The 72,089-nt window shown below is 36.1% G+C and overlaps 2 protein-coding genes across 2 annotated transcripts; both read right to left on the reverse strand.

Moving 5' to 3' along the window:
- Positions 1 to 17,066: 17,066 nt before the first annotated feature.
- On the reverse strand, positions 17,067 to 18,516 carry LOC127129063 (uncharacterized). The gene is made up of 2 exons (XM_051058381.1): positions 17,391 to 18,516; positions 17,067 to 17,294 (listed from the first exon to the last, which is right to left on the reverse strand). The coding sequence occupies exons 1-2, from the start codon at positions 18,468 to 18,470 to the stop codon at positions 17,244 to 17,246; spliced, it is 1,131 nt and encodes a 376-aa protein (XP_050914338.1). The 5' UTR covers positions 18,471 to 18,516; the 3' UTR covers positions 17,067 to 17,243.
- A 1,280-nt stretch (positions 18,517 to 19,796) lies between these two features.
- LOC127126223 (metal tolerance protein C2) lies at positions 19,797 to 32,696 on the reverse strand. The gene is made up of 10 exons (XM_051055108.1): positions 32,222 to 32,696; positions 31,214 to 31,322; positions 30,776 to 30,815; positions 29,870 to 29,946; positions 22,094 to 22,182; positions 21,878 to 21,947; positions 21,715 to 21,753; positions 21,418 to 21,568; positions 21,210 to 21,299; positions 19,797 to 20,052 (listed from the first exon to the last, which is right to left on the reverse strand). Exons 1-10 carry the CDS (start codon positions 32,625 to 32,627, stop codon positions 19,951 to 19,953), a joined length of 1,173 nt encoding a protein of 390 aa, XP_050911065.1. The 5' UTR covers positions 32,628 to 32,696; the 3' UTR covers positions 19,797 to 19,950.
- Positions 32,697 to 72,089: the final 39,393 nt, after the last annotated feature.

Raw genomic sequence — 72,089 nt, forward strand, 5'->3', positions numbered from 1 at the left:
AGGCTCAAAGTGGTTGACTAAGGACTAACTCCTTATTTCTCCGGTGTTTGGGGATTTGAAACAATGCCTTACATCATCGGTAAGGTTTTCTTCAAAAGCATACCACAAAAATTTCAAGTGTTTCGTTTTCATCATCCTCCTTCCGATCTTTGTTAACACAATGGTTTGATAAACAAAAGTGAATGAGAGAAGTATTTTTGTTTTTTTCATAAATGAAGGAAAAAAATCAAGAGTGAATACGAAAGGATTAATTCAAAATGCATGATCACTTCATTAATATTACCATTAAAAGAAACAAAGCTTAAAAGCAAACAGAGTTTAACATGTAAAGAAAGTACAAATGAAATGCTAGAAAAAACCAAATGATTGTCGAAGTTGAGGATGAGCTCCTTTGTCTTGATTTGCTGACTCTAGGAAGTGTTTTCTGAAGTCTCCAAACTCATGAGGGTAATTGACCATTCACCACATTAGAGCCATCGGAGGTCAGTTGCCCTTTGTGGATCATACTTTGCACTTCTTCTTGGAAGACCTTACACTCTTCGATTGAGTGCCCCACCACTCCATCACGAAACTTATATTGAACATTCGGGTTGTACCAAGGAGGGAATGGGAACTTCATGGACCTGGTCTCTTTAGGAGCTATCGACGAGCTTTGGACCAACTAAGACCATAATTGACTATACGTCATCAGGGTCGAGTCAATCTGGAGAGTCTCCCTTTCTTGCCGGTTTGGCGGTCTATGTTGATTCTGACGTCGATGTTTATTATTTAGATCTCGAGCCCTATGATTCTGCCGTTGATGCTAATGTGGAACCTGAGTTGGCTGATTCGGGGGACTTTTCCACGGTTGCTGGTACTGAGGACCGAGAGGTAATGGTTGCTGGCATGGCACTTTGGAAATTGCTAACTACTCATTTTCAAATTATTTTCCTTCAATCTCATCGTTGGACGCAACCCTCTTGGATTCACTACACACTTCTCCTTTGCTTCCATTGGCATGCGTCGTGACATTGGAAATCCAAGGCGATATCTCAATGCTCTTATCGGGAAACGATGATATCTCGTTAGCCACACACCTAACCTCTTCCTTGTGGTACAAAACCTTAAGGGGTTTCAAGGGTCCTTTGCCTTTCTCATTACGTGGCCTGTAAATCAAGATATATGTACATGAGCCTTCCTCCTTGAGTGTTGGTCACCTTGTGTCAATCAATCTTTTCAGCTTGAGATTAAAACTCTTGCATTCCTCGATGGAGTGCCCCACTGTTCCAGTATGGTATCCGAATTTGACCTTCAGGTGGTCTTCTTCAAAGACTAAGCTTTTTTTGTTAATCAGTTCTCATACCAAGGCTTTCAGCGTTAAGCAAGAATCTAGGTCATGTCCCACTACATCTTTATGGAATTCACATGTTGTATTTGGATTGTACCATGGCAGGTATGGTAACATGGGTGTGAGAGCTCGAGGAGTCACCAAAGCATTCTGGATCAGCTATGAGTAGGGCTTGCTATATGGAACCAGAATTGGGTCGTTATGATCTTTGTTCCCCTTATTTTGATTTTGATTTTTGTTCTGAACTTGACTTAGATGATTTTAAGGAGGAATAGCCAAAGGATGTTGATAATGATATCTGGAGGGAAATCCATACGTCGGTAGATGAGGAGTTGCCACATAGAATTTCCCTTGACTTGAGTAACACCAGATGGATGTGGAGCAGTAGCTCTCTCTGTTACAACAATGGGTATGGGATGACCCTCTTTTCTCAACAAGGCTTGCAGGTTTTCCAAGGCCTGTCCCAATTGGCTCTTCAACATATTGAGTTCCTCCTTCAATGCTTCCTGGCTTTTCCTTAGCTCGCCCATCATCTTCTGAGACGTGGTTCTTTATTCTAAACGCGTCTTAAGAATCACTTTGTTGATCACGGAAAAAGGATGGATGAGTTTTTTTTTTGGGTATTTTCGAAAAATGATATGCAATGCATGATGACGAATGCAGATGCAATGATATATATGAATGGATGCAATGCATTTTTTTGTGTTTTTGTATGTAAATAAAATGCAACGCAGGTAGTTAGGATCTGGGATAGCATGAGTAACATAGAACACCCGACAAGGTAGGCTCCTTAACAGATAGTTATAGGATTTCTACCCATAAACCCATTCACGGGATAGTTTCTACATTTTGATAAGGTTCCCAGAGTCATGGACCATAATCGTATCAACGTCATGCAACAGGATAGCCGCTTTATGACAAGAGTGACGAAAGGTCTCTTCTGAGCGGGGTTTTCATGTTGGGTGCAACAAGGAGAGGCCCTTGGAGTCCAACATTACGCAACCACCAAAGCAGAAACTGGTTCTAAGAGGGGCTCCTAGAGTCATGGACCCTTCATGAATCAACGTCATGCGACAGGCTAGCTGTCTTGTAACAAAAACTACAAACAGGTCTACTCTAGGGTAGTCTTCATGCTAGACACGCAAGGAGTGGCCCTTGGGGACTAACATTACACAACTTCCAATTCTAAACTTATGTGTTCTCTCTTCTTTTTCCAAAGCTCGGGTGTAAAGCTTTATTCATGATATCAAAAATCCCAAAGCCCACATATGAATATATATACAGATATACAAATGCGATAAAGTAGGGATAAAGAAATCACACAAAAAAGGAAGAAAAATAAACAAACAAAGCTAACACACATATGAAAACTTAACTGAACTAGGGTTGACTCACTTAGGGATGTTCTTGTCCCCAACAGAGTCGCCATTTACCGTACCTCGAAAAATGAGAACACGACTTTGCGGAGCGCAATCACACGCTCGCGGGATGGGTTGAACAGAGTCGCCACCGAACTTTATTTATTCCCAAAATGGGAAATGGAAAATATCGATAAAACCCCTAAAAAGAAAGGATAAGATATGGTCATCGCAACCAATATCAGGGTTCGGGAGTCGGTTACGCAAGGGGAATGTATTAGCACCCCTCACATCCATTATACTCAACAGGAACCATTTAGTTAGTTTCAATGAATGTTAGCGTGTTGTTAGTTTCTAATCTTCTGCTTATTTGGGATAGGAAAAGAGAGAGAAGAGAAATGTTTTTGAATTTTTATTAATGAGAGAAGACCTAAAAAGTTTTTTATTATTAGGGGCCTGAGAAAGGAACTAAACCTAATTTTTTTATTAATGGTCCTGACAAGATTTCACAATCCGTCTCGTACGTATCTCTAGGTGCAATAGAGAATTCAAGGCTTACGTAGTTCTGGGTAGAAAATGTTTGTTTGTTGGTCAATTTTAGCGAATGTTATATTGTATTAATCAACGAGAAACATTATTTTACCCAAAGCAGGTGAGGAGCAGACGTATACATCGCATCGAATGAATTTACAAATTAACATTCAGAAAAAGGTCATTTACCTCAACTCAACATTTATGGAAGAAGCATTGTTTTGCATCATCTTAAGACAAGATGTCTTTCGTTTTTGAAAAGGTTTTGAAGATTAATCGTGTGGCGGAGAGAAAAGAGTTTGATGTGTTGGATGTATTTTATAGGTGAATGACGAACATTTGATGAGAATGAGACATAAGCCTTGGGATCAATCACTCGGGGTTCCACCGGAATGCTAGATTCCAATGGTCCTTTTTCATTTGAATTAATTGACAAAATTGTTTGATGGACAACGAACGCTTGATAAGAACCAATTGTTCAAAGAGTTGTGCCAGAATGCTTGATCCCAACGACCCTTATTTTTTCCAAGTTAATCAAAGTGTTTTAGGGACAAAAGAAAAGAATGAACGGTTAACCCAAAACGTGAGGCTCAAGACCGATCATTCGAGGGTTCCCACCGGAATGCTAGATTCCAACGGTCCTCTTCTTTCATGTTTGTTTTGAATTTTTTTTAATCATTGCGTTTGATTTTAAGAGTCAGTCGATGTTGATCGAGGGCGATTCACATAAATGATTTTGAAAATAGTTTGAAGCAATTAAGGGTTGCGTCAGAATGCTAGATTCAAACGGTCCTTTTCTTTTACAATTGATTAGAAAAATGAGCTTAAAGCATTAGTTGAAAATGATTTGTAAAATATTTGAGATTAGTTCAAAATAATTCTTTGTATTTGAAACAAAACTACTCAAAATAAATATGGTTGATTGTGCTAAAAAATAACCGCAACAAGCTAATTTTAGAGAACATAGTGTTGAATGAAAGTTGCATCTAATAATAATAATAATAATAATAATAATAATAATAATAATAATAATAATAATAATAATAATAATAATAATATCTTCTCAAATCTATCATGTTTTCCCCAAAACAAAATTTAGCAGTGAAAGAGTTTACTTTATGATACTTGTTTTTTATCAAATTATCTTTAAGAAACATTATTTTCAAGCTTATAATAATAAAACGTTTAATATAGATACTTATTTAACATTAAAAAGTTAGAGAATGTTCAAACTTATTTTAATTGAAAATTTGCCATAAATTATAAATTAAACCAATCCAGGAATATGATAACAAAATATGATAATACGTCATCAATGGCCACTCTTTGTATTCTCGAGATACAACATTTCTTAATCAAAATTAATTAATCATCCCAAAAATCTGCATGTTGAATTAAAATAGAAATCAAGTATGACTTCTTAACCAAAATTATTGTCTTTCTTATTCCAATATTATACAATAACTTAAACAATTATATTAAATTTTTAAAGAAAAAAAAGTAATTCATTTTGAGGATTAACATTTTTAAGCTTCAGCAAGAACTTTTCAAACAAATCAACATTTCTTATTCCATCCTTATTATAAACTTTTTTTTGAAAAAAAGCAAAGGGAAAAAAATGCCATTAAAGGTGAGGCATCAGAAATGTCCACAAACTTAATACAAAATATTCTACAAATAGAAGCGATACAGCATACTGGTAACACCCAATCTAGGACACAAAACCAAAAGCTAACATGAAAGCCAAAAACCAAGAATACATGATATAAACTAAACAACCAAAGTATCAAATGCACTACAAAGAATATTGTAGACAGTAAAGAGAAAAACACTCTGATAAAGAGAAATAACTCGTGCCTAAACAAATCTACTCTAGAGCAACAACAGAACCCAAACGAGCTGCTACCACAATGGCGCCTAGAACACCAAACGAATTTACTAAGAAAATAGCAGGTACATCAATAACTAAACTAATTATCAGAATATTTCAAATCTTCAAAGAATTATGATTGAGATTCATATTTCCACTATAATCAGTATGGTAAGACAAATTTGGTTGAGCTTATTACATATGCCACAGTTTTCAATTTGTTACACTAAAAACACTATAAGTTCAATTAATATTTTGAAAACCTTATAACAATATATTAAAAATAAGAAATGAATATTAACCTTGAGACTTAGAGAAGTATACAGAAGCATCAATGTCCAATCTCATAAAATTCAAAGAAACATCATAAGTCAATTTTGCAGACAACAAAACTTCAAACAGAATTTCAGAGTCAAAATGTTACCCTAACGAAAATGTGGACATTGGTTCTTCATGTTGTTTTTGCGTCATTGAAAACGGAATCTGACGATATCGCGACAATAACATAATCAGAACCAAATCTTAAATTTGACTCTCAACCTGTACAGAAATCAACAACAAACAGCAATCCAAATAAAATAGAAAACAAACTTCGTGAATTTGAAATTAACAAAAAAAGTAGAGTTGAATTGAAGATGCAAGTTCAATTGTTTCTTGTATGTCGCGGTCGGTTTACGTTTGTGGGAGAGAAATGAAAAATTGAAAGAAGGAGTTTTCGTTGAGTTTCACGGTGGAGGGTGGTTCGACACCGGAAATGGAAGACATATGGGTTTGAGGAGAATGGCGGCCAGAAGGTATGTGTTTGGATGTTGGTGGTGAATGATGAACAGAGGCAAAGGAAAACGAGTCTATTGGTGGTTGAGGAGCACAACCAAGGGTGGTGATGACGAATCGTTGTAGGTGACCGGGATCAAGAGAAAGTGCTTGAGTTTTCTTCTGAGTCTCTATTTGTATCCTCCTTTTTCAGATTTTGTGAGAGTTTTTCTTTCTTATGGTTAGAAAGAAAAATTATCGTAAAAGGAAAAGAATATCATCACTAGTATTGCTTGATAGGCTGTAAAATAGGGTCCACCCCTAAATCGATGTGTTGTCCTGCTATTCTCTTTTTCACTGCATCATAGTCTTTGTTTTTTTCCATATATATAGAAACAAACTCTTTTTATGAAAAAGGATTCACTTGTTGGTTATTTATTGTAAAAGGAATTTGAAATAATTAAATTAAAAAATCAAATTGTTTTAAATAATCAAAATAAAAATATAGACAAATCTATTTAATTATTTCAATTATTTTGACTTAAAAAATAAAAATAAAAAAAGATTCAAAACGAGTAAAAGTCGGGCGTAAAAATGCTCGAAAAATTAAACTGAATGCACCAAAATGATCAGTGCAAAATAAACTTATTGGAAAAAAGCAGCGATTCTTTTAATTTTGAAATAAATTTTGACCCGTTAAACAGGCTCGAGTTGATCAAAAATGGCCAAAAAATTAGCTGAAAAATAAGTCGAGCATACCAGATTAAACTACACAAAATGTAGATTAAGAAAGTTGATGTCTGGAAGCTTGATTTTAAAATTTTCCGTCCACTGATTTGACGCGCATCCGTCGATAAATTCAACCGGTTTTCCTGTAGATCCAAAAAAATTATTTCGGCTGATATTCTAGGCACTATGCAGTATGGAATGCATGGTATGATATGTAGAGATGCAATAGCTATGATGAATGTATTGAATCAGCGATTCAGGGTCAAAATTGGGGTGTGACACTTGGGCTTTGATGATAACAAAGTACTTAAAGAACAATTGGATATACTAATATATGTTCAAGTGTGTAGGATCATAAGCTTATAATTCAACTTAGAATTTACCCTGATGAAAGCATACGTAGAAAAGTTGAATGTCTCAGATTCTGAAGGATCGGAATCTGATGAATTTGAAGGTGTAATTCAGCTTCTGGTGACAGCTTAAGGTTCTCAACTTCTGGTCCGTACTATGTATCCATAGAAGACTTATCTTGTAAACACCAGACTTATGGAAAAAGTCAACTAGACTCTCTTAGTGCAAGGCTCAAGGATAGTTGATGTGACTTTTCTAGTCCGCCCCAACAACTGGCTTATACCTAGTATGATAAAGAAGCAGTGAAATATGTTATTACACATTAGTTAAAGATCTTAACAGGATTCATCTTCCAACGTCTCTCTCTTGGAACGGTTGCTTTTTAAAGATCACTTGCGCAAGGTACTTTCCAACGACTCTTTTTCTGCCTCTATAAAAGGGAGTTGAAGATTTGAAGGAAGGTTAACAACTTACAAACAATCTATTAATCAGAACTTTAAGCTAAAGTACTTATCTGTTTATTGCATAACCTCTTAATATTTCTTATCTTTGTATATCTTAGAAATCTTAAGCATTCAAAAAATTTGTGGTTGTTGTATTACTTTTATACCTCTTATTTACATCAAGTATAGTTGTTATCTATTCTACTAAATTGTTTGTATTTAAAGTAGAAGATGTATTTTTCTAGTTTCAGTCTCTTTCTAGTTTGCTTGAGCAGTGGAAGCCTCTTGCCTATGTGCTTGAGTAGAAGTCTCTTGTTGGATTGCTTGAGTGGAAGTCTTTCTAGTGTGATTGAGTAGTTGAAGTCTCTTGCTAGTTTGCTTGAGCAAAGTGTAATCAGTTTGATTATAGTGAAAATATCTTGTTGGACAAGGGGCCTGGATTACTCTTAATTTAGGAGAGGAAACAGGATAAACTTTGTGTGTTGATTTTCTAATTGCTTTTGAATATTATTCTTTCGTTGCTATTAACTTTCTGATATCAGACTTTGAACTTGTTCAGATTCTGAAGTTCGTTTTCAGAAGTACTAAAAGAATTTACATACACATTTCAACCCTCCCCCCTTCTTGTGTATTTTTCTCTCCTTCAATACCATGTTAAACCATTCCAGGAAAAAAAATTAGATAAAAAAATTATTAATCATCAATCTGAAAAATACAAGATATATATGGGTCCTTATATAGGCCCAAAGAATTTGACTGAATAATAAAAGACTCTAACTAACTATCTAAAAAATCTCTAACAAAAAAAACTGAAAAAATAATTAAAAACCTAAAAAGAACAAAATAATAAATTAATTCATAACATTAGATATGGATTAATTTTCCAAATAGATAAGGTCAAGCCTCTTTCCATCGTTACTATGGAAATATGTATAAGATCATATATAAAATTTGTATTGAAAAAAGAAAAATGTTATTCATACACCAAAACATACACTACACCGTATTTTACTGTTCACCAATACGGTGAATAGTAAAATATTATAACAATAAAATATTATAACAATAAAATATTATTTTATAAAAATATATAAAAATAATAATTTTTTTATTTTTTATTTAAGACTACTGTGTGATTAACCAACTTTATAACTTTATTAACCAATATTTAATATTTTATTAACCAACTTATTTACATTTCATTAATCATGGTACTGTTCACACCACTGTTCATGTACGGATTTACTGTTCACGGCATTGTTCACCGTATTTGTGAACAGTGCATATTGTGTAGGTGTAAATTAGAGTGTAAACATAGCAGTGCTGTTGAAAAAAATGATCTATCATACTTGATCGTCACATATTACGAGATCCAATTTACAATTCAAAGTTTCCATGATTTTAGTAAAGACCTCATCATTAAGCTAAAGTTTTACTCAATAGAACCTCCACAAACAAACTGATAGGTCAAATCAAGTAACACGATTATCCTCAATGGGAAAAGGAGCTCATTGGAGTATTTTTGGATCAACTCGCCATACCACACTCACCGATACATGAAACATTTTCCATATTAGTCCATTAATTTGATGTACTGGTATATGTAAAATTAAGGGTGCTCAAATACAAACCGATCTAAATATAAACTATAAATCGATCTAAAAAAATGAATATTATTGGATGTGTTTGGATGTCATTTCGTAAAAACTGCTCGGTTCGGATCGAATTTCAGATTGACTTTTCAAAACCAATCCAAACTAAATTGAATCACGTGTATATATTTGTATTCTTATTTTTAATATCACGCATAAAAAAGTATGCTACAAAACTCGGGATTGCTAGCTTTGCACAAATTTAAGTCAAGAAATTTCATTTAAAGTGGTCTAGCCTTATGAACAAATGATGAGGTAAAGAAGTAAAAACAATATGAAAACCTAGTAGAAAGTTGGGAAATACTATATGAGGTTATGTAACAAGGTGGAGATATTTTTTGCCTACTCGAATATGTTTTCTCAAAATGTTTTTTTGGTCTTTGGAGGTTTTAATGAAGCACATATTTTTATTTAAATAATAAATTATTTATCAAGTGCACTCTCAGTTTTAACTTTTTCCTTAACTCATTATTGTCTCGAAGGAATTACTTGCGGACTAAGGAATGTCAACTAGAAATCAATGAATACTTATCCATATCTTTTTATAGGTATTTTAGGATATTTATCACATTAAACACCACATGTTGACCATTGAATCTCATAGTTAATTCTCCTATTTCCACATCAACGAAGGTTTTTCTCGTAGCAAGAAAATATCTCTCCTAACAGAATGAGAGTGTCTTGATCATCATTAAAATGTATAATGATAAAATTAGTAGGGAACACAAACTTATCAACCCTCACTAACACATCTTCAAATTTTTCCTTGAGGATAACAAATGTTCCATCCAACTAGCTGGAGAGTTATGGTAATTGGCCTTGCGGATACAATCATAATATTACTGAATTTACACAAGGGCTTTAAATTAATGTTTGCTCGTAAATCACACAAATCTCTCACATAAAATTTATCTCCAATATTACAAGGTATTGTAAAGCTTTTTGGACCTTTGAGATTTGGTGGGAACTTTCCTTGCACTAGCTAACTACATTATTTCCAAAATTACAATAGTATAAAGTATTGTGAAGCTTCTTTGATCTTTAAGATTTGGTGGTATTTTCCTTGAACTAGGTTTCCCACACACTTTCTATTGGTTAGAACATCATTCATAAACTCTGAATAGTTTAGATCTTGTTGAACAACATCAATAAAAGGCGTGTTGATAAGCAGATGCTTTAAAATCTCCATAAAATTCCCAAATTGTTGTTCTTCTTTAGCTTTTCTTATTATTTAGGGGAATGGTGGTTGTGGTGTTTCTTGCACAAACTTTCTTAGTGAGCTAGTTTCTAGCACGTCAATTGTCAATTTTACAGTTGCAGGGGACGTGATAGGTGACTTCCCTTTTGTTGGACATGAGACTCCAAACACGGGAGGGGGTGAATTTTTTTGGATTAAAGATCCATTTTTAAAACAAAATATTTTACAAAAATTAAGTTTAAAAGGCTTTCGTAAAACAAACAAAGTAAAAGGAAGAGAAACTAATACAATGGAAACGTAAAGAGTTAAGGTGCTAGGTTTGGTAAGTAGTGATTGGCTGCATTTTGGAAAAACAAGTATTCTAGTCAGTTGTTGAACAAGATGTCCCGACATGTTGGTTCAACATTGGAGTGTGATCTGTTTTAGTATCTTGTAAGATTTGTTTCCTATTATGAGATATTTGAACATACGCTGAAGATTTAGTTCATGAAATATGTGAGTCAAGTAGAGTGTTTTCTAAAAGAAAAAGATTGTTTTGCCTTGACTTGTTTACGAAGTAAAGATGTCAAAACATTTTAGGAAACATTTGATCTGATTGGAATCAAATCTACAGAAGATTGTGCAGAGTCCTTGGATCTGTTATGAATCAAGCCTGAAGCCCATGTCGTTCAAATGCTATATATAGATCATTTCTAAACCTAAGAAGGCATCGAAACAACGCTGAATATTGTCGGTGTTAAGGTTTAGTGTTTTTGTTATTTATGAGTCATTCTAGTATCTCCTTGATACTTGAATTGACTGAGTTTATTGAGTTTTAATTATGAATCACTCATTAGCTTATAATCAAGAGTGTATTTTGTTTCATTGGAAATGTGTCTTCTGTTCTTTGATTGTTTTCAGTTGTTATCATTGTTGTGTGGTTGAAGGTAAGTGAGAGGGGTATCATATCTAGGAGAGTATTAGATAGAAATGTACATGGGTAGAGATTATGTGAGAAGTTTGTAAAACCTGAGGTTGTTTAGAACTTCGAACTAATTTTGTGATAGTGGATTTCCTTCCTGGCTTGGTAGCCCCCAGATGTAGGTGACGTTGCATCGAACTGGGTTAGCAACTGCTTGTGTTATTTTATTTTGTGCTTTTATTTAAATCCTAATATTGTTTCTGGTGTGACAATATGCTGACCCTGGTGTTGTGACATCGTGTACAACATCCAGGATTTGCTTACCAGAATTTCAATTGGTATCAGAGCAAGTATCTTGCTCTGTTTCTGGGTGAGATCCGAGGAAGATACTTTCTGGTACCATGGGAAAGGAAGGAGGATTTATTAACAGACCCCCCATATTATATGGATCCAACTATGACTATTGGAAGGAAATGATGGTGACGTTCCTAAAATCTATGGATAGCAAGACCTGGAAAGATGTCATCAAGGGCTGGGAACATCCTGTCGTGAATGACAAAGATGGGAAGGCTACTCTGATCTGAAACATGAAGAGGATTGGTCTAAGGAAGAAGATGAACTGGCTCTTGGAAACTCTAAAGCTTTGAATGCTCTATTCAATGGTGTTGAAAAAAACATATTCAGGTTGATAAACACCTATATTGTAGCTAAAGATGCATGGGAGATCCTCAGAACTACTCATGAAGGCACATCAAAAGTTAATATGCCTAGACTTTATCTCCTCACTACCAGATTTGAGAATCTAAAAAAGAAAGATGATGAGAATATTCATGAGTTTCACATGAGTATTATTGAAATAGCTAATTCATCTTGTGCCTTGGGAGAAAAGATGTCAGAAGAAAAAATGGTTAGAAAAAATTCCAGGTCCCTACCTAAGAAATTTGATATGAAGGTCACAGCCATTGAATAAGCTTAAGACATCAGCAGCATGAGAGTAGACGAACTTATTAGGTCTCTCCAAACTTTTTAATTGGGTATTAGTGACAGAACGGAAAAGAAAAACAAGAGCATAGCTTTTGTATCCAACACTGAAGATGAAGAAGACCAATGTGACTTGGATACTGATGAAGGAATGACTAATGCTATTGTACTACTTGGAAGATAATTCAACAAGGTGCTAAAGAAAATCGACAGGAAGTCAAGACCAAATGTCAAGAACATTCCATCTGACATCAAGAATAACAATGACTTTCAGAAAAGAACAAGAACTGAAGAGAGATCCAATCAAGGTAAAGGCATTAAATGTCATGGATGTGAAGGATTTGGGCACCCTAGAGAAGAATGTCCTACATAACTCAAGAAACAAAAAAAGGGTTGTCTGTCTCTTGGTCTGATGATGATAACTCTGAAAGTGAACCTGAGGATAAAGCTGATAAACATGTAACTTCTTTAACAGGAAGATATGAACCTAATGAAGATTCATGTGATGAAGAAGTATCCTATGAGGAAATGGCTGCCTCCTATAGAGAATTGTGCATCAGAAGTGAAGAAGTGTGTCAGCTGGGAGAAAATAGAAGAAAATTATATCTTAGTTGCAGGCTGAAAAAGAAAGATATAAATCTATCATCTCTGATCTTCAAGATGAGGTGATATTGTTGACTTCCAAACTTGATAACATGACAAGGGATATAAGAATGTTGAACAAGATATCTAATGTGTTATATGAAGTTTTTCAAGTTAGAAAAGTGGTCGGAGATCTGAGGGGGATTGGGTTTAATTATCAATCTCTGGACAAACAAGGAGAAAACTCTATGACCAACTTTGTTCTTCCTAAAAGAGAGCCTGAGCCTGCAATGTCTAAACATCTGACTTAACATCGTTCCAGACATCAGAATACTCAAACTGGAGGCAAGTTATTATGTTGGAGATGTCATTACTATGGAAAATATGGTCATATAAATCCTTTCTTCTTCAAACTATATGGCTATCCCAAGTATCCATCACAGCCCAAGGCTAATCAAATGGTAACTAACACGAGAAAGGGGTGGATACCTAAGCATGTCAACACTAGTCTCATAGCTCACACCTCTCTTAGAGATTCAGCTCGAGAAGATTGGTATTTTGGCTGTGGATGTTCTAGACACATGACAGGTGTCAAGAAGTTCTTGGAGAACATCAAGTCCTACTCAACCGGTTATTCACTTTTGGAGATGGGGCTAAAGGTGAAATTAAAGGAGTTGGAAGACTAGCCTATACAGGACTTTCGAGTCTTGATAATGTCTTGTTGGTAAAAGGTCTGACTACTAATTTGATTAGTATCAATCAGCTATGTGATGAGGGTCTTAAAGTTAATTTCACAAAATCCGAGTGTTTGGTCACTGATGAGAAAAATGAGGTTCTGATGAGGGGAGTCAGGTCTAACGATAATTATTACTTGTGGACATCTCAAGAAATTAACTGCTCTTCCACATGCTTGATATCCAAAGAATATGAATTCAACCTATGGCACCAAAAACTTGGACATCTACATCTGAAAGGCATGAAAAAGATTGTATCAGAATAAGCCATCAGATGTATTCCTAAGCTCAAGATTAAAGAGGGTAAAGTATGTGGTGAGTGTCGAATTGGGAAGCAAACCAAGATGTCACATCCTAAGTTACAACATCAGACCATTTCAAAAGTTCTGGAACTTCTTCATATGGACTTAATGGGGCATATGCAGGTCGAGAGCCTTGGTGGGAAAAGGTATGCATATGTAGTTGTTGATGATTTTTCAATATTCACTTGGGTGAACTTCATCAAGGAAAAATCAGATGTCTTTGAGGTTTTCAAAGATTTATGTCAAAGGGTTCAAAGAGATAAGGAATGTGGAATTGTTAGGATTAGAAGTGACCATGGGAAGGAATTTGAAAATAGAAAATTTGTTGAATTTTGCTTCTATGAAGGTATTGGTCATGAGTTATCTTCTCCCATCACCCAGCAAAATGGAGTTGTTGAACGCAAGAAGAAGACTCTACAAGAATCAGCTAGAGTCATGCTTCATGCCAAGCAACTTTCCTACCATTTTTGGGTTGAAGCAGTGAATATTACTTGCTATATTCATAATAGAGTCTCTCTAAGAACTAGTACATCAGTTACTCTTTATGAACTATGGAAAGGAAGGAAGCCTAATGTCAAATACTTTCATGTATTTGGAAGCAAATGCTACATTTTGGCTAATCATGGGCAAAGAAGAAAGATGGATCCCAAGAGTGATGAAGGAATAATTCTGGGGTAATCTACAAACAGCAGAGATTATAGAGTTTTTAATTCCAAAACTAAAGTCATGATGGAATCCATCAATGTTGTAATGGATGATAATATCACAGAAAAAGGGACTGATATTGATGAAGATGTTGGGACATCATTTCAGCAGATTGACACTTCTGAAAATTAGGGAGTTATCGAGTCAGACAGTGAACCAGGAGGAACTGAACCAGACAACCATCAAGTCAACAAAGGTCCCTCTATCAGAATTCAAAAAGATCATCCAACAAAACTCATTATTGGAAATCTTAATGAAGGGGTCACCACTAGATCTAGAGATGTGATATCAAATGCTTACTTTGTCTCAAAGTTTGAACCTAAAAATGTGAAGGAAACCTTGATTGATGAATTTTGGATCAATGTTATGCAAGAAGAACTAGGGCAATTTATAAGAAATGAAGTATGGGACCTAGTTCCTGGGCCTAAAGGAATTAATGTTATTGGGACAACATGGATCTACAAGAACAAATCTGATGAAAAAGGAATTGTGACCAGAAACGAGGCTAGACTTGTTGCTCAAGGATACACTTAAATTGAAGTGGCTTGTTTGCTTAAATTTAAGCTATTTCAAATGGATGTGAAAAGTGTCTTCTTAAATGGTACTTGAATGAAGAAGTCTATGTTGAACAACTCAAGGGGTTCATAGATCCTAACTTTCCAGATCATGTTTACAAACTAAGGAAAATTCTCTATGGATTAAAGCAAGCACCTAGGACCTAGTATGAAAGGCTTACTGAGTTCCTTGTCAATAATGGATACAGGAAAGGAGGAACAGACAAGACATTGTTTGTTAAAGAAGAGCATGGTAAACTCATGATAGCTCAAATATATGTTGATGACATTGTGTTTGGAGGGATGTCGAATCAGATGGTCCAACATTTTTTCAGGAAGATGCAATCTGAATTTGAAATGAGTCTTGTTGGTGAATTGACTTACTTTCTTGGGCTCCAAATCAAACAAATGGATGGCATTATCTTTATCTCTGAAAGTAAGTATGCTAAGAGTATAGTAAAGAAGTTTGGCATGGAAAATGCTAGTCATAAAAGGACACCTACACCAACCCACTTGAAATTGACTAAAGATGAAAAAGGTGTAAATGTGGATCAAAGTCTGTACATGAGTATGATTGGGAGTTTGTTGTATCTTACAGCTAGCATACCTGACATTACATTTGTTGTAGGAGTTTGTGCAAGGTATCAGTCTGAACCCAAAATGAGTCATATTACTCAAGTGAAAAGGATCCTGAAATACATCAATGGAACTAGTGAATATGGAATATTGTATTCTCATAATGCAAATTCCTTGCTTATAGAATATTGTGGTGCAGATTGGGCAGGCAGTGCTGATGATAGAAAGAACACTTCTGGAGGATGTTTCCTCTTGGGAAATAATCTTATATCTTGGTTCAGCAAGAAGCAAAATAGTGTGTCATTATATACGGTTGAGGATGAATATATTGCAGCATGAAGCAACTGCTCTCAATTAATTTGGATGAAACAAATGTTAGAGGAATACAATGTCCAGCAAGATGTCATGACATTATATTGTGACAACCTAAGTGCTATCAACATATCCAAGAATCATATTCAGCACAGCAGAACTAAGCATATTTATAACCGTCATCATTTTATCAGAGATCTGTTGAAGACTACTCTGGATTTTCCTGCGACTTTCATTTTCATCAATGGCGCTAATGCAGAACACCAAAACCCCAAAAGTAATGCATTGGTCATTACTTTTAACTATGAAACACATTTCTCATAATGTATCAACTATCAAATATGCATAAACTATGTATTTCAATACCTAATCATCAATTTCTATAAATTTATATAAAAATTCAAAAAAGTTTACAATAATCAAAAACTTACAAGAAGTGAGGAATCTTTGAAGTTGATGTAGTTGAATGAGCTCTTTGATATCGTCCGGTGAGGATTGAAGAAGCTTTGATTTTATTTGATTGATTTTGAGACAATGTGATTTTGAGAGGGTTTTAGAGAACAATTTATTTTTTTAACAAATGAGGAAGAAGAAGGATTTTTACGCGTTATATACAAGCAGTGGCCGGAGATGCATCTCCGGAATGTTTACGAAGATGTACCTCCGTAATTTTTTCATATTAAGTCAGATTTCTAATGATTTATGGTGTGCCCGAAGATACATCTCTAAATTCTAAAAATATTTTTTTATTTTCACGTGATGCCCTAATAATATATTTTTCTTTTTGTGTGTGTCTTTACTTTTATCCATTATCTATGGTCCAGGGAATAAAACATATTTTATTTTCTAGTATGTGTAATAGGATAGTACAACATCCATGAAAGACAACATGGCCCTTAGACAGCATTGCAAGAGCTTTCGCAGACCTTGACAGCTTTTGCTCATCCTTACCATTTAACGTGACAGCTCAACCGTAATTCCTTGCTCTATAAACGTCTCCAACTCAATGCCAGCGCTCAACCCACAACCTCATCTAGCATCTTCTGACTTAGAGCTTGTTCGGAGTTGGTCTTGCTTAAATGTCGTGACAGTGCTTGTCATATTTGCTAATCAGACACACTAAAAATAAAGTAAAATTAAAATATGGAGCACCTACTATACTCACTAATGTGGAAATTTACATAGAAATGACTATAAATGCCTCAGATACAAGTAATTCATCCAACTATATAGTGTATAGGACTAGAATTTACATGTACAAAAGTACTTTGCAGGAACAAACTTGACATTAAACTACATGTATCTTTCAATTCTGGTGAAATTTATTAACCAATTTGTTAACAACTCTCATATATTGTGTGCCTTGCGCATACTTGTGCTATTGCTAAAGGCAACAAGTTAGAAACTTCCTCCAACCTGAATGGTTCTTCTTTTCCTGCAAGCATTAAGAATATGACATAAGTATATTCTTCTGTGTACCAAAAACTATGTAATGTCTTGAAATTAAGAAATTTAATGTAGTTGAACTTACTGTCTCATCTCTACTAGTTGTTTGATCTTTAACAGACCATTTAGCCAATTGTTCTTTACGATTTTTCACTAACACTTTTTGACTTGAATCTTCAAATGCTGCATTCACCTTATCTTTGTGCGAATGATTTTTTAGCCAATAATTAACTACACCGTTTGTTTCTTCTTCACCTCGCCCTGAATTGCTAGATACAACACTTTGGCTAATATAATCGTTATTAACTTCTTTTCGAACCTGACTTCTACGATCGTGATTTGTCGAATAAGACTTATTCAAATCTATTGAAAAATAGGAGTCACTAAATTGGTTACTTGATAATGGTGGACTTGTATCATCAGAAAGAGGAGTCATTTTATCGCGAAGCGGAGTTTTTCCTTGGAAAATCTCTAAAGAAACAGAACCAGTGCTTGTTATTTTTTCTGTTTCTTGTAATCCAAGTTCGACAATCATAGCTTTTTTTCCATTGCCTGTGCTATGTTTTCTCAATGGACTAAACAATTTCTTATTCCATCCCGAAACTGCACTATGAATTCTAACTCCACCACCAATATTCTTGACTGCACAAGCTATATGTATATCAAATTCACACATGTTGCACCTATAGAGCCACCCTTTGTAACTAGGTTTATCGCATAGATCACAGAAGAAATCATAAGGCGGAGAAAACTCGAGCTTTATTTTGTGTGGATGTTGCGCGATCGAAAGTGAGAGAGGAAGTGTGATACATATAGAATGAAAGAAGATGTTGCATTCAGCGCAGTGATAGCAGAAACCAGTGGCATGTTGTTTACACGCCATGCAGTCGACGGTGGATTTTGTAGCGGGCGATGAAGGTATAACGAGGAGGAAGAGATCGTGATTTGGATGGGAAGGGTGGTTTGTGATTAAGGGTGTTTTGTAACAGAGATTGTGGAGATAGAATGGACATGTTTTGCAGATGTAGTAATGTTGTTCATGTGTGATTGTTTGGTTGCAACCGGAACAGGTTATGTTTTTTGTAGAGGGTGTGGTTGTGTGTTGCAAAAGATGTGGATGGCTAAAGTGAGAAACTAGTGAGTTTTTTTGTGTTGATGATTCCATTTCTGTTTTTGTGGAAGTGCTTCTAACAATAGAGTTAGTTCTCTTTTTCTACTGTTGAACACTCCAAAGTTTTTTTATAACCCAATTTTTGTTGAAAAATAATAGGTTTCAATTATTGAAAGCAAGCTGGAATGAGATTATTAATAAATTTTTAAATTTCACCTCTTTAAAGATAAATAAATAAAATTTTGTAATTTCGAATCTAGTTAAATATTTATCTACGGCTATCAACTAATTTGGTTAGACTTTGTTTGTTGTTTGTGATTGATGCTTTTCGGAGCAATGTAATGTTAGGGACATGTGGATGATTGTTGGGAAGTCCGGAATTATGATGTTAAAATTTGTCATTTGTCAAATAGAGGTTAAAAGAAATAAGATTCCTCACATTTTAGCCGGTGGAGTTGGATGCTATTTTCATTAATATTATTTTAATAAAATTCATACAATAATTTTTTTTTAATCTACTTTAATTTGTGTAATATAGTTCAGACTTTAAATTTATGTTGGCCTTGTTTGTTGAGAGTCACGAAAGGTAAGTCAACTAGTAATAACTAGCATAAGGATAAAACACTTTGCCAAAGAGAAAGCTTGAAGCTAAAAAGAATTTGTACACACAATAAAAATGAATATCAATTGTATTAAGTTGAAAATTTTACATTCATTTATATTTTAAATTATTGAAAATATAGAACTATTTTTTTACACCTATATCTAAATGTATAAATACTTTCTTGAGGTATTTTTTATTTTTAGTCCCTATTGGGGCATTTGCTAAATGCTTGTCCATTAGCTTCAAAGCTTCAAATACGAGAAAACAAATAGTTTTAGATTTCCTGATCAACTAATTTTTACATACATAAAACCTGATTCAATTTTAAATAATTCATTCATTCAAAATTAGTTTATGTCACTACATAAACAAACACAGGCATGGCTGAATATATCAACATGTGAAGTACTAATTTGATGATATGAAGGCCTCATTGAGTTATATGAATCATTTTGAAAGAAAGATTGTTCCCAGTAACCCAGTTGTTGATAACTTAGCCATATATGTTTTATCTTTAGTTAATCCTTATAGTGTTTAATTTGAAACATAACTTTATCCCTGAATGAAGATTTTGTTTGCAACCCTGGCATTCACGTGGTAGTAATTAGTTTATTGTTAAATAATAAATAAAAGGTACTTATCATATCTCAGTTCAATGTGTTGGTCCAATACTATAGTATCCTTTGTTGCTAGCTTCTACTTACAATCAAATTTTACACTTTTTTTAGTTTTCAAAATTTATTAAAATTGATTGAATTATTATTAAACTCTGTCTATTTATCCGTTAAAAAAATATGTTGAATGCAACTATTTCTTAAATAAGAAGTTATGCTACTATCATTTCGGCAGTAACAAACAAAGACATTAATGTGCATACAACTCTTGATAATAATTATAAAAAGATGAAACTGTGTTGAGATAACCTAATCATCAAGCATAATCAATCTGCACCGTGAGGTCTTGCACACCAAAATCATGGTATAGACGATGCACAAATTCTAGAATTGGTCGATCATCCACTCCTTTCTTTACCTGTCGGTATACACTACAAAAATCAGTATCTACAGTGCAGCTACTTAATACAAAAAGAAAAGGAAACATGCCATACTACTAACGTTTTCACATTTGAGCGCACTCTTACAGTGTGAAGGGTGTAACATATTTGCTTCAGCGGCTTCTACGGTACGTCGTCTTATAGGTGGTGTATTGTACATATGGTTTAATCGGAAATAGTTTAAAGGTGTTTTAATGTGTCTAGAATTACAAAGTTTTTCATTTTGGTGAATTTTTGTATCTCTCCATGACTCCATTCTCAAACTCATTAGTTTCAACTTGTTTCATTTCAAGTTGGCGATCGCACTCAAGCCATATGCAGCAATTCAGTTAACGAGGATTCTTTCTCGGCAATGAGAAGCTGTGACTCAGTGTCCATGGCAATTAATAACAGAACCCTTGTGGAGGGATTCTGTGAATTGATCATTTCTCGTGGTAGCACGAGAAACAGGGACTATAAACATGATTGCTTCTTTTCCTTGAACATAGGGTTTTCTTCAACCGCTCACAATCTTTGATTTTTTTCTGGAACCAAGCCCTACACCAAGAAAACTTGTGCAAGAAATTCAACGCTCCCGTCAACATTGAAAAAGAAAACAGCCAGCAGATGAATGTTATCGTCTATTCCATGAGGAAGGCCTTTTTTGCATGGCTTTCGAAGGTCAGAGTCAGCAATTTGCACGGCTTCGAAAGCACTAGGTTTTTAAGTATTATTACTCTTAAATCACTTCTTTTATTTTCCAAAAGAGAAAAAATTGTAGAGGCTTATTAGAGAGAGGAAAACAACAGGGGTGGGGCTTGACAGTGGAGTGGAATGGGGACAAGTAGATAGCAGCAGACCCTTGCTGGGTTGGTTTCTGTCATGCCTTTTTGTCTTCTCTCTTTTATATGTTGTTTTCAAGATTATAGTTCATATGAGATATACAAAAAATCATAGCTCAGAATGAATTCATGAAGTAAATTTGGGGGCCACGATTAGGGTTGGAGTAAAGGGTGGCATTATGGGGATGCTTCGTAGACAGTCATATTTTCAAGGGTTGTCTACAGACATACTGTATGCTAATAATTAATCAAGTTTGAGATTTTGCTCCTCTTAGTTGAAGCGACAAAGGGAAGGAAAACAAATAACAAACTACCTGCATCGACAGTGAACCAATCACACGACCGGGCACCAATTCCCAAAAACGGGCCTGGGATACTTCCAGTACATCTTCTCGAGCAGAAATCTGAACAACATACAACATACAATACTTAAAAAGTAAAAGCATCAATGCGGAGCAGAGACCACAATCACCGAGCTGCATGGGGGTATAAGCACATATTTCCCAAGAAAAAAGTTATAACCTGTCTCAAGCATTTGCTAAAAGCAGTAGTTGGGATGCTGGGAGGTGCCATTTGGAGCAAGATACCACCAGTGGCCCTAAAGAGAGGCAAAACTAGAGTAAAAACTGCAACAGAAACGAGCCCCAAACACAACACTTCTGCATTCTCAACCCTATAAAAAAAGGAAAAAGAAACAAGTCAAATTACAATAACTGAAGAAATTGGGTTAGGAGGCTGAGAAATTCATTTTTCTTCAAATGCATTTTTAATCCTCATCTTTCTCAAGACCAAATGGACATAATATGAAAAGGTATTTACCCGATGGACAATAACCAGGATGCCAATATCAAACCTGCACTGAGAAACCATTGAAGTATATCAGCTTGATATGAACTTGTAGAGGAAAAGAAATGCATCAAAATTGAAGGGGTTTGAATGTTATTGTCACTGCACAATGACAAATAAATCCAAGTATATCTACCTGCGAATGGAATCTGTAAGAACGTGCAGAAAAACAGAGTGGCAATTCATATCTTCTGCATTTCTGTAAGCTACAAGATGAATTCCAGAATAGACAGATAAAAGTTGTCATGCTCAAGGCTCAAAAGGAAATATCAAAACACGAGCATCCCTTTTGAAAAAGGCAAAACATTAAATCCTTAATCAGGTGAATCTTAAACACGCGACAAATACAAACCAAGATTTATCCGAGCATAGTTTCTAAAGAACCACACGCCAATGAGATTCACAAATAAATTGGTCGCTGCAGAAACATTCAAGTAATGCCTGCACACAGAAAACAGTCATAAGAAATACTAACTTAAAATTAAAACTCAAGAACCATATTTTTAGAATGAAAAACAAATAATTTAGATAAAAAATCCATTTCCTTGATGAACCTTAAAATTTGGATTGGACCTAACTCAACCTTAAAAAACCATCTTGTAAGGTGAGAATTCCTCCACTTATAATCATAGGTTTAGGCCATCTCTCATCCAATGTGAGACTCTTAACACACCCTCTCGCACCCAAGACTGAACATTTGGAACCTGACCCAGGTCAACAGATATCAGAAACATGATAGTAAGTTGCTCAACGGATCTTTGATGGTTCTGATACCATCTTAAAATTTGGGTTGGACCTAACTCAACCTTACAAACTTGCTTGTAAGATGGGGATTGCCTCCACTTATAAACATATTCAGGAAATCTCTCATCTAACGTGGCATTCTTAACAGAAAGAAACAAAATTTTAGATGCATGTGATGAAGACGGCAGGAAAATCTAGTTATTGTATTTGTAATTTCAAAGATTCATAGGTCTAGAAGCCACTCTTTCAAAATCCTAGACATTTATAACAGGCATCCTAAAGCATGTATTTAGTAGCATTGTCTTTTGTGGGCTATATTTTGTGTCCTTTTCCAAAAATTAATGTTGTTACTTAATTGTTTTATAAGTGTTAGGGTCCTTTGAAGATTCAGATAGCAGAAGGGGAATTGTGTCTGTCAGTTTATTGATTGGAAACAAAAGAAGGTACCCCAGAGATTCTAATCTCCTTTTACTGGCATAACCCAAACCCAGTTAAGCAAGTTCAAAAAGCCAAGATCAATTAAAATGCCTTAGGGAAGATTATTTATAGCCTCCCCGAAACACATATACAAACTAACAGCCTGACTAACAAGTAACAACTGTCGACCTAACTGGCTTTATTCTAACTAACAACTCGAGCCTCACTATAAAACATGAGGCTCAATGAATACTTCTAATCTTCTTCATATAGTAAACCCTTACCACATTTTCAGTAGAGGTTGTGACCTTAGTCCTTACAATTAGACAATAGTTATTTAACTTTGACATTAGTTAGGTAACTGGCTTTATTCTAACTAACAACTCGAGCCTCAGTATAAAACATGAGGCTCAATGAATATTTCTAATCTTCTTCATATAGTAAACCCTTACCACATTTTCAGTGGAGGTAGTGACCTTAGTCCTTACAATTAGACAATAGTTATTTAACTTTGACATTAGTTAGGGAACTATTTGGTCTCTTTCTCTTGGGTGTGATGCCTAGGCTAGTAATTTTAGGTGTTTATAGGTTTATATGTTTTGCCACTTACTTCTCATATTTTATTATTTGCTTATTATTTTCATCAACAATCATTTGAGCCCTTTGGCAGAAAGCTTTAAACCTTCGCTTAGTCAAGTCTTCAACTATCCGTTGCTTGAGTTTCCCCAAATCCAAGCCCTCGTCATAATGCATGAAAACCAGCCATGTCCACTATCCCATGAGTCATCGATTCCCCTAAATCATAATCTTGCTTCTCTTGAGAAAACCCTAGATTTGATATTTTCAACCCTATCTTTGCCTTTACTGCAACACATGTGCATAAATAGACAACTACTGGAAAATATAAAATACCACAGAATTGGTTTAGTATAGATGGAACTTATGCCCTTCATCCATCAATAATATCACTTATTTTGAATCATAGACACACTGAAATTGAAGAGGTCAGAAAACATGCATATGGATAAACAGACAATTCAATCCTAGCACTTCGAATGTTAACTACTATAATCATAGCAAACCATAGTCTTCTTAAATGGGAGTGAAGAATAAGAATGGAACGAAATATCACATCAACAATGATAGACAAACAGGCAATGAAAAAAAACAAGAGGAAAATGTGGCTGATCAACATGTGTTGCACATAATTTACTAATTCATGGGAATTAAGAAAAGGAGAAGACTTAGACACAATTATTTAGGTGTGGTTTTTACTATTTTCCAATGAAAATATGACAAGTGTATAATTTCCTCCTACACATATGCAATTTTCTCCTACACAACACATGCAATTTCCAATGAAAATCTACACTTGTCATATTTTCATTAGAAAATAGTAAAAACCACGCCTAAGGAATTGTATCTAAGTTTTCTCCTTAAGAAAATTTGTTAATTTCTTTTTTTTCAATAAATTTGTTGATGATTTGTATTTTTTATCCAAAATTTCCTTTGAAGGTATTTGTTGGAAAATATATTATTTCCGGTTTTATTAGTGTCTTTATTACTACCTTTATTTTTCTTTATTCTCCATTAAGGAGAAAATCAATTGTAATAATTGTATCTTCACTATAAAACCAGCCTAAGGCTGACAAATAAAATATAACAGCTTTTACCTATTTTTTTCAATATGATCAAGAGGGTTCCCCATACTCCCTCAAGGTCACTATCCCTAAAATGAATGGGAATAACTATAATGAATGGGCTCAAACCGTTCGATTGGTATTGGATAGCAAAGGAAAAATTGATTTCTTAACAGGAGGAGTAGCTGAACTAGCAACAGGAGACCCTCGTTACAAACAATGGAAGTCGGAAAACTCCTTGATTATTGCGTGGCTGGTAAGCTCTATGGAAACTGGAATAGATAAGCCTTACATGTTTTTACCTTCCGCAAAGGATGTGCGGGAAGCTGTTAAGGAAACATACTCTGATATTCAAAACTCCTCTCAAATTTTTGATTTAAAATCAAAGTTATGGCATGCGAAACAAGGTGACAGGAGTGCAACTGCTTATTACAATGAACGGTTAACATTGTGGCAAGAGTTAGATCTCTGTTATGATGACAATTGGAGGTGTACAAAAGACAGTATTTTGTTTCTCAAAAGGCAAGAAAATGATCGTGTATTCATGTTTCTCGCTGGGCTCAATAAAGACCTTGATGAGGTAAGAGGTAGAGTTTTAGGAAAAGTACCATTGTCAACTCTTCGTGAAATTTTTGCAGAAATAAGAAGGGAAGAGGCACGGCAAGGAATTATGATGGGCAAGACACCACGAAATTTTGAATCTAAAGGCTCGGCTCTGGCTACTAGGCACCTTGACGAGGGAAGAAGGTCAGACAAAGTTCCTTGGTGTGATCACTGGAAGCGTGAATGATATACACGTGAAACTTGTTGGAAGCTCAAAGGCAAACCTCCTAACCGGAAGAAGAAAAATGGTCGTACATTTCAGAATTGTAATTCTGATCAAGGGCAGCAACCTCATCCGTCTCAATTTCCACTCACTACGGAGCAACTAGACAGACTGTGCAAACTCCTCGAGTCTCCAACCCCTTCTTGTTCTATAGCAACAAAAGGTAATTCTGCATTTCTTAGTGTCAGTCCCAGTCATACTTGGATAGTAGATTCAGGAGCCTCGGATCACATGAATACTTTGTTCTCTTCATATAGTCCATATGCAGGTAATCAAAAAATAAAAATCGCAGATGGCTCTTTTTCAACCATTGCAGGTAAAGGGTCAGTTGTGTTGTCTCCAATGTTAACTCTTAAAAATGTCCTTCATGTTCCAAATTTATCTTGTAATTTAATATCCATCAGTAAATTAGCCCAAGATATAAATTGTCAAACTAATTTTTTCCGATGTCACTGTGTCTTTCAAGATTTGAACTCGGGGAAGATGATTGGCAGTGCTAAGGAGAGTGGAGGACTCTACTACCTTGACATTGGATCTGCATCACAACTACCTTCAAAAATAATAAGTTCCTGCTTTGAGTCTTTTTCTATTTTGAATAATAAAGATGACAACATTATAGTATGGCATTAGTATGGCATTTAAGATTAGGTCATCCTAGTTTTCGTTACTTAAAACACTTGTTTCCTAAGATATTTCACAATAAGAACTTTTCTTCGTTTAAATGTGAAGCATGTGAATTTGCAAAGCATCATCGTTCCTAGTTTTCAATACAGCCTTATAAACCATCAAAACCGTTTTCTATTATACACAGTGATGTTTGGGGCCCTAACCGTACAAGTACACTCTCTCTCAAAAAATGGTTTATCACATTTATAGATGACCATACAAGTACACTCTCTCTCAAAAAATGGTTTATCACATTTATAGATGACCATACAAGAGTATGTTGGGTGTACTTGTTAAAGAAGAAATCAGATGTTTGTCAGGCTGTAAAAAAAATTGTTTTAATGGTGCAGAACCAATTTCAAACAAATATCCAAGTCTTTAGAAGTGATAATGGCAAAGAATATTTTAACATTATCCTGGGTGATTTTTTTCTAAAAAATGGGATTGTACATCAAAGTTCATGTCCTAATACTCCTCAACAAAATGGAGTGGCCGAAAGGAAAAATAGACATTTACTAGAGGTTACTAGAGCTCTACTTTTTTTCAAATAAAGTACCAAATTATTTGTGGGGCGAAGCTGTTTTAACAGTTGCGTATTTAATTAACAGAATGCCCTCCAAAATTCTCAATTTTCAAACTCCTATTAATGTCTTCAAAGAATGTTTTTCTAGTACTCGTGTTTTAACTGATCTGACTTTATAAATCTTTGGTTGCACATCCTTTATTCATGAACATAAAAATGTTGGGAAACTTGAGTACGTGCTATAAAATGTGTCTTTGTTGGATACTCCCCAACCCAAAAAGGATATAAATGTTTTGATCCAAAAAATAAGAAACTATTTGTCATTATGTATGTTACATTCTTTGAAAATAAACATTTTTTTTATGACATTCATCTTCAAGGGGGGGAGATAAACGAAGACTCGTTTCAAATTGAGGACATGAGTTTTTTAAATAACTTATCTTTGCCAATATCACAAAAGTCTAAGATTTTTACACCTGCACCAACAGAAAATGGTCATGATTCTTTATCCGATCCTACTCTTGTCATGAGTAAGGAACCTTGTGAATCCGAGCCTACATTTTCTCTTGTAGAAAACAATGAGAATCCTGAAAACAATGATAATGATGATCTAATTGAAATTCCACAAAATAATGAGTCACTTCAACAAAACAAATTTGAATTAGGAAACAGGACTTGGAAAGGAAAGGTTTTTGTGAAAAAGCACCATAAAAGAAAGGACAAGTCCACATCTCAACACTGCCAGGAATCTAAACCGGGGAATGATCAATTTCCTAACAAAAGAAAAGGTAAGTCTATCTTTGTTTCTAAGAGTCGTATTTTGTATCCTGATATAGATGATCATGTTGCCATTAGAAAATCTGTCAGATCTTGCACTAAACATCTCATGTCCAATTTTATATCATATTCAAATTTGTCTTCATCTATGTCTGCCTTCACTTCAAAATTGTCTAGTGTAGAAATTCCAAAAAGTGTACAGGTTGCTCTAGAAATTCCAAAGTGGAGGGAAGTTGTACTTGAGGAGATGAAAGCTCTTGAAAAGAACAAAACTTGGAGTGTTATGTCACTACCAGATGGGAAGAAGACAGTTGGATGCAAATGGGTGTTTACTGTGAAGTATAATTCAGATGGGTCAATTGAAAGGTACAAGGCTCGCTTGATGGCAAAGGCTTTACTCAGACCTATGGTATAGATTACTCAGAGACATTTGCTCCTGTTGCAAAATTGAACACTATTAGAATTCTTTTGTCTCTTGTTGCTAACATGGATTGGCCTTTGCATCAGTTAGATGTTAAGAATGTCTTTCTTAATGGCGATCTAGAAGAAGTATATATGGACATTCCTCCTGACTTTGAAAACAAATTTGGATCAAATGTGTGCAAACTAAATAAGTCTTTGTATGGATTAAAGCAGTCCCCTAGAGCTTGGTTTGAAAAATTCACTCAGTCCATGAAGAAACAAGAGTACATCCAAGGACAGGCTGACCACACCTTATTCACAAAATTCTCCCACGATGGGAAAGTTGTTGTCCTGATTGTTTATGTTGATGATATTGTCCTTACTGGAGACGATACAGTGGAAATGGCAAGAGTAAAAGAGAAATTGGCAGTAGACTTTGAAATCAAGAATCTGGGATTCATGAGATATTTTTTAGGTATGGAGGTTGCTCGGTCAAAAAATGGTATTGTGGTTTCACAGCAGAAATACATTATAGACTTGTTGAAAGAAACAGGAATGAGTGGACGTCCTCCTGCAGATACCCCTATGGATCCTAATGCTAAACTTTGGGGAGAAGGTAATGTTTCTGTTGATACTGGGAGATATCAGAGATTGGTTGGGAAACTGATTTATTTGTCACACACCTGACCTGATATTGCTTTCTCAGTTAGTGTAGTGAGTCAGTTTATGCATTCTCCTTTCGAGGAACATCTTGAGGCAGTCTATAGAATACTGAGATATTTGAAGGGAAATCCTGGAAAAGGATTGTTTTTTAAGAAGACTAGTAAAAAAAAATGTGTCTATCTTCACCGATGCCGATTGGGCAGGTTCAATCACAGATAGAAGATCAACCTTTTGATATTATACCTATGTTTGGGGTAATCTTGTGACATGGAAGAGTAAGAAACAAGGAGTTGTAGCAAGGAGTAGTGCAGAGGCCGAGTTTAGAGCTATGTCTCAAGGTATTTGTGAAGGATTATGGATCCTTAGAGTCCTAGAAGAACTTAAGATGAAAATTGAGCTTCCATTGAAATTGTACTCTGATAGTAAAGTTGCTATTAGCATAGCTCATAATCCAGTTCAACATGATAGAACCAAACATATCGAGATTGAGCGACTCTTCATAAAGGAGAAGTTAGATGCGGGAATCATATGTCTATCTTTCGTGACTTCAAGTCCACAAACTGCGGATATCCTGACCAAAAGTTTGGCAAGGCTTACTTTTGAGTATTTGATAGACAAGTTGGGCATGATAGATATTTATGCACTAACTTGAGGGGGGTGTTGGAAAATGTATTATTTTAGTGTCTTTAATACTACCTTTATTTTTCTTTATTCTCCATTAAGGAGAAAGTCAATTGTAATAATTGTATCTTCACTATATAAATCAGCCTAAAGCTGACGAATAAAATATAACAGCTTTTACCTATTTTTTCCAATAGTATTGAACCCACCAACTAACTTTTTGTACCTAATTAGCTTGTATTAGGAGTTATCAACCCCCCTTCTTCCCCAATCTTACAAAAGAGGAATGATGAAGTAATTAGGGGTATTTTGGTAAGAAAATACTTAATGTGATCCAATTTAGAAGGAATCTTATAAAAAGGAACAAACAAATTATCAAATGAGTCTTATAGGAGGGATCGGAGGGAGTATAACTTAAAACAAAACTTTATAATGGTCAAATATCAGATAGAAGAAGAAAATTATGAAAAAGATGGAGTGAAATCCAACCAAAAAAATTACATAATAAGATGTACTATTGGACCCACGGGTTACATTACATGGCCTGGGATATTAAAAGTTTATACTAGAAAAGAAATAGAGAACAAGTAGCAGCAAGGTGATAGGAGGTATGCGCATGAGGAGGTATCATTGTATTTAATTCTGTTCTGCATTGCTGTTTAATACAATTCCTTGTGTCCTTTCAGTCTATTTTCTAAGAAATATCACTTCGCTTTTTGTTTTAGCTGTCAATTTCCCTAATACAATTGTTAATATCTAAAACAATAGGTCATATCTTTTGCTGCTTGATATGTAAAATACTTGATAATAGTAATATAGCATAAACAATCATTGCAAACACAAACTTACTTGTGTTCTGATTCATCTTGTACAAATGCATGAAGTGCTTCAACTGCTAGGGAGAATGACATAAACAAAAGAAACAGCTGTCTACACATGCAACCGAAGAAGAAAACTCAATATGTTAGTGCACATAATGTAATGTAGAGAGTAATGATGCCATGCACCAAACACGAGATAAAAATAGAAGTTCACTACAGTTTACTTGAATCACAGTCACATCAAATTCTGTTAATACCATGCAAGTGGTCCCTTAAGGACACAATGAACATTGTAACATCCAATCATTGATACACAGTATAAATAAAAATATTGTATGAGAGCTTGAGCATAAGTTCTCTCTATAATCAAAATGGGAATGATGGTAAACTCTGCATAAGCTGCTTCTATAACTATCTTGGAGAGCTTATGAACATAAGCTAAAAGTAACTTATTGGCATGTCAAATTATTGAGTTCAAATGACTTTCAGAATAAACCGGTTTTGCATTAGTGTCTAATGAGAGAAAGCTCACTATTTTTCCATTTCATATCATTAATTCCTAGATGCAGTTACAAAAGTAGACTGACGTGACAGACCAGTTGATTTTCATTGGACGTTGGTTGAAAATTAGCTTGCATCGCATGCCCATTACACTATATTACTTGCGTCAGAAAATAAGTTCAAATAAGCTCTTTCATATGCCCCCTAAACCTCCCGAAAGATTCAGAAGACCTGACCTGAGATCTAGCCCAATTATATGTCCAGTTTGAGATGCACATGCATCATAGGAGGTAAGAGGATATGGATATTCTTTAAACGATTACTTGTTTTATTGTTCAAACATCTAAATGCAAATTGATGACAGCATCAGGCAACCAGTTTACAATGATACAAGGTAACAAGTGCAGCAGAAAAGGGAATGCGGAATACTTACAGCATTTGTAAATGCAGACAAGACTTCCAGTCTTTTATATCTGAAATTAAAGTACATCAATAAAACCATTAACAGGATTGAAATGATTACCCAATCAGTAAATAATAGTTTCAATAATATCTTTAGTAACAAACATACAACAATACACACTCATATTCTTGCGTGCAAAACATAATCCTTACAATTTGACTCAGACAATGGGGAAAAAAATCATCTTATACTAAATTACAGGCACACACAGACTCGTAAATATGTGTGCTGGGGAAGTTTGAAAAAAGTAATTACAATATTGATGATAACTATTTCCAGAAGAAGTACTCTATCCCGCTTCCTAATACTTTACACAGCATAATTCAGTTACAAAGTAAATATGTGATGTTACTGTACCTACAAACGGTCCTGCATTGCGCAAGACAATACATGAAACAAAAATCTCACCCATAAGTATAAACTCCATCAGGTTTTTTTCTAGACGCCCCCATAACAAACAATGAAAACGTGAGAAGACCGCATCCAAATGTCAAGTGAACTGCATCAGACACCAAACCTAAAACGGCAATAGTAATAAATTTAAAAAGTCAGCAACATATTCAATTTCTGATGAAATAAATAAAACCATAAGTAATAAGCAAATGTTTGAAAAAACTTATACAAATAGTTCATGATCATAAGTTTATAAGTTGTTCTTAGCTTATTTTCATTGCTTATTTTGATAAAGCCACTCATAGAGCTTTAAAAACAGCTTATTCAAAGTTTATATGTAATTTACTCTTGTTTTTCTCCATGATATAAACTAGGGGTGGCAAACGGGCATGCCCGCCCCGTTTAGGCCCGCCCCGCAAAAAACAGGGCAGAGCGGTCATATTTAAGGATGTGGACCTAAAACTTAGGCCCGTCCCGCAAAAAAAGTGAGGGCGGGTCAGGGAAAGCCCGCGGGCACTCTAAAAATGCAAAAGTTTATGTAAATACTCATGCCCGCAAAAGCCCGCGAAGAAAAAGGGGCGGAGCGGGGAGGACACATTAGAGGGTGAGGGCCTAAATTCTCGGCTCTCCCCGCACTAAAGTGCGGGCAAAACGAACATGCCCAACAGGTTGGGCCCTATATTATAAACGGCCTATGCAAGATAAGCTTAGGCTTTGTTTGGATAAACAGTTTAATTACACGATCATAATACATTTAATCATATAAGTGCATATGTATACATAAGTCCATGTGTATGCATAAGTTCATGTGTATAAGTTATCTCTATCATAAAAGCCAAAATGATCAAATTATTTTTATATAAGCTATAACTTGTTCAATTCAGTTTTATGGAAATAAGCTGAAAACAACTTATGGCTTAAGTTACTAAGTAAACTCAAATAAGTAAATCCAAATATACCCTAAGCAAACAATTGTTAAGACTAAAAATGAAAATCGAAATAGAGTTGAATATAGAATCTTACCAACACGGCCAGTGAAGAGGCCAATGAGCAACTCAACAGTAGAGTAAGCAACATTAAGCGAGATCATAAAAAACAATCTCTTCATATACCTATGACCAGCCCTAACATTTCGAAACAATGAGAAAACAAATGACAAAAACGACTGTTTTCGCGGTGAGCCGGAAGGTGTGTCGTCATGGCCGGACCAGTAGTGGTGGTGCGGTCCAGAAGAGGGGATGTCAATGCTGGAATCAGTTCGTGAAAGAAAGGGTTTTCTGAAACTCGAATCGGTTGAATCAGAGGAAATCGGAGTGCGAGGTTGTTGAAAGGAAGCTTGGCGTGAAAAGGCGAATCTACGATCGTTGGTACCGGTGAAGCCGAAATCGCCGTTGAAAGAACCGAGAGTTTCTAACGCTTCCGTCGACATGGAAATTGGAAATGATGATTGTTGTGTCGCTGAAACCTTCACAGTACCAAGTCAAAGTAAACTTTTATTAAAGCTATAAGCGTCCATTTTTATGATATTTTTATATTCTCTTCTGAAATACACCGACAGTGTAAAAAAATTTACACATTAAATTATAGACGTTGGATATTGAAATAAATTTTATTTTTATTTTAAAAACCTATAAAATAATACAAATGGGTGATGTAATGAATCGATAATGTAAAACTTTTTACACTGAAAGTGCATAGTAATTAATCTCATTTTAATTTATTTATCAATCTTTTAGTTAAAATATTTTTATGTATTTCAATTCAAGAATTATTATTAATAAATATATTTTAAATTATAAATATAAAATTGATTTTTTTTTAAAATAACTAACATTTTTAAATTAAATACCAAAATAACAAATATTTCAAATAATCTAATATTTTTAAATTATATACCAAAATAACATTTTTAATATAGGCGCCACTAGAATTAGGCATGTTTGTATGTGAGATCATCACAAATGGTGCAGGCATATATTCAATAGAAGCATTTGTCACATGCTATGACTTCTGCTTTGTTTATATATTCTTTATTTTAAATTATTTTTTAACAATAAAGAAAGGTGAAATAAAATAGAAATTAAAATTAATTTGTAATATTATTTCATACAATTGAATTACGTAACGATTGAATAGAAAATTAATGATCCGGTCGATTGTAACGTCCTCCGATTTCACATCCTAACGCATTTGTTTGTCTTCAAGGTCTCTCACAATTTCTCTGAGGTGTTTGGGGTCTCCTAGTATTGGTCTGAGGCAAAGGTGGTTGGTGAGAGGGTTCTGACATATTTAAAATATTTCCAATCATTTTTCCCCATGAGTTGGGGGTTGCGCAGTCGAGTTTGGTGTCCATGTTCTCATAGTTGGGTCGGGCTGGATGGGTTACGTGTGGACGGACATGTTGGTTAAATTAGGACATTGAATCGTTTTGGAAACGAAGTAATGGTTCTTGTGCTGTAAGAAAGTCATATGGTAGTTGGGTGCTTTGATGATGTGATGTTTAGGTGTATATTGGTGGAGGACTGTGGTGGAATGGGATGGAATCGTATGAATTATCGGGGCTATATGGTTGTTGATGGTATGGGTCATGCTCTTGGTTTTGTGTTTGGGTGTGTGCCATAAATTGGTTGTGGGGTTGGATGGTTGGTGGTTGGGTGTATATGGTATGGTGACTTTGTGAGGTTGTTTATTGGCTTTATGTGGATTGACATTGTTATTAGGTTTGGTAATGGCGTGGGGTTGGTTGTTGGGTGGGGGTTTGTTATTAGGCATGTGATGATGAAGCTCGTTGGCGTGGCTCGATCAAATACATCGGCTCAGACACAAACTGTGTTGTCGTAACTGACTTATACTAATTGATATAATTTTGAGTTGGTCTAGCACCATATATGATAGGATCGATTAAGATGTGTCAATGTTGATTCCTCAATTAACGACACATCTCTTTAACGAAGTCTTTCCAATTGGAATAACCACATTAGTCATCGACTCTTAGTTGATGTCAGTCTCCCAAACACGTCGGAGGGTCTGGAATTTGTTGTTGTATACCGAACTGCAGTTTGACATGGTCACTATGGTGCATCTCCACAGTAGTAAACCTGATGATTGGTGTTTTTGTTGTCCAAACTACAGCATCATCGGGGTTAACTTGATGGTCGAGACCCAGATACGGCCTTCAGACAAATTGTATAAGAAAAATACATGATTAGAAGGTTTATAATTTGGTAATATTAAAACCAAATTTATAGTCGTTTAGTTGTAATACAGTGTTTGGTCTAAGGTGGTCTAAAAGATTATGATAGACTACTATAACGTGTTTGGGACATCTGTTGTAGTTCATCCGCAAAACAAACCACCTAAACCAAAAAGATAGAAAATAAATTATTTACACTCAATTGTTGGTCAATGGCTCATGAGTGCGGAGGTTATATCATTGATGTGCATAAAAGTTGTTTCCATGTTCAAATCCAATGAAAAACATGTGTTTTAAGGATTTGATTTTGGTGTCTCAAGGTTGAAGACGAAAAACATTGCGTGCATTTTGAATTTAAAACTATTTGTTGTCTCATTCTGATTGGTCAGCTTGCGCGCGTGTTTTCATTTTGGATTTTGTTTTATTATTTATTCATTGGAAGTGCTTTTGATACACCAAGAGTGCTTGGCTCAGTTGGTGAGGTGGTTGACCCTAAGGTTAGGGGTTCAACCCCCAACTTTCCCACTTTGCTTCATTTTATTTCCTTTTCCTTTCTTTTATTATATTTAACCCCAATTATTTCCTTTTTCATTTCATTTTTTTACCACTTATTTTTATTCTATTTTAAATATTTCCAACACAAACCCTTCTTATTTTTTCCTCTTATAGTTTATTATGATTTGTTTCATTTTATTTGAGCATTTTTAATTGACTTATGATGTCTTGAACATTGGTAGCTAATGAAGTCTATTAGGTCATGATTATGGTTTGATTAGGGTTGACTGAACCTTCTATGTTTCAAATATATTAGTGAATGATCAATGAATCATTCATGATACTTTGAGACATATATAGGTTGCCTCTATATCAACCAAACTTGGATCATTTGACACATAGATGAAGCTTTGCTTATATATACCTTAACTTGTGATTTCATTTTATTCATTTTGTTCCTATTATTTATACTAACCATCTAACTATTGTGTTAACTTGTTCATATTATACATTAGTCATTGTATAACTTGTCTAACTTAATCATTTAACCCACTCATTAATCTTTAACCCTTGGGTTATAGAATCTTCCTTTTGTCAAGCTATTTATAGATGGGCTTTGAGTTTACATAACTTTCATTGTTATAAATCTGTTGTAAGTTGATCATTGATCATCTTCAATACTTTGCATTAATGATAAGTTATCCCCTGATGCGCCATATTTTGAATCGTTTGACCTAAGGATAGATAATTCTCAAGATTTAACTTATACATACTACTAACCATTATCATTACTTCACTAACTTTGATTATCATTAACCATTGTTATTGTGACTTTATCATTATTACCTTGTGATTTACTTTTATGTTAATGCATTATAATTTATTTTATATCACTCATAATCATTTTATAAACTCATCATGCATGTTTATTTATTGTTATCTACTTTATCATCATCATATAATTTAAAAATAACAAAAACATGATAAAGTGATAAGACCAAAAAGATTCGTGCCACTTGTAATCAACTCGGACTTATAGGATCTCACTTAGGACCTTTGTTTGGAGGACCTTTACACATATTGTGATACTTTACCTTTGACTTTTAATTTCATTTGTAATTTACATACATGTTAGTAAGAATGGCATCATGGCACTATCCTAGGGAGACATGATTGTAAGACCATTATCCTTTGTCAACTTAGGTCACTTTTGCCTATACAAGACTTTCTCTTGGACTACCTCACAATGAGACCATTTAATTTCTTGTTTGGTTACTTTGTATATCCGTTACATCACCAATTTCATAATCAAATAAACAAATAATTGATTCAACGTCAAGCGACATTTTCATAATCAAATTCGAAATACAATAAGACTATGATTAGTATTGTGCGACACAAGCCTTAAGTGGTGAAGAATAGATCTTTCCTACCCTTACTCTGGTTATTTTGGACACAAGATGCTTGGCTTGTTTGTCTAGAATTTTCACCTTCACCCCTAGACTTTAATGCAATCTAATCACAAACAATCTTTTCATAAACACTTCTTCAAGGTAAAAACAACATAACCCATCAAACTCATTTTTGCTCCTTAGGGCATCACTCCGAAAACCCTTTTCTTAAAGGTAAAATCAACCAACACGCAAACATTTTCTACTCCGAACTACAGAGCTCTGATTCTTCATCACTTGATGAATGATACGTAGGCACAAGGGCCACAATCCTTGGCGAGCACAATAATAAAAGCCCAAAAAATCTTATTCTTTCACACTCTTTAGAAAATAAAAATAATAAATAGATAAATATCCATATACGCAGACAACCTAAATGGTTCCCATCGAGTACCATGGACGTGAGAGGTGCTAATACATTCCCCTTGCGTAACCGGTTTCCGAACCCAGATCTCGATTGCGAGACCGATTCTTTATCTATATCTTTTTGCACTTCTTGTGCACATTTTCCCGAGGGTTTTATCGACTATTTTCCCCCTCCTCTCCCATGGAGGAAATACAATAAAATTCGGTGGCGACTCTTCTGGTTTTGCCTTTTCTTTCTCTTTGAGGAGGCAATTCTTTTTCTTAGTCCGTCTGGTTACTTCGCTTCGAAACCTCGGTAGCGACAGCTGGCGACTCTGTTGGGAACCTTGTTTCCCTAAGCAATTCAGACCTAGTTTAGGTTGTCTTTTCCATGTACAAGGGTATTTATCTGTTTATTTGTTTTTCTTTGTTTATATTTATATATTGCTTTCTATGCTAACCTATGTATACATTTCTTTGTTGGTCCAAAACTTTGGCTTCATGATGAAGAACAAATGGTTAAATAATGATTACAATTAAGCCTTGTGTGATACACTCTCCACCCGAGTCTGGGAGCTTGCTTGAGATCGGAGAGGTTGAGTAGTACTGGTCCCCGGGGAGCTTTCCTCGTGAAGGGTCCTACGAGAACCTCACTTAGTGGTACTCTTTTAAGGGTATTGATGATCATCGAGGTTTCGGTGTAATCATCCTTATTTTCATTAGATTTCTTTACCCTAAGATCCCTTTTGTAGAAATTATAGCCTTGGCCAGCCTAGACTGATGGTCGTGTAGGATAGGTCCCCGAGGAGCTTTCATCGTGAGGGTCGATACGAAGATCTCACTTAGAGTAGATTTCCTTGATGGAGTTATCGCCTGGAAAGTAAATTGACATAAGCAGCAAACAGTCAAGGGAGTCCATGACTCTAAGGGAAATGTTTTATACCCAATTTTACAAAAGCCCTAGATCATGCAAAGCGAGAACCTTGGTCTGAAATCAATCATTATTAAACCTCAATCCTCGTCATAGTGATCCCAAATTTTGAACCTTGTGCCTGAGTTCCGTGGAAACTAATAAATCATTCACTCAAGCATTCATGAACATTCATAACATTATTTAATCACCAAATAAATAAAGCTCTTAGCACTTCATGGTTTAACGCAAGAAATACAAGACTTTTTGCAACAACAATCGTGGATCCTACATCAAGGAAAAGCACTTTCTCATTTAGATACAAGGGTCCGGATATTGACACTTTGAAGATCATATGCTCTAGGGTAACATACCTCAAAGATAACAAATTCAGAGATATATATGGCAACATCATAGACCTCCTGACAAAAAAGGTTGACTATGGAGAACTTACCACCTTTGCCCAATATTATGACATCCAGCTAAGATGTTTCACATTCCCCGATTTTCAACTATCCCCGGCTTTGGAAGAATTTGAGAGGCTTCTCAACCGGCCAATCAAAACTCACAATCCATTTCCTAAGTTGGAAGAAAGATTCACCTTTTCCGAGCTAGCTCTAGCCTTGGGCATCAACGCCAATGAGTTAGTGGCCAATTGGGGACTAAAAAGTATCGTTAAAGGTATAACGAAGAAGTTTCTTGAAGACCATGCCTGAAAGATGGTAAAAGAAGAAAGACTAAAATTTTGTAGTTCAACGCTAGCATTTTTTATACATGAAATTGTTCCATTCCCTAATATAGACAATTTTGTGGATCATTTGGCAGTGGAAATATTCCTAAGCAACAACCCAGTGCCTTTCTTGCTCGCAGATTTCTATCATACCTTTCATATAAGGCATGGGAAAAAAGGTGGAATGTTTCTCTGTTGTGCACCCCTCTTACACTTATGGATGAGGACTCATATGCCTCAACGAGGGGACTTTGCTTATAGCAGTATGTCATGGCCCCAAAGATTTACTTCTCTCTTCGCTAGTTCAATCATATGGTACAAGAGAGAATGGGAAACCAAGTAAGTCATCTCTAGATATCGAGGGTTCCCAAATGTCCCTCTCATAGGAACACGTGGTTGCATCAACTACAATCATGTGATACTCAAGAGATAATTGGGGTATGCTATATTGAGTCCTCCAAAAGACCGTGACCTTGTACCTTTCATTGTTAACTCCGTGTACCAACTAAATTCAATCGTGAAGAGAGTAAGAAGAGCTTGGACGAGCATGATACGAATTAACCAAGAGTGGGGCAAAATGAACATCTTAGCAAAGGAACCTTACTTTCAATGGGTAAGAGAGAGAGCTCTAATAACCAATGTGTCTCTCCTTTATGATCCTTCATCATTTCCCTTGATGCCCGAACCTGAGCCCATCTTACAAGAAGATGTGGACAAGCTTACCAACCAGATACGAGAGCTAGAGTTGGAGAACTATCAACTACGAGCCCAACTCAACCATACCAAGCAATGAAGCTTCAACTTGGAAGATAAGGGTAAGCTAGTCAGCAAGGAATTCGAGGTTAGCAAGAAAAGATTAAGGGACGCAGAAGGAAAAAGAGTTTGGGTGGGTGGTGCTCTACAAGGAGCAAATTCTGAGCTAGACTTCCACAATGACAAGTTGGATCAAGCGTACCAAACTATGAAGGACCTTGAGAAAACTGTCGAGAGGTCTAACTCAATGAAGAAGGAGGTTAGGGAGGATTATGAAGCCCAAATCTTCGAGCTAAGGACCACTATCAAGGAGTGAAAGGGTCTCTTGGTTAAAGAATAACTAGAAAGGGATAAAATCCAGTGAAGGTTCTTACGCGAGCAGTTCAACCTTGGAAGAGCTTGCGAGCAAATCAAGAATCTAAATATGGAAATATACGATCAAGACTACTTGGAATTGAAAAATGATTATAGATATTGGGAAGAGAGGTTTCATGGGGCAGAAGCTTCAATGGCTCAAAGGGATGAGATCATCCAAAACCTCCAAAACCTTTACAATGAATGGAGAGACAAGTATGCAAACATGGTTGTCCTGACTAATTATTCCCTCCAAGACTTTCCTGACAACTTGAAAGATGTTGATTTGATCATGTGTCCCGAGAACACCCATGAAGAAGTCTTCCATTTCGTCAAATTCTGCAAGAATACAATGGCAGAACTTATCACCGACATTGGGGCTCTCCGCAAGTCTCAAAGGGTTACCTTTAGGGTCGATATTTAGTTTACATGTTTTGTTCAACAACTTGTATTTTTCAATTTCCAATGTACTTGTGCTTGTATTATTTTCTTTAAAGGATGAATAAAGCTTTGTTGATCTTACTATGTGTGTATTTCCTTTATTCTTGAGTGAAATGTTTAAATCGTTAAGTATTCCATGCAATAAACCACACAAATAACTAAGAGCTTTAATAAACAATAAAACAAAAAAGAAAATATCCATGCATCATTCGCATTTTCAAAACCAAAAATAAAAACTCATTGTCCATCTTTCTTGATTAGAAACCAACAAGCTGACTTCCCGACAACACTATAGCACGTGCCACAACCAGTAAGCTATCATGGACCAGTTAGAGCAAAACCAAGCAGCCCTCCATGAAGAAGTATCCCTTGTGAGAGCGCAAATGGGACAGTTAATAAAGACAATACAAGCCGTAGCCCGTGGGCAAGAGATAATGGCAAAGATGTAAGAAGAAATGAATCAAAGGGTCGGTGTTGCCACTCCTATTCCTACTGACAATCCTTCTGTTGTGGAAAATCACATGCCTTCCCATGGAAACATTCTAGTCCAGATTCCAGAAGGAGCATCCGACGGTGTTCCTCCACTTGTTCTTAATCCTCCTACCATAGAAATTGATGACCAACAAAACGCTCTATTCATTCTGAGAGTTGCCTCTGTGTATGATGCCTTTGACCCTGCTACCAACAAAGTAGAAAAGAAGGTCAAAGCCATTAAGGATAAGTTAAAATCAATGGAAGGTTCTGATGCTTTAGGCTTGGACGCGGTTGAAATGTGCCTTGTCCCCAGTGTGGTCATCCCTGCCAAGTTCAAAGTCCCAGATTTTGAAAAGTATAAAGGGGCCAGCGACCCAAGGACACATATCTCTGCATATTGTAGAAAAATGATAGCTTATTCCAATGATGACAAACTTCTGATGCACTTCTTCCAAGATTCCTTGAGTGGAGCTTCCCTAGAATGGTACATGCAACTTTAGGGGACTCATATACGGACATAGAGGTAAATGACTGAGGCCTTCCTTAAACACTACCAATACAACACTGACATGGCGCCTAATCGCACGGAGTTACAAAATTTGACTCAAAAGTATGAAGAGACTTTTAAGGAGTACACATAATGGCGGAGAGAACTCGCCTCAATGGTACAAGCTTCATTGTTGGAACGTCAATTGGTAGATATGTTTATGGGAAATCTTCAAGGCCCTTATCTAGAACGAATGGTTGAAAGCACATCATCTAGTTTCTCTGATCTAGTCCTAGATAGTGAAAGGATCAAGAATATGATAAAGATGGGCAAGATTCAAAATGTCGCAAACGCGTCCATAGTATCCAAGAAGCCCTTTGTAGTATATGGAAAGAAAGGGGAAGGTGGAGCCAATGAAACTACAATGGGTAGAGAAATATCCCCAACATACTGTGTCCCATATCAACAAGTTTCCACAGTGGCGCTAGTTCTAAATCAACAACCATTTAATATCCCAGTTCAATAACATCAACAACATCAACAAAAACAACCATGACAACCATATCAAGTTCCACAACAAAATCAACAATGTTATTAACAACAACAGTAGCAACGACAACGACGTCTTGAGATAAGGTTTGTTCCAGTACCCATATCGTATAGCCGTATTTTTCCATACTTGTTACGAGGATACAATTAAGGGAGTTAGGACCACCCATAACGGTCTTTCCTCCCGGTTATGATGGCAACGCCCGATGTGAGTTCCATTCAGGCGCTCCCAGTCATTCCATCAAAAACTATAAAGCCTTAAAGTATAAAGTTCAAGATCTAATAGATTCTAAGGCAATTTCATTTACGCCTAACGACCCAAATGTAAACAACAACTTGATACCACCCCATAACAAGTCAACTGTGAATATGGTAGAATTTGACAATCAAAGAAGATTAATGTCGTATGTGGACGAGTTAAAAACACCCCTCATTGAGATCAAGAACGTTTTGATGAAGAACAATGCATTTTCTGTCTATAGCGCTGATTGTGAGAAATGTCTAATCAACTCATAACAATGTAAAGCTTTTAACTCTGTCATACAAAGATTAATGGACCAAGGAATCTTGGTGGTAAATCATCTGTCCACCAAGGAAGATGTGTCCACTCTAGAAATCCAATATGATGAAGTCTTACCTCTACAAATATCATATGATCTATTACAAATGACTATCTCTACAAGTCTCGTTGTTCCCATGGTAATAATTGTGCCAACATTGTTCCCATTCAATGACACGAAGGTCGTTCCATGGATATATGACTCAACCATCTATGTTCATGGACAAAGAGAACAAGAAGAGACTATGGCATCTGATGAGCCAATGGTAAGTATAGCTGGAACCAGTGGAGTCACCCGAAGTGGAAGGATTTTTGCATTTGTACCTCCCCCAGTTGACAATGGTGGCACCTCCAATCAAGGAAAAGGCATGCAAATCAAAGATGACCAGGAAAGGCAAGATTCTCTACCTACCAATGAGGTGGATGAATTCTTACGCATCATTAAGAGGAGCGATTATAGGGTGGTTGACAAACTCAACCAAACCCCATCGAAAATCTTAATGTTGTCTTTGCTCATGTGCTCCGAGGCTCATAGAGACGCCTTAGTTAAATTCTTGAGGGACGCCCACGTACCACAAGAGATATGTGTTTGTCAATTCGAGGGAGTTGTCAATAATATAGATGCCAGCATGAGCCTGGGTTTCAATGATGAAGAGCTTCCATACGAAGGAAGAAACCATAATAAGGCCTTACACATTTCCATTGAATGTGTAGGCATCATTTTGTCTAGGGTCTTAGTGGATATCGACTTATCTCTCAATGTGTTTCCGAATAGTTCTCTTTCAAAACTGACTTGAAGGGCTCGTAATGAAACCCAGTGAACTTGTTGTAAGGGCATTTGATGGTTCAAGACAATCTTTGATTGGTGAAGTGGACTTACCCATCAAGATTGGACCTCACAACTTCTTTATAACATTCTATGTCATGGACATATACCATGCTTACAGTTGTCTACTTTGAAGACCCTGGATCCATTTGGTTGGTGTTGTCACATCGACACTCCATCAAAGGTATAAATTCTTGGTCAATAGTAAGTTAGTGGTTGTTGAGGGTGAGGAGGACATTATGGTCAGTCACTTGGCATCTTTCCGTTATGTTGAAGGAGGATGAGAGGTATAGGAAATCCCATTTCAATCATTTGAAGTTGTCAATGTTGAGATGATTGGCCCTATAGGGGAAGTTAAAATTGTTGAATTTCCGATGGCCTCTTTGAAAGATGCTCAAACTATTATCAAGAATGGACACCCTGAAGGTTGGGGAGTATACTAAAATTACCAGTCAACAAGGACCGCGTCGGCTTGGGATACAACTCCCAAGATCTGAAGAAATTAACGCCTATTGCTAAGGAGGTACAAGTGCTCCCCTTGTCAGATTTCTTTGCTAGCACTGGCCACCTCATGGACGGCCAAATTTTTGCTTTGGAGGAAAACGGTGTTGCCGATGAAGATGGATTGGTGTATAAGAAGAAGGAAGGTCAAGAGTTAGCCAAGTGGACATCCGTGGAGATCCTTGAATTACCTTGTTGGAAGAGTAATTCCCTGTTTATTTTCCCTTTTTAAGAAAAGAACTCATGCCATGCCCAAGGCATAACGAAACCATTTGTAGGGCCACCTAATTTCTCAATCAAGGATTAATCAATGAAAATCATCACGTTTTGCATCCAAAATTGTGATCCTTGTCTTTCATTTATTTTTATCTTTTCGCTTAATAAAAAAGAATGGCAATGTTTTTTTTTCTTATTTTCTTTTTAAGTTTTTAATCATTCTTTCCTTTCATAATAATAAAAATGATAAACCCTAAATCATGCAGATTACCCTCGATTACCACCGACAACGACTCTGCTATAGTCTCATATAACTTCTACAATCCAATCAACCATGATGACGAAGACTGTGATGAATATTATGAACTCCCTGAGGAGTTGGCTCGACTGCTGAAGCAAGAGTCAAAGGTCATACAACCACATGAAGAAGCGGTAGAAGTAGTCAATCTTGGTACCGAGGAAGAAGCTAAAGAGGTCAGAATAGGCTCATCCCTACAAGACGACGTGAAGGAGGAGATGGTCAAACTCCTACGAGAATACATGGATTTATTTACTTGGTCCTACCAAGACATGCCCGACCTTGATACTGACATAGTGGTTCACCGTATGTCCCTCAAAGAAAATTTCCCTCCTATAAAGTAAAGGCTAAGAAGAACTCATCCTGATATGGTAATGAAGATTAAGGAGGAAGTATAAAAATAACTTGAAGCATGATTTCTTGTTGTAGCCAATTACCCTCTGTGAATAGACAACATTGTACATGTACCCAAGAAGGATGAGAAGGTAAGGATGTGCATTGATTACTGAGACTTGAATAGATCTATCCCGGAAGACGGTTTCCCACTACCTCATATTGATGTCTTAGTGGATAATACAGCTCAGCTCTTCGTCTTTTCTTTCATGGATGGCTTCTCCAGCTATAACCAAGTCAGGATGGCTCCGGAGGACATGGAGAAAACTACATTCATTACCCCATGGGGTACTTTCATCTACAAGGTTATGCCTTTTGGACTAAATAATGCTGGTGCAACCTACCAACGTGCCATGGCAACGCTCTTTCATGATTTGATTCATAAATAAGTCGAGGTCTACGTTGATGATATGATTTCCAAATCACAAACCGAAGAGGAGCATCTTGTTAATCTTGAGATGCTCTATGCAAGGTTAAGGAAATTTAAGTTGAGGCTCAATCCCAGTAAATGCACATTTGAGGTGAGATCTGGAAAACTGCTAGGTTTTACCATCAGCCAACATGGAACTGAAGTGGATACTGAGAAGGTAAAGGCAATATAAGTTATGCATGCGCCCAAAATTGAAAAATACATCCAAGGATTTCTTGGAAGATTGAACTACATAACTAGGTTCATATCTCACCTTACAGCCACCTGTGAGCCAATCTTCAAACTACTTCGAAAGGATCAAGCTGTCATTTGGAATAAGAGCTGCCAAAACACCTTCGAGAAGATCAAGGAGTACCTACAAGAACCTCTAATTCGGATGCCTCATGTGCTTGGCATACCTCTGATCATGTACCTCACCGTCCTTGAGGGATCTATGGGATATATCCTCGGCTAACGCGATGAGACTATAAGAAAGGAGCACGTTATATACTACTTGAGCAAGAAGTTTACCGATGCTAGAAAATACTTATTACGCACTTGCTTCGATTGCCAAATGCCTAAGGCAATACATGCTCACACATACAACGCTCTTAATCTCTAAGATGGATCCAATCAAATATATTTTGAGAAGCCTGCTCTAACCGGTAGAGTAGCCTGTTGGCAGATGGCTCTAACTGAGTACGACATTCAACATGTCACTCAAAAGGATATCAAAGGGAGTGTGTTATCTGACTATCTTGCTCACCAGCCCTTGAAGGACTACCAGTCTATACACTTCAAATTCCCCAATGAGGATATCATATTGATAAGGGATTGCAACATCGCCGACCCCGAAGAAGGACCGGAACTTAGATACCGGTGGACCCTTGTATTTGATAGAGCTTCTAACGCTCATGGCAATGACATTGGGGCAATCATCACCACCTCGACTAGTTTACACTTACCATTCACCGTGAGTTTGTGCTTTGGATGTACCAACAATATGACGGAGTACGAGGCATGTATCTTTGGTATTGAAGCTGCCATTGCTCTTAGGATCAAAATTCTTGATGTCTATGGAGATTCAACCTTGGTTATTAGCCAAGTAAAAGGAGAATGGGAAGCTCGAGATCACAAGTTAATCCCTTACAAGGAGCATGTATTGAAGCTGATCCCATACTTTGACGAGATTACCTTTCATCACATCCCTTAAGAGGAAAATCAGTTGGTCGACACCTTAGCCACTCTTTCATCCATGTTTAAGGTCAAATCGAAAAATGAAGCACCAACTTTCCACCTTGGCTACTTGGATGGGCCAGCTTACTGCCTGGCAGCCGAAGACGAAGCTGATGGCCATCCTTGGTTCTACGACATCCTGAAGTTCCTAAAAAGCCAAGAGTATCCTGATAACGTGTTCATTACCGACAAGAAGTTTCTTCGGAAACTATCATCCAAGTTCTTCTTAAGTGGAATGGTATTGTACAAGAGGAATTATGATTTGGTCTTGCTCAGATGTGTAGACAAAAGCAAAGCAAACTGGATTATAATGGAAATCCATGAAGGTTCCTTTGGGACACATGTCAGTGGACACACGATGGTGAAGAAAATCCCGAGGGTCGGCTACTATTGGATGACCATGGAGGTTGATTGTTACTGCCACGTCCAAACATGCCACAAATGCTAAATATATGCTAACAAAATCCATGTACCACTAGTACCACTCAATGTACTAACATCACCTTGTTCTTTTGTCCTGTGGGGCATTGACGTGATTGGACGTATCGAGCCAACTGCCTCAAACGGGCACCACTTCATCTTGGTAGCCATAGACTACTTCACAAATTGGGTGGAAGTAGTCTCGTATGCAAATATCACAAGACAAATGGTGGCTCACTTTATAAGGAAAGAAATCATTTGCTGTTATGGGGTCCTCAACAAGATCATTATTGGCAATGGATCTAACCTCAATAACAAAATGATGAAGGAGCTATGTCAGAGCTTTAAGATCGAAACCACAACTCATCTCCATATCAACCGAAGATGAATGGTCTTGTCGAGGCGGCCAACAAAAATATCAAGAAAATCATACAAAAGATGGTGGAGACCTATAAAGATTGGCATGAGATGCTCCTGTTCGCGTTGCATGGATATCGTATACCTGTATGTACCTTCACTAGGGCAACCCCCTTCTCTCTTGTATATGGCATATATGTGGTTCTTCCAGTTGAAGTAGAGATTCCTTCTCTGAGGATTTTGACCTATGTCAAGCTTGACGGGGTTGAATGGGTACAAGCTAGATTTGACCAGTTAAACCTCATTGATGAGAAACGTTTAGCATCCATTTTCCATGCCAACTATACCAACATCATATCAAGATGACACATGACAATAAGGTCTTTCCTTGCAACCTCAAGCCCAAAGACCTCGTGTTGAGGAAGATTCTACCAATCCACATTGACCCTAGGGGCAAATGGACGTTGAACTATGAAGGCCCATATGTTATGAGAAAGGTTTTCTCTAGAGGAGCCTTGATACTTTCAACTATGGATGATGAAGATCTTTCATCCCCTGTAAATGCGGATGCAGTCAAGAAATACTACGCCTAAAAGAAAAAGAGAAAGCCCGATAATTTGAAAACTCGAAAGGGCGACTTATGCAAAAATGAATATCCCGGTAGACTGAAAACCTGAAAGAGCGCTCTAGGCAAAAATTAGGGATTTATGAAAGCGAGAGGCTGCATCCCACAACGAATCTTCCAACACTCCCCAGCAAGCCTATCCAATCACCTTCTCTCGAAGCACGATATGAGGACCTTTAAGGATATAAGGACCATAGCGGAGTTGAAACTTGGTGGAAATTTGAGTTATTTCCATTACCATTGTAGTTTTTCAATTTCTCTTGCAATAACCTCTTTTTGGAATTGCTTCTTTGTAAAAATTGCCCATTTTTTGGATCTATTTTATCAATAAAACGAATTCTATCATATGTGCTCAATACTTTTAGTTTTTTGCTTTGTTTGTGAAGTGTGACTTTCTTTAATTAACATTGCATTGAAATTTTGGGGGAAAACAACTTTTTCTAAAAAAAAACTTTTAAAGGGGAAACATCGAAATTACTTCTCTTTCAAGAGTATCTAAAGGTATTCATAGTCCAAGATACTTGGTATACTTGAACACCGCAACACCGCACAAGTCCGTCAAACTTGGCCCACTCAAGAAATACCCTCAGTAGGAGGGTCCCCCACTATGACATCAAACGCAGCTTGGACGTTAGAAAATCCAGATTCTGATGAAGGGAAGTAAGTTACACTCTCCCCAAGCAAATTCCAAGCCCAATCTTGGCACAATACATGAACCTTGCTTTTGGCATATTCCCCAGCAGCCCGAATATACATCAGTATTTCACATACATAACACTGCATCATAAGTATCCTTTTCAATTTACTTCCCCATATGTCACTAAAGGATAATTCATCAAACTTCTGACCTTTCCAATTGTCGCTAGGATTATCTTCGTCAAATTTTGGAACTTCCCAGCTGTTGCCAGCGATTTCCCCCAGTAAAGTCAGATATTCTAGCTGTTGCTAAGAATCATTGTTAATTCTCAACATTTTCCCCAAGTAGAGCCGGGTATTCCAACTGTTTTTAGGAATCGTCAGTGAACTGCCTTGTTTCCTCTCAAGATCTCCCCAGAAGAGTTAGATATTCTAGTTGTCGCTAAAGAATCGTCGCTGAACTTTTTCTCTCCCCTGTAAAGTCAGATATTCTATTCGTTTCTAGGAATCATCGCTAAACTTCTATTTTCCCCAGCACGAGTCAGGTACTCTAGCTGTTGCTAAGAATCATCACTGAATTTTCATTCGTCCTCAACCAGAGTCAGGTATTCTAGTCATTGCTAATAATCGTCGTTGAACCATTTGGTTTCACCCCCAATAGAAGTCAGGTATTCTAGCCGTTGCTAAGAATCGTCGTTGAATTTATTTTTCCCCTCAGAGTCGGGTATTCTAGTCATTAATAAGAATCGTCACCGTAACTCATCATTCTCTCCAGCAGAGTCAGGTGTTCCAATCGTTTCTGTAAATCATCATTGAACTTACATTGTTATTCCCCATTGAGTCAGGTATTCAAGCCGTAGCTAAGAATTGTCACTGAACTTATGTGGGTGTTCCCTAGTAGATGTCAGGTATTTCAATCGTTGCTAAGAATCACCATTGGATCCATATCTCCCCATCAGAGGCATGCATTCCAAACATTACTAGGAATCATCACTAATTATTTCCTCCCCAACCATTGTTAGGGGCAGTCACCTCTTTTCCACATGGCTTTTATCCCCAACGGAGCTTATTCTCCTACCTTCCTTCTTGGAATATTGTTATCCAAACTTTCCTCCTTGAATAGATACTTATGTTGCATAGCATAAAATTCACCGCATTGCATACGAAAATACCATATTCATTCCCCTAGCAAATTAAGTCATATCGTTATCATCCCCGACATGGCAAATTTCTGGTTACTCTTTTAGTATTTAATCATTCCATATCTTGAACGCAATGTAAGTTACTGCTATTCATACATTCAGGTCCAAGAAGAATAAATAGGGGCAATTTTCATACCCTCAAATTTACCCTACCTCCATATCACCCTCTATAACCCTAATACATAAGCATTACATCCCTCATACTTCTTTTCATAAGCAATGATCCATAATGTCCATATATCAAGGCATGGGTTGAGGTGTGCCCTAGCCACCTCAACCATATCATCATCCTCAAGCATCCCACAAGCTTGGAGGATCATTCAAGACATATTACTCATTCTCCAAAATCCTAATTGGATGGTGAGTCCCCATTGAAGATACATGAAGATTCATCTGGTCACCCAAGGACCTCAACCCTAGTTCTTGACCCCTTTTGCCTTGTTCAAGTCATGGTTCACCTTGAGCCTTTATCATGCCATGTAGAACCCATAATATCCAAATTTGTTCATATCCCAACCCTTGGAATCACCTCAATACATCCCTTACATTTCAAAACCCTAATTTGTCTGGCCATGGTTCTTGATGAAACTTGTGAATCAAGAAACCCTAGTTTGTGCATCTTTTGGTTCATGGACTTGCTTCATTTGATCATCCTATCATACTATCATTCATTTACCATCATTTAAAGCCAATTTCAACCATAATTCACCAATCAAATATCCATTTCATTCATGTTATAAGTACTTGTTTGGTCATGGTTTTTAAACTTTTAAGGCATTGAATTCACCCATGGTTATGACCTAAAATCATCTCACAAAGCTCTAAGACTCATTTTCCATCATGATATGATCATATGAGCTTCAAACATCCATCATCATGCCTAAAAAGTCAAGAAATCACAAAGTGACATTTTTAGGTCAAGTTGGTTGGTCACATTTTGACAAGAATGGGCTATGATTTGGTCCAAAGTTCATAACTTTTTCACCTTGCAATCTTTTGAAGATTTTATTTGTGCCAAATGTCCTAATTGAGTCCCTCTCTAACTTTATTTCAAGGTCCAAGACCTAATTTATTGAGCAAGGACCTAAATTTTTGCATTGGCCAAATTGGTCCAAGTGCGTAACATGACCTAGAAACATGACTAAGACCACAACTTTACAAAATTTCCATTTCCAAACCACAACTCCTTTTGACCTGGTTCTTTTTGCATTTGATAAAGGACATGGCAAATAAAACTTATCACAAAAGTCATACAAAATGCACGAGCCAAATTCATTTGGCCCTAGTTCAAAGTTTGGAAATTGTAATGATGCATAAACCAGACCAAGTAAGCCAGAACTTGCATTTTGATTCACCAAGGTCCCAATCCACTTAAATCTAATTCTTTTTTACTTGTAACATGTTACACACATATCAAGTCCCAAATGGAAGTCAACTTTATTATGGAGAGTTCACAAACCATGAAACCTGAGTCATGTGCAATTTCTGAAATTTCCCCAAATTAGCTAAACTCCAAATGCATAGAAGGCACTCCAATGCCCTTGGTTGCTCTTGTTTGGTGCTAAGGACCAAAACCAGTTGGTTGGTGAAGCAAACCAGGTCAGAACATACCATTTAATGTCCTCAGAAATCCATTTTCGAGCATGCTCCAAGTCAATTGGATTTCAGAAACCATCCTCATTCCCTCACTTATCCATCCTAGCACATTCCATATAAATAAAGGAAGGTTTCTCACTCTGAAACCAAGCTTGAATAGCCAAGGACACACTGTTGTAAAACCACCTTGAACCTACAAAAACAGAGAAACAATTTCTGAGTTTCAAAGCATTCCAATTAAAACCAACCACCCAGTATCCTTCCATAAGCATCACTCAAGCTTTTCCAAACTCTAACTCACCTTCCTAACACCTCACCTAAGCTACTCCAACTCATCTGAACTCACTTCTGAAACTGATTTCAATCAGGTAGCTACACTCACCCCCTTCACTCAAATAAGTTACCATTCAACTCGAAATCATCCACTGAACCTTAACCCTATGGTTTGAGTGTTGATTATCAAATATCAAGCATTTAATTTTTGTTTTAGCTCAAGTTTACTTTTCTGAACTTTGCAAAATACTTCACACTCGGTGTTAATTAATGGCTCATGAGTGTGGAGGTTACATCATTGATATGTATAGAAGTTGTTTCCATGTCCAAATCCAATGAAAAACATGTGTTTTAAGGATTTGATTTTGGTGTCTCAAGGTTGAAGACGAATAACATTGCACGCATTTTGAATTTAAAACTATTCGTTGTCTTATTCTGATTGGTCAGCTTATGCACGTGTTTTCATTTTGGCTTTTGTTTTATTATTTATTCATTGGAAGCGCTTTTGAGTCACCAAGAGCGCTTGGCTTAGTTGGTGAGGGGATTGACCCCATGACCCCAAGGTCAGGGGTTTAACCCCCAGCGTTCCCACTTTGCTTCATTTTATTTCCTTTTCCTTTCTTTTATTATTTTTAACCCCATTTATTTCATTTTTCATTTCATTTTTTACCACTTATTTTTATTCTATTTAAAATATTTCCAACACAAACCCTTATTATTGTTTCCTCTTCTGGTTTGTTATACTTTGTTTAATTTCAGTTGAACATTTTTTGATTGACATATGATGTCTTGAACATTGGTATCTAATGAAGTCTATTAGGTCATGATTAGGGTTTGATTAGGATTGGTTGAACCTTATATGTTTCAAATCTATTAATGAATTATCAATGGATCATTAATGATACTTTGAGGTATAGATAGGTTTCCTCTATATCAACCAAACTTGGATCATTTGACACATAGATGAAGTTTTTCTTGTATATACCTTAACTTGTGATTTCATTTGATTCATTTTGTTCCCGTTGTTTATACTAACCATCTAACTATTGTGCTAACTTGTTCCTATTATACATTAATCATTGTATAACTTGTCTGACTTAACCATTTAACCGACTCATTAATCTTTAACCCTTGAGTGATAGAATCTTCCTTTTGTCAAGCTATTGATAGATGGACTTGGGGTTTGCATAACTTCCATTGTTACAAATTTGTTGTAAGTTGATCATTGATCATCTTCAATACTTTTCATCAGTGATAAGTTATCCCATGATGCAACATATTTTTTATCTTTTGACCCAAGGATAGATAATCCTCAAGATTTAACTTATACATACTACTAACCATTATCATTACTTTATAAACTTTGATTATCACTAACCATTGTGTAACGGTAAATTCATGACCATCAAGCTATGGATAAGCTAGACGTCAATAAAACCAGAGTCGCCACCATGCTTTTATTGTTTCTAAGGGAAAAGGGAAAAGTACGAACAAAATCCAAAAGATAAGAAGTTTTCAAATCAAAACTAATAAAATGCCAGAGATTATAGATAAGTGGGTTGGTTATACAGAGCGAAGGTGTTAGCAGCCAAAGTGTCCTAGGTACTCCTAGCGAGCCCTTTCTTGTGTGCATATGTGTTTTTGTACAAAATGGTGTTTGTAATAAATAGAGTGGAGGGACGAGAAAAGAATTCATTAATTATATTTTTGTGTTTGACAAAAGCTTCGGACTTGTGCCTACGTACCAACATAAAAATGAGGGATCAAAACCTCGTAGTTCGTGGTATCAATTTCAAAGTGAGTGCATTGCTTTTAATAAAAAATTAAGTTTAACAAAGGCACAAAAGGCCTAAAATGGTTTGAATGAGTGTTAGTTCTTTTTGTCTTTTGAAAATTTTAAGTCAAGTATAGTTAAATTTGTTTACAAATTTGTTTAAGAAAATGAGTTTGAAAATGCAATGGCATAAGGCCAAAGTTTCTAGTTTGCAATATGGTCTAAGTTTTACAAACACAAGCAAAGAATATTTTAAAAGGAGGGAGAGATTTTGAAATTAAAGAGGTGGGGAAGAGATGAAGAGACTAATCCTAAGCAAAAATTTAAAAGTTAAGAGTTGAAAAGATCTGACCAATGGACAGCAATTCAATATACAAGAATGTCATATAGAAACCCAAATTTTCCTTGGACTTTAGAATCAAGAAATGTCAATACACAAATAGAAAGATGAAGAGCAAGGCATCAAATAAAGATAGCCACGTCCAATCTTAGCAACTCCATGATCTTCTTCAAAATTTCCCATGTATCAGATGACTTCAAAGATAGCATTAGGCACAAGTTCAAAATAACAGCTTCAATACGATCATGTTGCAGATGAACTCAAATGGATCTTCAATATTGTATCAGATGAATGTTCACTTCACAGGAAATCGGTCTCATGAAAGTTGGCATTGGCCAAGTCCTTTGCATAGGAAGTGTTGCCTAAATTCTAAGTCCAATAGTCTCAGATCAAACCAACAGTCCACGCAAGATGTTTTTTTAGGGTTTTTATTCTTATTATGTACATTAAGGTCAAAAGACCAAAGAAACAAACAAGTATATACTGTCATACGGTGAACTGACTTTTTGTGTGTTTTTAATCGCAATGTCGCGGTTAGCAAGAGTCGCCACCGACTTTTCTTTTATCCAATAAGGAAAGGTGGAAAAGAACAGGAAAGACCTTAATTTAGATTCTTAGGTTCGGGAGGTACATTATACAAAGGGAAGGTGTTAGCACCCTTTGTATCCATGGTTATCCATGGGCTCTTAATTGCTTGATCACTTATGTTTGTCTGGAAAAAGTGGTTGTGCATTGTTTAGAAAATGTTTTGAAAAAAAGAGAATTTAACTTTGTAATGATTCTCGTATGAATGTATACAAAGTGGTTATCTCGTTTAGTTTTGAAGATGGTTTAGAAAAATATAACTCAGTAATGATTCTAGTATGAATGTATACCAAGTGGTGATTTTCTAAAAGATGTTTTGAAAAGGTGTGAGGTGTGAAAAGTATTTCGATTTGTGAGTAAGCAATTAAGAGTTATACCTACCCAAGGTCTTGATGGGCATTTCCTATCCTTGTGAGGGTAAAACCGTCCTTATTATTGAGAAATAAGTGGTTTTATCCTTTGGATGTAAAAGGGTCATCGTAGGGTCATCGATTGGTCATTGAAGGCAACAGTTGTGAGGATACCTTAACATTCAAATGGACTATCATCATTTAATCGTAGGCTATACCGAAGGGTCATCGAGGGACAAAGGCAACATTCGAGGGACTATGATGATTTAACCGAAGGGTCTTTGCTAAGTGTATCCCCATATTCGCGGGGCATGACCGTAATACCGTAATCGTGGGGTAACAAAGAGAGGTCCAAGATCACTTATTAAAAGGCTAAGTTTTACAATTAATTATATAGCTGTAATCAATTAGGTAATTAGGTCCGCATTAAAGTTAATGAAATCAATACATTAAAATCAACTAGGTAATTTAGGATGAATCTCCACATTAAAATTAATTGAGTAATTCAGGGTGAATCTCCATAAGGGTATCCCACACATAAAGTGGAATACCTAGCCGGCCATTTCCTCGGGAATATGTAAACCTTTACACAATTCAGCACACGGGTTAGAGCATCGAGGTAAAGTACAATTGAAAATTGCACTACAACACAACAGTCATAAAGTCAGACCAAATAATGTAGAATTATAATAAATTATGATTAGATAAACATAAGGTAGAACAGCAAAGAAACAAAACAGCCACTGCCTCGTTCGCTTCTGCTTCGCTTAGCGAAGGCTTAGCGAGTGCTCGCTACGTGCTCGCTTAGCGATGTGCTAGCGAGCGGCTGCTGGTTTTGAGTTTGATAGCAGCATGATCTCCGGGACCCTGAACTTTATGGCATTTAATTACAGGAATAGCATGGACAAACATTCAGGATATTCAAGCATATTTAAATTAGCATGTGAAATCAAATTACATATCCGAAAATTTAATCATGATGCTTTACGTATATAGAGATTACCGATTAAAAGCGTAAACCCGTAGTGATGCGCAAACCTGTTTGCAATTGAGCCGCTATGTTGAAGGGACTGACCACTTTTGGTATCGGATGGAGTTGGGCGACAGTAGCTTCGGAGCGGAGGAGCGGAGGAGCGGCCTTCAGGGTTTCTTTACTCAGAACTCTCTAAGGTAGCCTCCAGGGTTTCTGTCCGTCTTCGTCTCTGTCTTCCCCCCTCCTTTTGACTGAAGCTTGGCTATTTATAATGCTCTTGTTGTGACCTAATGGGCTCAGAATGAAGCCCAAAAATTCTGATATTCGCAAACTTCGCTAGGCGAGCGTGTAGCGAAGGTTCGCTAGGCGAAGGATTTGCTCGCCTAGCGAGCAGGCAATTTGTGACCTAATGGGCTCAGAATGAAGCCCAACAATTCTGGTATTCGCAAGCTTCGCTAGGCGAAGGAGTTGCTCGCCTAGCGAGCAAGCTAGTTTGGGCCTTTTCTGAATTGGGCCTGTTGTGAGTTGGGCTTTTGTTCCCTTAAGGTCAGTGACTTGCAGAATAAGTTGGAGTGCCTTAGACAAATGTTTTGCAAAATTAACGGGTAAATTTTGGGGTATGACAGCTGCCCCTATTCAATATTCTTGAACCGAGAGAGTTAGGATGGCGTGCATGCCATTCGTGGTCTGGAGGTGGAAGATTATTGAACACTAGAATGCCCCAAAAATTTGCACTTGTCAATTAGTCTTGATGGAGATGGGCTTAAAGATGCCATCCAGGAAGTTTGATGGTGAGAGCTTCGGATTGTGTCGTATGTTAGACGATATCTGAAGACATGGGTGTCATACCGGGTCATACGATAGACCGTATAGTGAGTCATCCATTATGCTGTCGACTTCGCCGGGGAGTCAGAGTGTGTTACACGCTGTTGGGGATAAGGGATCAGAATGGATCATATGCTAGAGCGTATCTGAATACCAGAGTGAGTTGTTCATCAGGCGGATGACTTTGCCGAGGATGAAAAATTAGAATGGATCGTGCGTATGGTCGTCTCTGAGTTGCAAAATGAGACCTCCATTAAGCGGGTGATTTCACTGGGGATAGAAGATCAGACCGGATCGTATGCTAGATCGTATCTGAGTTGAAGATCCAAATGGGTCTTATGCTAGACCGTATTGGAGTTGCAGGATGAGCCGTCCGTTAGGCTGTGTCTGATGATGAAAGGGGGTAGTCGTACGCTAGACTACGCTTCAGAAATGTACCGTACACTAGGTAGCATCTGAGGAGACGAAGGTCTAATTGGGTTGTACATTAGACCGTATCTGAGCAAAATGAGCCGTCCATTAGGCTGAATCTGATGATAAAAGGGGGTAGTCATATGCTAGACTACACTTCAGAAATGTACCGTACACTAGGTAGCATCTGAGGAGATGAAGGTCTAACTGGGTCGTACATTAGACCGTATCTGAGCAGAATGAGCCGTCCATTAGACTGAATCTGATGATAAAAGGGGGTAGTCATATGCTAGACTACACTTCAGAAATGTACCGTACACTAGGTAGCATCTGAGGAGATGAAGGTCTAACTGGGTCGTACATTAGACCGTATCTGAGCAGAATGAGCCATCCATTAGGCTGAATCTGATGATAAAAGGGGGTAGTCATATGCTAGACTACACTTCAGAAATGTACCGTACACTAGGTAGCATCTGAGGAGATGAAGGTCTAACTGTGTCGTACATTAGACCGTATCTGAGCAGAATGAGCCGTCCATTAGGCTGAATCTGATGATAAAAGGGGGTAGTCATATGCTAGACTACACTTCAGAAATATACCGTACACTAGGTAGCATCTGAGGAGATGAAGGTCTAACTGGGTCGTACATTAGACCGTATCTGAGTTGTTGAAGGTCAGAATGGATCATACATTAGATCGTCTCTGAGTTGAAGGAGTCATAGGTTGAGCTGAATCAGAATAAACCGTACGCTAGGCTATATCTGATAGTATTTGTATATGGTGTATTTGCAATAAATGTCTGGGATGGGCTTATAGATGCCATTGTTAGGAGGATGTCAGAATGAATGTTGACATGGAGTATATCTGAAAGATGTAGTTGAATCCTGAATGTAATTGATAAAGATGTCCGTCTGAATGGATCTTTGTTTTGACTGTATCAAGAGGATAATTAACCTGAAAAATAAAGTTAGCTTCATGCCATGTCATGATGCATGAGATGTTTTATGCTTCTGAAACTGAATGCGAACGAGGTATGCATGCGTATGTTGTGAAATGATGCAATGAATGAATTATGCGTATGAAATAAATGCGAACATTGTATGCATGTATATGATGTGAAATGATGCATGAATGGATTATGTGTCTGAAACTTTTTTCCAGGGGACTCTACTGGGGAAATAAATCTCAGTCTTATGGTCGGAGATATTTGTATCGATGACCCTTTCTCAGCTGGGGGTACTTGATTTCTGTCTGATGGTGGAAATACTCAACGGAGCCCGGCTGGGGATAGAAGAGATGACCAGTCTGTCTGGTGATGCCGACCTCTTCTGGAAATAGCCAGTTTTTGTTGGGGAACAGGATTTGTAACCGGACTTGTTGGAAAGCATGGTTAGACCTTATCTTCGACCCTAAAGTCTTTCAGTAACTGTTATTGCTATTTCATGCATGTTTTTTCGGTAAACATCAATCATATTCAAATGCATATATCAATTCAAATTAAATCAATGGACATTTATGCAAACAAAACAGAGAAAGTAAAACAAAAGCATCTTTTTGGAAGATGAAATGGTATCGACTTTGAAAGAGGGCCTATAAACAGGCAATTTGAGTACAAGGAGACAGAAATCCTAGTAAGAGGAAGCTGTCGAGAATATAAAGAAAAGCTATGAAGGAAAAGCCATGTTGATTTTAATTCTACTACTGTCATTATGTCTTTAAGCATCTCATCTCCTGCTGTCGGATAGAAGTGATTGGCTTGTTCAGTCCCTTGAACTTGGTTGAAGCAGACAGAGAACGGGGCATAGTCATACGCTTTAATCCCTAATTTTTGCCTGGACCGCCTTTTCAGGTTTTCAGTCCACCAGGATACCCATTTTTGCCCAAACCGCCTTTTCAGGTTTTCGACTTGCCGGGTGTATATTTTTATATGTTTATCCCTAATTTTTGCCCAGATACATCGACCTAGCGGGTCTCTTTTATGCGTAGTATTTTTTTAACTATGTCCGCGTTCACCGGATGCGGGAAGTCTTCACCATCCATAGTAGTGAGCATCATGGCACCTCCTGAGAATACTCTTTTGACCATAAATGGTCCTTCATATGTAGGAGTCCACTTGCCCCTAGGATCACCCTGTGGTAGTATGATACGCTTGATTACCAAGTTACCAGCCTGATATACCTTTGGCTTAACCTTCTTATTGAAAGCTTTGATCATCCGTTTCTGGTACATCTGACCATGACAAACAGCTGCCAACCTCTTCTCATCAATCAAATTTATCTGGTCGAGTCAAGTTCGAATCCATTCATCTTCGTCTAAGCCTGCCTCTTTCATGATTCTTAGAGAGGGAATCTGAACTTCCACTGGTAAAACGGCTTCCATTCCGTAGACTAAAGAGAAAGGAGTTGCCCCTGTCGAGGTGCGCGCTGAAGTGCGATAACCATGAAGAGAAAACGGTAACATCTCATGCCAGTCTTTGTATGTTACTGTCATTTTTTGCATGACCTTCTTGATATTGTTAGCAGTCTCCACGGCGCCGTTCATCTTTGGCCGGTACGGAGAAGAGTTATGGTGTTTTATTTTGAACTGCGTGCAGAGTTCAGTTTAGTACCATTATCAGTGATAACTCTTTCAGGAGACAACAGGTTTCTCGAATAGATATTTGATAGAATCTATCTTAGAAGTCAATAAAGTGGTATGATTCAACATATACTGTCTTAGTCGGCGAGCAGCCCAAGCCAAAGCACAGCAAGCTTTCTCGAGCTATGAGTATCTTGTTTCACAGTCGATACCTTTTGCTAAGGCAGTATATGGCATGCTCTTTTCGACCAGACTCGTCATGTTGCCCCAACACACACCTCATTGAATTTTCTAACACGGTCAAATACATGATCAGAGGTCTTCCTTCAACTGGTAGCATCAGAATTGGAGGCTCTTGGAGATACTTCTTGATTTTGTCAAAAGCTTCTTGGCATTCATCATTCCATACCATCTCTTGATTTTTTCTCAGTAATTTGAAGATGGGTTTGCAGGTAGCAGTCAAGTGTGGGATGAATCGGGCAATGTAATTCAAGTGTCCCAAGAAACCTCTGACTTCTTTCTTGTCTATTTCAGTACCCAGATTTACAATTTCAATTGATTCCTCATGCGGCTGTATAGTCTTTTCTTCTTGCAGTAGTCTGGCAAGTTCTCCAGGGACTTCACAATCTTCCTCGCTTCCATCCTCGGCTTGGTAGATCGGATTTTCAAAGTCATAATGAACATAGCAGAATTATTATCAACAGGATCCAGAGTGGCTATGGATCTGCAATTTGTTACGTGAGTGTGTGCAAGAAAACATAGCTTGTTTAAAAGATGACAGGAAAGATAAAAAGCGCAATATTTGAATGCAAAAAGCCCATTGATTTATTGAATATGAATATGCTTATGAAATGACAAAACCCTTAACAAATTAGCTATTGTGCCCCGGGCATAAACACAATGCTTTAAGAAGTTCAATTGTAAAAACTAAAAGGTTGCAACACTAAAATAGGCAATAACAATTACTCCTGACTAAAGGAAATCGGGATAGTGTCTTCAGCCTTCCAATTATTGAGTCCGTCACCAATTGTTGGGAAGATCCAGCTATCCCAGTCACAATCGTTATCAACATCTTCCACAGCATTGACAGTCTTGTCATGATTAGGCAGGGGGGCAGTGATGACATTAGGGGTCTCAGGCGGATCCAACTCAAATTCTCCGGCGTCGATCATATCCTGAATTTTATTCTTCAACGACCAACAATCGTTTGTATTATGCCCGGGGCTATCGGAGTGATACGCACACCTGGCGTTGGGATTATAACTAGGAGAAGTAGTGTTGGGTTTTGCAGGAGGATCTCTGAGGGTAATTAATTTTGCTTTTAGCATACCCTGCAGTGCTTGTGCTAAAGTCATATTGATCTTCGTAAACTGCCTTCTTCCCGGGTTAATGTGCCTCACAGATTTCTTGTCTTTTTTCTTCTCAAGCAAGAGAGCCTTCAGTTCTTCCTGCCCCTTGGATAAGTTCAAGATCATCTCCTGGAGTTGAGCATTCTGAGCATGGAGATCTTTGACAGTTTGTCCGAGGTCCATTTTTCTGTTTGCATGAAAACCGTGAGAACATTGATCCCTTTAGAACACCTGTTATGCAATGTTATGCTATGCAATGTATGAAATGTTTTCAAGGACTTTTGGAATTTAACTTTGCATAAACTACCAAAAAAGGAAACTTTTTTTTTTTTTTTTTACAAAATAGAGCAAAGTTAAATCCCTAAGTCCTCGAAATGGTTAGTTCAATGGCATGATGTTATGATGATGTTATGATGTTATGATGTTATGATGTTAAGTAAATAACAAGCACAAGCAAGTCACACAACCATCATTCCTAAGTTTTAAGGCTTGCATGAGTTCCATAGGTAAGTACCCTCCCTACTGAAGTTTGGTTGGTTCAACCTGTCCTAGAATAGTAACCGGGTTCTAGAAGGATCTCAAATCATCGACATTTCCTTAAGTCCACTTCAGTACAACACCAAGTGGTTGACCGAAGTTTCCCCAAAGTCCAATCTCAAAGAGTGTAGTATCGAGTCTCAACCAACCTCAGTCGGAACCGAAGCCAGTTATCTCACTACTTTCTAATGGCTAGGATGAGTCAATTAGGGTTCTACAGGTCTGGTTAATGCTTTGATGACACCACGCGGAAGCCAAATTTTTCCCCAAGTAAACATGAGGAACATCAGGACATCCAAAGTGTCACATTAACCGTAGCCATCATTTTAACCATTCCAGTATATGCCGGATAGTCGCGATGATCTATTGCTACTTACCTAAGGTACACTAGATCCGGGTGTAGGATCTTTCACTCAAAAATACCCTTAAAAGAAGGAACAATTTGAAACATAAATGATTTTTTAAGGTGACCTCTCTTTGTTGGTCCCCAGCAGAGTCGCCAGTTCTGTCATACGGTGAACTGACTTTTTGTGTGTTTTTAATCGCAATGTCGCGGTTAGCAAGAGTCGCCACCGACTTTTCTTTTATCCAATAAGGAAAGGTGGAAAAGAACAGGAAAGACCTTAATTTAGATTCTTAGGTTCGGGAGGTACATTATACAAAGGGAAGGTGTTAGCACCCTTTGTATCCATGGTTATCCATGGGCTCTTAATTGCTTGATCACTTATGTTTGTCTGGAAAAAGTGGTTGTGCATTGTTTAGAAAATGTTTTGAAAAAAAGAGAATTTAACTTTGTAATGATTCTCGTATGAATGTATACAAAGTGGTTATCTCGTTTAGTTTTGAAGATGGTTTAGAAAAATATAACTCAGTAATGATTCTAGTATGAATGTATACCAAGTGGTGATTTTCTAAAAGATGTTTTGAAAAGGTGTGAGGTGTGAAAAGTATTTCGATTTGTGAGTAAGCAATTAAGAGTTATACCTACCCAAGGTCTTGATGGGCATTTCCTATCCTTGTGAGGGTAAAACCGTCCTTATTATTAAGAAATAAGTGGTTTTATCCTTTGGATGTAAAAGGGTCATCGTAGGGTCATCGATTGGTCATTGAAGGCAACAGTTGTGAGGATACCTTAGCATTCGAATGGACTATCATCATTTAATCGTAGGCTATACCGAAGGGTCATCGAGGGACAAAGGCAACATTCGAGGGACTATGATGATTTAACCGAAGGGTCTTTGCTAAGTGTATCCCCATATTCGCGGGGCATGACCGTAATACCGTAATCGTGGGGTAACAAAGAGAGGTCCAAGATCACTTATTAAAAGGCTAAGTTTTACAATTAATTATATAGCCGTAATCAATTAGGTAATTAGGTCCGCATTAAAGTTAATGAAATCAATACATTAAAATCAACTAGGTAATTTAGGATGAATCTCCATATTAAAATTAATTGAGTAATTCAGGGTGAATCTCCATAAGGGTATCCCACACATAAAGTGGAATACCTAGCCGGCCATTTCCTCGGGAATATGTAAACCTTTACACAATTCAGCACACGGGTTAGAGCATCGAGGTAAAGTACAATTGAAAATTGCACTACAACACAACAGTCATAAAGTCAGACCAAATAATGCAGAATTATAATAAATTATGATTAGATAAACATAAGGTAGAACAACAAAGAAACAAAACAGCCACTGCCTCGTTCGCTTCTGCTTCGCTTAGCGAAGGCTTAGCGAGTGCTCGCTACGTGCTCGCTTAGCGATGTGCTAGCGAGCGGCTGCTGGTTTTGAGTTTGATAGCAGCATGATCTCCGGGACCCTGAACTTTATGGCATTTAATTACAGGAATAGCATGGACAAACATTCAGGATATTCAAGCATATTTAAATTAGCATGTGAAATCAAATTACATATCCGAAAATTTAATCATGATGCTTTACGTATATAGAGATTACCGATTAAAAGCGTAAACTCGTAGTGATGCGCAAACCTGTTTGTAACTGAGCCGCTATGTTGAAGGGACTGACCACTTTTGGTATCGGATGGAGTTGGGCGACAGTAGCTTCGGAGCGGAGGAGCGGCCTTCAGGGTTTCTTTACTCGGAACTCTTTAAGGTAGCCTCCAGGGTTTCTGTGCCAGGGTTTCTGTCCGTCTTCGTCTCTGTCTTCCCCCCTCCTTCTGACTGAAGCTTGGCTATTTATAATGCTCTTGTTGTGACCTAATGGGCTCAGAATGAAGCCCAAAAATTCTGATATTCGCAAACTTCGCTAGGCGAGCGTGTAGCGAAGGTTCGCTAGGCGAAGGTTTTGCTCGCCTAGCGAGCAGGCAATTTGTGACCTAATGGGCTCAGAATGAAGCCCAACAATTCTGGTATTCGCAAGCTTCGCTAGGCGAAGGAGTTGCTCGCCTAGCGAGCAAGCTAGTTTGGGCCTTTTCTGAATTGGGCCTGTTGTGAGCTGGGCTTTTGTTCCCTTAAGGTCAGTGACTTGCAGAATAAGTTGGAGTGCCTTAGACAAATGTTTTGCAAAATTAACGGGCAAATTTTGGGGTATGACATATACAAACATAAAATATCATAAAATATGGCCCAAATGGGCAAAGTGAAAATAGCATTAAAGTAAACAAGTTGAATGGTATGAATAATGGCAAATGAATTAAAAGCTTAAAAATTAAAGTGCATAAAAGTAAATGAATTGAAATTAAATGTTAGTTGTTATTTGATTAGAAGTTAGTATTACTTTTGCTTTGTTTTGTTTGAGTAATTATTTGGAGAATACTCAACCCACTTATCACAAACATGGGTCCTTGAACCAAGACATCTTCCAAAGGAAGGAAAAATGGCCAAGTTCCCACACAATACCATGACAAAGGGGAGACTTACAATCTCACTAACTAGAATGCTATGCCTTTTTGTGTCACAAGTTTAGCGCTATGTTAAGCAATCGTAATTGGACTTATGTAGAAGTCACAACTATTTGAGGTCGGGCAATAGAATTTTGGTGTTAATGCATGTTAGAGACATGGTGTAATGGACTATGCTCATGAAACATACCACACACAAAAAGAATATGCAAAGAGGTGGACCTAATCTCATCCATACTCATGTTGATTTTGCAATCAACTAGCCTTAGGATATAGAGATATCATAGGTCCATGACATGAATGAATAAAGAAGGGGAATAAGATGAAGAGGAGGGGGAATGGATTCAACACAAATTGGTCAAAGGAGGACTTTTGCCAAATTAAGATCATTAATTTATTTTGGGAGATGGAATGTACATTCCATCAATCCCCTAAATCCAATGATCTTAACCTAATAAAGTCAAATCAACCTTGACCAAGACCCAACAACACAAGTCAAACTCACAAAGTCAATTAAAATGGCTCCACACAATTTATTTGGCATTTAAACAATTAAAAAATAATAAAAACAAGCATTAAATTGAATTATGGTTGGTCAATTTCCTAAAACCTCATCAAAACACCAAAGAAATGGTCATGAGATTTATCATAGGTCAAACAAGGTCAAAGGATCTTGGAGAAAAAATTGCATAATTTTTGGAAACTTAAAAGTATTTTTAAACAATTAAAACTATTCACAAAATCAAATAAATCATAAAAAATATTAATAATGATCCAAAAAATAATTTTAATTCAGAAAATGAAAGAGGATTTTATTTAATTTTTTTTGGTGAAACTCTCATATTTTTGGATCAATATTAAATTTAATATGAATTAATGAAAATAAAACAAATAAAAGGAAATTCAAATATTCAGAAAAACGTGGACCACTTGATCTTCCTCATTAATTGAGATGTCAGATCAAGTGGATCCAAACGCGCGTTCCACTATACACTTGAGTCAGCGTGCCATAAACATGGTATTCAAAACCAACGCTCGTGATTAAAACAAAATGAAATGATCACGTGGCTCTAGACCATGCCATCTCATCACCGGAGCAAAACGTCGGTCATCTTCTCAAGCGAGCTTCGCCGGACTGGTCTACTCATCACCATCACAAAAATAAAAAAGAAGGACATGATTTCAAAGTAAAAATGGCACTGATTACGAATCTGACCTTAATTCATCCTAACTCCAAGTATATTGAGAGATACATGAAGTTGAAATTTGAGGTACATGATCTGAGTTGCTTCAATTTGACCTTAAAGCAACTCAATCTTCTTGCCTATATTGGTAGGACTTCAGACAACCAAGGATCCAAGAGAATTGATGAGAATCGAAGAGATGAAAAAATCTGGAAAATACCTTCAATGTTGTGCAGAACTTGATTGCTCTTGCTTTGATTCTTGCTTGATCTCACTCAGGAAGCTTACAGAAGTAGATTAGAATTGAACAAAGGCTTTGGATCTCTAGAGTTTTGAATCTCAAAACAGTGAGATTCAAACTCAATTTTCAAAGAAAATTCTCAGGTTTCTCCTTTCAAATGGAAGGGTTTAGGGTATTGGAGCAAAGTTGGCGCGAATGGGTCCTTAATTCTGATGCTAGAGGTCTCTATTTATAGCTGCAACTCATGATATTTGCACCTTCAAATTCAACTTCCAAATTTGGCAATGGATGATGCATGCTTGCATGGGCGTGTACAGGCCCATGAAGTCACTCAATTAGGTCCATAATCAAGTGTGAATGAGTCTAAAAGTAAATTGGAATGCAAGGCAATTGTGTATGGTTTTTTGAAGTTTTGATTTTGCCAAATGATGATGTCATGTTCAAGCCATATGCAAACCACTCAAATCTTGTCCAAAATGGATGAATTTGGGTTTTTTGGAAAGGTTAGATCAAGAGGAACAACTCTTATATTGAAAACTTTTACATTTGAAGATTGTATCATGATGATTTTTGAGGTGTAAGTTTGGAAATTTTAACATATCAAAAAAATTTCTAAGTGTCAAGCCATATGTTCACTTATTCCACCTTGGCTAACTTTTTATGTGAGCTCCAAATAAGAAAAGTGTCTTCATCAAAGTTGTAGCTCCTTAAAAGTCCTTAAAAATGGTCACAAATTTGACCTCATTTATATTTAAGATGAATGAGTTATGCATTTTTGAAGTTGAGGAAAATCACTTGTTCAATGGTATTGGTCCAAAATGACCTATAATTGTATCCTCATATCACATGCTCATAAAAGTTGAATTATCTCTTACTCAAAACATCAAAGTTTAAGTAGACACCTTGAATTTGATTGTGCAACTTGGAAATCTTCCATATCATAAAAATTGAGTAAGTTATGGCCTTGGGAAGTTGACCTCCAAATTAGGGTTTAGACAAAATGACCTATAATCTTTCACCATAAAAAGTGACTTTCCAAGAAAAACTAGCTCTAGATCTCAACTTCAAAGTTGTTTGGAATGTCATTTAGAGTAACTTTTATCTTGGAATAATTTTCATATGATACAAATTATAGGAGATAGGGTCTAGGAGACCCCAGTTTTGATTAGATGAATTCCTCTAGTCAACCACCATTAACCAACTTGCTAGCTTGCAATTCTCTTGACTTTTGGACTAATGGGAGATCATATATGCATAATATGATGAAATTTGAAGTTCCCCTTGAAATATTTGATCAATGGGTGAAGAAGCTTGGTGAAGAAGTTACACAAGATACCTAGATAAACTAGGGTTTCCAAGGCAAGCCAATTCCAAATTCTTGAAGAATTCTTGATCAAAATAACATGAAAAGATCATAGGGACTCATATATGATGCCTAGAGACATGTGGATCATTTCTTGGTTGAGCTCTTAGCAATGAGGGTCTTAAACCCTATATGTAAGCTTGATGAATCAAGGGTGATCATGTGCCCTACCTACAAAAGAGTTAGACAAATGCAAAGACATATTTTTGGTATTTTGGTTAGTAAATGATAAAATACAAATTATGATACAATCACATGGTGCTTGGTGATCTCTCCTAATACAAACCCAATGAATGAGGGGTAAGGAGGAGGTCAAGGTGTGATCCCAATGCATATGCATATAATGAGATAACATGAGGGATCTTAGGGTCAAAATTAGGGTCTTACAGCTGCCCCTATTTAAGGACACTCTAACTGAGGAGGTGAAGGTTAAAATCTTCATATCGACTTAATAGAATGGGCTTAAATAACAACATATAGAAACAAATTTTGGTCCCTAAGAGACCTCATGATGCATATGATATGAATGTTAAAGTAAACTCTCTGTGGGGAAATATTGCCACAAAGGAAAAGAATTCGGAGAGATTGAAAGTCCGCATGAGTATAATGTATTCCGTAAGGAAAACTCACTGGGGAGACAGAGACCCTGGGGGATAAAGGGTTATGCATAAGCCAGGATACGACTTAAAAATCATTGGGGGACTAGAGGAATTCCATGAAACTGGAAAGACTCAGCCAAGGAGAAAAGGAACATCTGCAGGGGAAGCAGATAGATCAGAATAAAACTGAAATACTCGAACCAAGCAGGAACAACGATTTCACTAAGGAAATACGCACTCAACTCAACTAGGGAAGAAACAATCTTCAACACAGGAGGAGTAGAAATATATTATCCACTATCGGTTACTAGGTACAGGGATAATAAAATTTGACAGGAAGGACATCAGTTACTAGTTAGAGTAAACATATCAAGGATGACTCACTGAGGGCCGCCAGGAAGTGCATTCATTACCGGTTACTGGGTAAGAATAAACTTGTTGGGGAAAAGCTAGAAAATAGGATTTACAACTACCTTTTACTGGGCAGAAGACCAAAGGGAGAGAATATCCATCACTAGTTAAAGTGAACATATCAAGGATAGACTCAGAGGAAAGAAAATCTGTCACCGGTTAAGATGAACATATCAAGGATTAACTTGCCTAGGAATGCTGAGGAGGATATTCGTCACCGATTAGGATGAACATATCAAGGATAAACCATCTGATCAACAAGTAGGAATTACATCTATCGAATGCATGATAGAATACCAAAAAGAGAATATCACTCACCAGTTAGGATGAACATATCAAGGATAAACTTTGCAGGGAGGAGTAGGGATTACATCTATCAGTTACTGGACAAAATACCAAAAAGAGGATATCCGTCACCGGTTAGGATGAACATATCAAGGATAAACTCTGCAAGGGGAGAAAAAGCAGGATTTACAACTACCGATTACTGGGCAGAAGACCGCGAAGAGAAGGAAACCCGTCATCGGTTAGGATGAACATATCAATGATTAACTCTCTGGAAATGAATAGGGATTACAACTACCTTTTTACTGGGTAAAATACCCAAAGAGAGAATATCCGTCACCGGTTAGGATGAACATATCAAGGATAAACTCAAAGCAGGGAGGGAAAATATCCGTCACCGGTTAGGATGAACATATCAAGGATATACTTCATGGGGAGACGTGAAAACGAATCCGCTGGGGACAAAAGGGGGTGACTTTTGCCGGGTATTGGGCGAGAAGTAACAAACTGCAAACTAAGAAGAATACTACCAATTACTGGGTCATAGACTCTTAGGGAACCAAAAATATCTATCTAGGTAAGATCTATAAATAAACGGTCAATCAAGACTCAACCCAATGAGGATATAACTCAAGGGGAGTGGTTCCATCCAGATAATCAATTGGGGAGGAAGTTGAACTGATAATCATCCACGAGGAAGTAACTAAGTGGGGAAAGGAGAAATGTTAAAGTCTTTCTGCTTAGGGGGCTGACGCTCTACAATTGAAGGAGGAAAGACACACCAAACTTGGATGGGGATAAAATACCACCATAAAAGAGAATCAGAATCACAAAAATGAATCTCACGATGTAATGATGCAATTATGAAATTATATGAGTGTATATATATATATATATATAATATATATATAATTATAGAATTATATATATATATATATATATATATATATATATATATTTATTATATATATATATATAGATATATATATATATATATATATATGATATATATATCATATATAGACTACATTAATATAACATATATATATTAGATATATATATATTTTTTATAATATATATATATATATATATATATATATATACATATAATAGAAATATATAAATATATATATTATATATATATATATATAGACATATAAAATAAAATATATCAATATTATATATATCTCTATATATACTCTAATATATAATATATATATAGATATATAGATATATAGATATATATGAGATATATATATATAGAGAGATATATATATATATATATATAGATATAGATATTATATATATATATATATATATTATATATATCTATATATATCTATTATATATATATATAATATATATATATCTATATATATATATATATACACATAATATATCCTTGATATGTATATAGATATCCTTGATATATATATATATATAGATATATATATAATCTATATATATATATATATATATATATTCTATATATATATGGTATATCTCTATATATGTGGTGTATATATCTCATATATCTATATATCTTATATTATATATCTAGATATATAATATATAGATTATATATATCATATATCTATATATGTATATATAGATAATCATATCTCATGTATATATTACATCATATATATATATATTTATATATATATATATATAATATATATCTATCTATATATATATATCATATATATATAGATCTATATATATATCTCTATATCTATATATCTATATAATATTATATATATAATATATATATATATATATATATATAAGATATATATATATATACATATGTATATATATAATCTATATCTAGATATGTCTATATATATGATATATATATATATAGATATGTGTATCTATCGATATGTATGTATGTATGTATATATCTTATATATATGTGTATGTATGTATATAGTTGTATGTATATATAATGTATGTATGTATGTATATGTAGTATGTCTATATATGTGTATATGTATATATGTATGTATGTAGTATGTATATATGTGTAATATATATATATGTAGTATGTATGATATATGTGTATGTCTTATATATATATGTGTATATGTAATATGTGATGTAGGTATGTATGTAATATGTGTATATCTATCTATGTTGTATGTATGTATGTATATATGTGTATATATATATGTATTGGTATATATATATTATATATATATGTATGTATGTCTCTATAGATATATATAGATATATCTATATATTTATATATATATATATATATATGTTATATGTATGTATATATATATATCTATATATAGGTATATCATACATAATTAATAGATATATATATATATATATCTAGATATATATATAGATATCTATATATATGATGATAGATATATCATATATATATATATATCTATATATATATACTATATATATATATATAATATATTATATATATATTATATTTATATATCTAGATATATATCATAGATATCTATATTATTATAGATATATATATAAGAAATATATATATATATATATATACATACATATATATATATATATTTATATATATATATATATATGTATAACATACATATATGTGTATATATATATATATATATATATATATATATTATATATATAATATAGATCTATATATATATTATATAATATATATATATATATATATATATATGTGTGTGTATATATATATATATATATATATATATATATTATAATTATATATATATATCTATATATATATCTATATTATATATAATTAATCTATATCTATAGATATTGTTATATATATATATCTATATATATATATATATATATAATATATATATATATATATATATATATATATATATATTATATATATATATATATATATAATATATATAATAGATGTATGTCACTGGGGATGAAAGAGGAATCACACCATCTGCTTTGGCGAGAACCAATAATGCTACACATTTAGGGCTTACTACTTTTAGACCACTATTGATATTCCTTTTAAATGAAATCGATTGCTTAAAATTAATGCTTTTATATGTTTAAGAAGACTTGGTTTTAATTAAAAATTTAATTTAAAAAATGATCATAATAAAATTTAAAATTTTTTGGCTGAATTAAATTAGAGTAGAAACAATTGGATAAAAATTCAACTTTACTTAATAGAATGGTAGTCTGTAAATGACAAGACTCCATAGATCTTTTACAAAAGTTGAAAATGATAATTTACATGGAAAATGGCTACATTGAATACAATGGTCACTAATCCTTCTACCAACTCTTGATATTCACTGTGCTCTTGGCCGCTACTGGGGACTAGAATCCGACAATGTGCTTAAGAAAGTCTTCAAAATTGAAGATCAGCAGGATGCAGTTACTTGAAATAATCCCTAAATTTTGCATAAATTTCCCCAAGGTGGTGTACTCAATTTATCGGGATAATTCTTTCTATTTTATGTCCCTAACTTTTGCCTGGATCGCCCTTTCGGGTTTTCAATCCACCGAGACGCTCATTTTTGCCTAAGTCGCCCTTTCGGGTTTTCAACTTAGCGAGCTGTTCTTTTTCTTTTTAGGCGAAGTATTTCTTGACTGTATATGCGTTCACAGGACGAGTGAACTCTTCACCATCCATAGTTGTAAGAATCAAAGCACCGTCCGAAAGGGCTCTCTTAACAACATATGTGCCTTCATAATTAGGAGTTCATTTGCCCCTAGAATTTGGTTTGAAAGATAGGATATTCTTGAGCACAAGGTCACCTTCTCTAAACACACAAGGTCTTACCTTCTTATCAAAAGTTTTCTTCATTCTCTGCTGATATAACTGACCATGACACATGGCAGTCAACCTCTTCTCTTCAATCAAATTCAACTGATCATACCTGGTCTGACACCATTCAGCCTCAGTCAACTTGGCTTCCATCAAGACACGCAATGATGGGATCTCAACCTCTACGGGGAGCACAACTTCCATACCATATACATGAGAGAAAGGGGTTGCCCATGTTGAAGTGCGGATGGATGTATGATACCCGTGCAAAGCAAATGGGAGTATCTCATGCCGATCTTTATATGTAACAACCATCTTCTGAATGATCTTCTTGATATTCTTGCTTGCAGCTTCAACAACCTCATTCATCTTAGGTCTGTAGGGAGAAGAATTATGGTGTGCAATCTTGAAGTCTTTGCAAAGAGCTTCCACCATATTATTATTCAAGTTCGATCCATTATCAGTAATGATCTTACTTGGCACCCCATAACGGCATATAATCTGATTCTTGATAAACCTCATAACAACTTACTTGGTTACATTTGCATATGATGCCGCTTCAACCCATTTTGTGAAGTAGTCAATAGCCACCAAAATGAAACGATGTTCGTTCGAAGCTTTGGGCTCAATCATGCCAATCATATTAGTTCCCCACATGGAGAAAGGCCGTGGGAAGGAAATGACGTTCAATGGTGTCGGAGGAACATGAATCT

Source organism: Lathyrus oleraceus, chromosome 3 (genome assembly GCF_024323335.1).
Source record: "Lathyrus oleraceus cultivar Zhongwan6 chromosome 3, CAAS_Psat_ZW6_1.0, whole genome shotgun sequence".
In the NCBI taxonomy this organism is placed as follows: Eukaryota; Viridiplantae; Streptophyta; class Magnoliopsida; order Fabales; family Fabaceae; genus Lathyrus; species Lathyrus oleraceus.

Bases quoted from the DNA above. Each gene is read 5' to 3' on its own strand.
- LOC127129063 (XM_051058381.1), bottom strand. From the start codon at position 18,470: ATGGAATCATCAACACAAAAAAACTCACTAGTTTCTCACTTTAGCCAT. The intron at 17,295-17,390 runs GTAAGTTCAACT...TAATGCTTGCAG, and splicing joins CAACTAGTAGAGATGAGACA to GAAAAGAAGAACCATTCAGG.
- LOC127126223 (XM_051055108.1), bottom strand. From the start codon at position 32,627: ATGTCGACGGAAGCGTTAGAAACTCTCGGTTCTTTCAACGGCGATTTC. The intron at 21,948-22,093 runs GTTTGTATTTGT...TTCATCTTGTAG, and splicing joins CTATGCTCGGATAAATCTTG to CTTACAGAAATGCAGAAGAT. The intron at 21,754-21,877 runs GTAGATATACTT...ATGGTTTCTCAG, and splicing joins CTTACAGATTCCATTCGCAG to TGCAGGTTTGATATTGGCAT.